The sequence below is a fragment of the Helianthus annuus genome, chromosome 1 (genome assembly GCF_002127325.2).
Source record: "Helianthus annuus cultivar XRQ/B chromosome 1, HanXRQr2.0-SUNRISE, whole genome shotgun sequence".
NCBI classification, from domain to species: Eukaryota; Viridiplantae; Streptophyta; class Magnoliopsida; order Asterales; family Asteraceae; genus Helianthus; species Helianthus annuus.
In genome coordinates, this window is record NC_035433.2 from 6268105 (window position 1) to 6339171 (window position 71067).

The 71067-nt window shown below is 37.1% G+C and overlaps 8 protein-coding genes across 8 annotated transcripts; 4 read left to right on the top strand and 4 right to left on the bottom strand.

Annotated features, from left to right (window-relative positions):
• Positions 1 to 3211: 3211 nt before the first annotated feature.
• LOC110943364 (protein trichome birefringence-like 34) lies at positions 3212 to 5692 on the top strand. The gene is made up of 4 exons (XM_035981139.1): positions 3212 to 3462; positions 4434 to 4608; positions 4992 to 5188; positions 5440 to 5692. The coding sequence occupies exons 1-4, from the start codon at positions 3212 to 3214 to the stop codon at positions 5549 to 5551; spliced, it is 735 nt and encodes a 244-aa protein (XP_035837032.1). The 3' UTR covers positions 5552 to 5692.
• A 5-nt stretch (positions 5693 to 5697) lies between these two features.
• LOC118484977 (protein trichome birefringence-like 34) lies at positions 5698 to 6756 on the top strand. The gene is made up of 2 exons (XM_035981149.1): positions 5698 to 5900; positions 6411 to 6756. The coding sequence occupies exons 1-2, from the start codon at positions 5698 to 5700 to the stop codon at positions 6754 to 6756; spliced, it is 549 nt and encodes a 182-aa protein (XP_035837042.1).
• Positions 6757 to 10613: 3857 nt separating this feature from the next.
• LOC110943356 (protein trichome birefringence-like 34) lies at positions 10614 to 15419 on the top strand. The gene is made up of 5 exons (XM_022185108.2): positions 10614 to 10936; positions 11868 to 12042; positions 12941 to 13137; positions 13631 to 13798; positions 14918 to 15419. Exons 1-5 carry the CDS (start codon positions 10629 to 10631, stop codon positions 15261 to 15263), a joined length of 1194 nt encoding a protein of 397 aa, XP_022040800.2. The 5' UTR covers positions 10614 to 10628; the 3' UTR covers positions 15264 to 15419.
• A 1509-nt stretch (positions 15420 to 16928) lies between these two features.
• Positions 16929 to 21627, bottom strand: LOC110943360 (protein PALE CRESS, chloroplastic). Its single transcript, XM_022185112.2, has 7 exons — positions 21480 to 21627; positions 21333 to 21400; positions 20091 to 20285; positions 18642 to 18728; positions 18253 to 18303; positions 18015 to 18194; positions 16929 to 17264 (listed from the first exon to the last, which is right to left on the bottom strand). The coding sequence occupies exons 1-7, from the start codon at positions 21622 to 21624 to the stop codon at positions 17028 to 17030; spliced, it is 963 nt and encodes a 320-aa protein (XP_022040804.1). The 5' UTR covers positions 21625 to 21627; the 3' UTR covers positions 16929 to 17027.
• Positions 21628 to 23625: 1998 nt separating this feature from the next.
• Positions 23626 to 26263, bottom strand: LOC110943377 (sm-like protein LSM2). The gene is made up of 3 exons (XM_022185132.2): positions 26103 to 26263; positions 25870 to 26028; positions 23626 to 23860 (listed from the first exon to the last, which is right to left on the bottom strand). Exons 1-3 carry the CDS (start codon positions 26103 to 26105, stop codon positions 23741 to 23743), a joined length of 282 nt encoding a protein of 93 aa, XP_022040824.1. The 5' UTR covers positions 26106 to 26263; the 3' UTR covers positions 23626 to 23740.
• A 2410-nt stretch (positions 26264 to 28673) lies between these two features.
• On the bottom strand, positions 28674 to 35564 carry LOC110943370 (BTB/POZ and MATH domain-containing protein 2). The gene is made up of 4 exons (XM_022185124.2): positions 34931 to 35564; positions 31162 to 31510; positions 29803 to 30079; positions 28674 to 29041 (listed from the first exon to the last, which is right to left on the bottom strand). Exons 1-4 carry the CDS (start codon positions 35359 to 35361, stop codon positions 28863 to 28865), a joined length of 1236 nt encoding a protein of 411 aa, XP_022040816.1. The 5' UTR covers positions 35362 to 35564; the 3' UTR covers positions 28674 to 28862.
• A 1854-nt stretch (positions 35565 to 37418) lies between these two features.
• LOC110943392 lies at positions 37419 to 41651 on the top strand. The gene is made up of 5 exons (XM_022185146.2): positions 37419 to 37671; positions 39093 to 39273; positions 39780 to 40161; positions 40346 to 40420; positions 40867 to 41651. The coding sequence occupies exons 1-5, from the start codon at positions 37594 to 37596 to the stop codon at positions 41363 to 41365; spliced, it is 1215 nt and encodes a 404-aa protein (XP_022040838.1). The 5' UTR covers positions 37419 to 37593; the 3' UTR covers positions 41366 to 41651.
• A 13-nt stretch (positions 41652 to 41664) lies between these two features.
• Positions 41665 to 47993, bottom strand: LOC110943384 (elongation factor Tu, mitochondrial). The gene is made up of 12 exons (XM_022185138.2): positions 47723 to 47993; positions 46032 to 46107; positions 45855 to 45947; positions 45694 to 45768; positions 44555 to 44659; positions 44385 to 44475; positions 44083 to 44288; positions 43307 to 43390; positions 43150 to 43212; positions 42998 to 43060; positions 42699 to 42939; positions 41665 to 42031 (listed from the first exon to the last, which is right to left on the bottom strand). The coding sequence occupies exons 1-12, from the start codon at positions 47908 to 47910 to the stop codon at positions 41961 to 41963; spliced, it is 1356 nt and encodes a 451-aa protein (XP_022040830.1). The 5' UTR covers positions 47911 to 47993; the 3' UTR covers positions 41665 to 41960.
• Between the last annotated feature and the right edge of the window lie 23074 nt (positions 47994 to 71067).

Here is a 71067-nt window from a genome sequence, read left to right on the forward strand (position 1 = left end):
CAGTGTCCTTATTAGAGAAACCGTCAAGATCCAAGTCTGTGAGAGACACATTTAAGTGTTCAAGCGCCTGCTGATAGTCCGGGTCAAGCCCAAGGACCCCACTGTTTCGCAGGATATGCCACAAAGGCATAAGCCCCAACATCTCGAGATGAGAGGACGCCATTGGAGGTCACCAAAAAAGCGGCCGCCACTCACGACTATTTCTTCTATAGCCTCCCTAAGGCCATCATCAAACCGAGATACCGCATCCTCCATCAAATCCAGTTGACAGGTCCGCAACCCAAAAAGTAACTTAGCAACCCCCATGCACGACCTTAGCAGAAGGAGTTCACATTGGGGATCCCTAAAAAGCCTAAAACACCCAGATACGCAGTTGCTGTCTTCTTCTTCTTCCCCTTCTTCCTGGACACGTTGTTTAAATTGACCGGAACCCTAATAAATTGTTCCAGTTTACGTTTTACAAATTAATGGAACGTGTTTTGGAACATCGAGATTGTCTATTTGGTTCGCTGAACCGGATCAATTTGGATCACCGTACCTCCACAAACAGGAACACCATACCTCCGCAAACAGGAACACCGTACCATCGCAATTTGGTTCGCCGAACCATGCCGTTTCGGCACGCAAACGAGTTCCGATTGGGTACACCATGATCCAATACATGGATCATGGGTTCCCTGACGATTTAGGTAACTATGGTTAAATCGAACAAAAAGTAAATGTAAAACTGATGAATCATGTGCGAACGTTACGACCTCTTAACTCACAAAAATTAGACTATAAAGGTAAAGCATAGAAAGGAACAGCTAAGTCGGCTAAGGACCAGTGAGTTTCGTGGGAGTTGTTAAACCGTAAAAAATAGACGTAAAAACGTTGAACTACATACACGCGTTGCAACATGTTAACTCGCAAAATCTAGGACGAACTGTAAAACAACAACTTTGTAAAAGATGCAAAGTACAGGGACCAAAGTTGATAGTGAAAGGGTGTTGAGGTTAAAAGTAAAAAATGTTTGTGACAAACATGTAAAAGATGAAAAGGGTTAAAAATGTAAAAGATAAAAATAAAAGGATTAAAAAAAAAGAAAAATAAATAGTGTTTTCCTGAGAGGAGAAAATTTTGTAAATTAATATAGAGTAAATATAAATAAGACAAACTACACAACCCATTAGTTTCTAACATCTATAAATTAATTAAAACCCATAAAAATTTAAATAAAAATTTAATAATCTATAAGTTACTGGTATGAAGCAACCAACTTAGTTTTATGGCAAGATCCAGAGCTTCAACATGACCAATCACTTTCTTCTTCTCTTGTTTTTTTAACCTATTTGCAACTGATTGAGGATCAAGGGCTTCAATATCCGATCCAACGGTTTCCGGAGCACTAACCTGTTTTAGCAACGTATCGACCTCTCGAATGAAATCGATTCTTAGAAGAAGATCGTCAGCTTCCATTGCGGGTCTAGCTAGAGGTCCATGGTGCTAATACAAATAAATGAGAACGGGTCAATTCAGGTTATGTATTGTAATCAAAAGGTCAAAATGACAAAGTTAACATGGGTCAAGACAGACGATAGTTTCTGTGGCCCGGGCCCGCAACTTAATCCAATGTTTATAAGTGTTCACTAAAGTATGTTTACCAACCCCTAAAATGTTTTGTTAAAACCAACAAGGTCTTGTTCGTGTTCGTTTACTGCCCTAATTGTAACAAGAAATGGTAATGGGCCACGTATTGTAATCCAAGTGCCACATCCATCATGTACCTATTTTATCTATCAGGTTCACGGGTTTGAAAACCTATTTTACGACCTTATATGGCTAAAAATTACCTCGTTGGGATGCCCATTACCTCGAAATCCGATCTTAAACTCACGTACAAAATGGGCTTGAAATATTAGACGCCCAACTACAATTCTAACAATTTATAATTTTAATAAGTTCAAGTTTTTAACAGCTTCAATATACTATACATTTTAAGATTATAAAAAAATTTATTAATATAGGGTGAGGTTCCTGTAAAAAGGACTCTTTTCGTGAAAAGTGTGAGAAGGCATAGAAATTGACATGTAGGCATCATGTTTTGAACTTTGGCATGATGTTTTTTGTTGTTTTGGCAAGAAAAACACCAAACATAACAATTTAAAACACAATGCAACATATTATGGACGTGAAATTTAAAAGACACTATTTAACACTTAAAACACACTACTTAACGTTCTTGACATGGTGTTTTAAGTTTTAAGCCTAGAATTCATTGCATTGTGTTTTAAATTGTTATGTTTGGTGTTTTTCTTGCCAAAACAACAAAAAACATCATGCCAAAGTTCAAAACATGATGCCTACATGTCAATTTCTATGCCTTCTCACACTTTTCACGAAAAGAGTCCTTTTTACAGGAACCTCACCCCTTTTTATAGGATCCTAAGACTATATATTTAGTTCTGATGTGGGTAATAGGTTTGAGTAATTGGTCGGTTATCACCTAATAACACACCTGTCCCAAACCCATGATATTTTTAAAACTAACTTCATACATAGTCCCATACATAGACACCCGTCCTAAATGTTTCGGGTTCTTTCCCATCCCTATTCTAATTTCTAACCTGACAGAAACACATTTTCACCTAGACAAATATTAGAGTAAAGTACACTATGTAACACGAATTTTTGTCGATCGTTTATTCATTTTTCAATCATAAAAAGTTAAAAAGAAAAGAATATAATCATAAAAGATTAAGTGAAAATTACAAAAGGTTTAGTAGTAGTAGTAGTAGTCCTGATAAATCTTGAAGGATGGGACTACAAATTAAAATTACAACTTCACACCAGGTTCAAAGCACCTTGCTCCCATTGCTTAACGCTTCATGCACTGCATGAGCATAACAACCCACTTGATGCTAAATACTGAATAGTTTATGTGTTTTAATAATACTCAAATGGGCCTCTCTTAACATGTGCTTTACACTCATGCATTGGGCTGCTTAATTATTATTTGTTTAATGTACAAAAAATTGTTAGCAATAAATGTTGTTACTCAACTTAGTTATGTTTATAGTCAATGTTTATTTGTTTAATGTACAAAAAATTGTTAGCAATAAATGTAGTTACTCAACTTAGTAATGTTTATAGTCAATGTGTTTTCCTGTGTGTGGCTGGCTTTATGTGAGAGAGAAGAATGAGAAAGTTATGTGACATCAACATGTACACCATGATCCATTATAGCGTTTTCATCTTCTTCTTTGGAGGATTAGCAACTATTAGCTTTTATAGAAACAACACTAGTCAAGGAGTTGCAAGTAACACCTTTAATGTTACTCCAACAATTGCAAGCACCTGCGATTTGTTCTCCGGCAGATGGGTTCATGATAACAAGAGTCATTACCCTTTGTACGAAGAACACGAGTGCCCTTATCTCGACAAAAGTTACGCTTGCCAAACTTATGGCAGAAAGGATTTCAAGTATCTGCAATGGAGGTGGCAACCCCATGACTGTGACTTCCCTAGGTCTCTCTCTCTCTCTCTTGATACTCTGTAAATATAGACAACGTTACTTCCATCCCGTAGGAATAGAGAGACTGCTTCCAGTGAGACCCTGGCTCGAAGTAGTAGATACAACAAATATGTGCTTAATGCTTTAGATACAACAAACAAATAGTTTTGTGATCAAATGCCTTGTAATCTAGTGGTAACAAAGTGTGTAGCAAACAGGGGCAGAGCTTTTAAGGGGAAAGGGGGTGTACCTGTCCCCGCAAATGTTTCGGTTAGTAGTGTAAATTTTACGATTTTTTGACCAAAATTTTTAAAATTATATAGGTCCGCCCCGCCAATTATTTTGCTTAAAAATTCACTGTCCCTGCTAAGTTTATTGCCCAAAAAATTTATACATATTTTCGTATTGAGCTAAAAAAACATGAAGAATGGGGCTATTAATTATTTTTTATAATTGTTTTTAAACTTGAAGTGAGGTTAAATAAAGTGTTAAACTAGTTTTTACATAAATGAAACTTGAGGGTTCAAATTTAGTTTTTTTTAATGTGTAAAATGAAGATTATTTAGTTTTATTTGGAGTTATTATTGTTTGACCCGACCGTATCGAAAGGCCAACCCGAACATATAACCCGAAACATAGCGATAGAAAAATTTATTTTTGGGTCCCATAACTTTTTGCACCCGCAAAATTTTTAGTCAAGCTACGCCAGTGACAGTAAAAGTGTACATCTATAAGTGATTGAGATGGAGTTATAGTCTCATAGTGTAAGTTTAGAAGTAGGTGTAATTGGTGTGTGAGTTAGGATGTAAAAATGAGTTTTGTGAGGGTTTGGGATTTCAAACTAGTTATTATAAAAAAGGATAAACTTTATTTTAAAAAGTTGGTTGTTATTACTAATTTTCTATATGTGTTTGATTTTCTCATGACTGTCCTGGTGTAGGTTTGATGAGAAAGCAATAGTAGAGAGATTAAGGGGTAAAAGGCTAATGTTTGTGGGGGATTCACTAGTTAGAAATCAATGGAATTCAATGATTTGCATGCTCTATACATCTATCCCAGGGGTCAAGAGGATTGGTGGAGAACTTATTGGTTCCTTACGCACTTTTCGGTTCACTGTAAGTTCATCTGTTATGGTTGTAGAACTCGCTAGACGCTAGTCGATCAACGGGGTGGAGACTAGTGATTAATCGGGATTAATCGGATCGGACTTTTTATGTATAATTTTAAGTTTTATACATAACCGGGCCTGGGCGGACCTAGCTTGTTACTAGGGGTAGCCCCCGCTACCCTTTGTCGCTCTGGCGGTAGTGTATATTTTTGGAAAAAAATGACATTTTTTCGATTTCGTTACCCCTTTTATATGAAACGTTGCCCATATAAGGATTTTCTAGATCCGCCACTAAACCGGGCAATCTTTAACCTCTAAATTAAGCTTGTATCATAAATGACTATGTTTAAACATGCATGTAACGTACTAATTAAGGTTAATACAACACAGGACTACAATATCTCAATTGATTTCTACTGGGCTCCGATGCTAGTCGAATCTAATGGCGATAGCCCAACGAACCATCTCACTGCTTTTAGAATTGTTCGAATCAAATCCATTGAAAAACATGCAAGACATTGGGTTAATTCGGATATACTTATCTTTAATTCCTATCGTTGGTGGCGATCACACGTAGTGAACTTCTTGTAAGTTCAAAATATAACAAAAGAAAAGTGTTACATGTTTGTTTTAATATTTTGAGTTAAACGCAATTTTAGGCCCTGTGGTTTGGGCCATTTTGCCAGAAATTATGGCAACAGTGAAACCTTTATGGATCCACAAGCGAAAAATAAAATATTTGGACTAAACTGGCAAAATGATCCAAACCACAGGGACTAAAATTGCATTTAACTCTAATAACAAGTTAACTAATTAGTTTTTTTTTCTTTTTTGCTAGAAAGAGCGGTGGATCATTGTTGGATGACCTTAATAACGTGTATGAAGAAGTTAACATGGTTCGTGCCTACTGGGTCTCAAAACGTGGTCTAATTGGGCACATACCCATATAGATCCTTCGAAAACCAAATTGTTTTTCATGAGTGCTACAGCAGTTCATGTCATGTAAGAAACAACAATACCTTTTTTTTCTTGTAACTTTATAGCAAAAAATACTCATCACCCACAGTTAAAAATTCGATGATACTCCATCAGAAATATGACTGTTTCGACAAGAACATTAACGACGGTTTTTAATAATACATTTCCAAAACTTCTCCGACAAACTACAAACATTAAACAAGTAATTAGTTTATCGTTGAAATGCAATATAACATATGCATTATATAAAAGTTATTGCATGCATCTGGGTGAGGATGAGGAACATGAGATTTTCCGGTGCTGGAAGTCCCATGCTCATCGGTAATGAAATAATGGGGGTAGATAATCTTATCAGAAATCATATCCTTAGTTACCGACAAATTACTGACGGATATTCCGTTGGCAATGAGTTCCCACCAAAACCGTCGAAATATGGACTTTTGGCAAACCGTTTTAAAAAAAATTAACGGATTTTGTCCGTCGGTGATAATTGTTTTTTAGTAATGTTTGGCCCAAAAAACATTTGTTACAAACATCCCAATTACTTAACGACAAATTTGGATAACTGATGGACTACTAGAGTATCATCATGCCACCAGAGGAACCACCCGATATCTCCACTAGGCAATTCAGGAGAAAACCCAATAAATCTGATAAAACCCCCTTGTGGGTCTCAAACCCAGGATGTAATGGTCCCTAAGCTTTATCCCACCCCCAAGATGCCACTAGGCTATAATGCGATGGTCGCCCAATTACATTGTGACCATGTGAAATAGGAAGACCAATAATAATTTTAGGATAATGGTAGTAAAGTGCTTTGTGGTTTTGCAGGGCTAACAAATGGGGAGGAATGAGTACGATGAACTGCTATGGAGAGACGGAACCAGTAATGGATGACAGATTTTGGGAAAGTCAAACCGATCCGAAAATGCTGAGGATACTGGAATCGTCGTTGCACAATTTGAACGCCAAAGGAGTGAATGTGCAGATTATAAACATAACGCAACTAACACAATGCAGAAAAGATGGACACCCTGCTCTTTACAGGAAACATTGGCGTCCCTTAACCGACGAGCAAAAAAAGAACCCGCAACTTGCTTCAGATTGTTCACACTGGTGTCTTCCTGGAGTTCCTGATATTTGGAATGAACTTCTCTTGGCTTACATTTTCCGTTAACAATATCAAAGCTGCAAATTTTACAAGTGTCAACATAGGAAATGATCATGGCTACAATTGTCTGCATTTATATTACTTTAAACCGTTGTTTGTCTATTTATGTTTGTTAGGCCATCATACCGGAAACTGTTTATTTTGAGAAGAATTCACTTCGATGTAACGCCCTGCTTTTTTCATACTTTCCTTAATTAGAAAGTTGGTTTCGTATTTCTATTTTTGGAAATCTTGTATTCCTTGTAATCGTATATTCATACATGTTCGTACGTTTGAATTCATAATACAATTGATACTTTATTCGTGATCCTTGAAGTTGTGTGGTAAACTTGCAAATATGTGACATACATGAATTATACGCTTTCTACGCAAGATTTGGACTAATACGATACTTATCTCGATTCATACACTTAATCATACTTGTTTATACTTGTGCATATGCTAAAGTTACAAAATACACCCTTATGTTATGCATTTTATACCTAAAATACTTTAAAACCTAGCAATACAAACTACAAGCACCTAAAATGTTAGAAAACAAAACTCAAATCCGGAACATCTACCCGTCGCGTCGCGCGACGGTGATGGGTTGTGGTCGCGGCCCGCGAGCCCCCAAAATCCTCAAATTCTCGTTACCAGCTCGAGCATTGGTCGGATTTGTGCTAGTTTGATGTGTTTTTCTCATTAATTACCACCTAAATTAATCCTAAACCTCTCCTATATAACCCACTTCATTCCCACACTTTTTCCACTTTGTAAACACACTAATCCTCACTCAAAACACTCTAAGGCAGATTACAAAAGTGAGTTCAAGCTCACCTATCCTCCATTTTCTTCATTTCTTCTTGTTTCTTAACACTTGGAACACTTCTAGGAGTGTTTCTATAGGTTTTCCATGGAAAACCAAGATGGAACATCATCACATTTGAGGTTAAAAGTGTAAGAAACTTTCTGTTTTGAATAATATCTTTATAAAACTTTCTTAAACTTATGTTTTATTCAAACAAGCCTATGTCCTTATGCTCCTAATCAAGTCTATGATTAGTAAGCTTAAAAACAAGGTTGTTACATACAAAATCGGAGGTGTTTTGTCACTCCAAACTTGCTGTTTATAAGGGTTTTGACCCACAAGTGTTGTATCCTCCAAGCTTGTTCTTGTAACAAGACTTGTGATGGAAGTGTGTGATTATTTGGAAGCTTGGGCTATCCTACCTTCAATCCACCACCTGATGATTTGTTCCTTTGAGTATTATGTACATTGTTTTCTTTTCATTTTCCTTTCTAGTTCATTCATGACAATCCTTGTTGTCTTTATGACAACTTGTGCATTGGTGGATATACAAAAGAGGTTTTAAATGGAAGGTTATTCTCCTACCTCCTTGCATGACTTATGTGAGATCCTTGTAATACATGTTGGACTAAACATATACAATATACTATATAGAATAGAACATATATAAAATTAGACTAAAAAGGTAAAGCATAGAAAAGAGCAGCTAAGTCGGCCTAGGACCTGTGAGTTTCGAGGGAGTCGTTATGTAGGACCGGTTTTAACTCCGTAACGATTGCGAACCAACTCGTGTAACGTGCGGAATCCGTACACGAACGTGACCGAACACAAGACCGTACTATAAACGTGATTCTATTGATAATCTGAAAACGTACAAAGCACCACAAATCACCTTGAGCACTTTCTCTCTCTAGTTTCTCTCTCTAAGCACCAAGCTCTCCAACCTCCAAAATGGCAAAAGTCCCAAACTCTAACCCTAAGAGTTCTATTTATAGGCCAAGGGGCTTAATGAGATTTCTCATTAATTACATAAATGTCACCTTGCGTTTTCCTACATATTACAATATAAAGCCTATAATTAATCTGTTTCTGCTACGACTCGTATTGACGGGGGCGATAGACATAAATGCACCAACACGTTAAACCGTAAAAAATAGACGTAAAAACGTTGAACCACATGCACGCGTTGCAGCATGTTAACTCGCAAAATTTAGGACGAACATAAAAAAACAAATTTTTAAAAGATGTAAAGTACAAGGACCAAAGTTGATAGTGAAAAATTAAAGTGTTGAGGTTAAAAGTCGAAAATGTTTGTGACAAATATGTAAAAGATGAAAAGGGTTAAAAATATATAAGATAAAAATAAAAGGATTAAAAAAAGAAAAATGAGTAGTGTTTTTATGAGAGGAGAAGACTTTGTGAACTAATATAGAATAAATATAAATAAGAGAAACTACATAACCCATTAGTTTCTAACATCTATATATTAATTAAAACCCACAAAAATTAAACAACAATATAATAATCTATAAGTTATTGGTATGAAGCTACCAACTTAGTTTTATGGCAAGATCCAAAAAGAGCTTCAACATGACTAATCGCTTTCTTCTTCTCTTGTTCTTTTAACCTACTTGCAACTGTTTGAGGATCAAGTGCTTCAATATCCGATCCAACGGTTTCCGGAGGACTAACTTGTTTTAGCAACGTATCGACCTCTCGAATGAAATCGATTCTTTGAAGAAGATCGTCAGCTTCCATTGCGGGTCTAGCTAGAAGTCCATGGTGCTGATACAAATAAACGAGAACGGGTCAATTCTGGTTATGTATTATTGTAATCAAAGGGTCAAAATGACAAAGTTAACACGGGTGAGGTCGATCCAGACGATAGTTTCTGTGTCCCGGGCCCACAACTTAATCTAATGGATCCAAGGTATTGTTCGTGTTCGTTTACTGCCCTAATTGTAGCCAGAAATGGCAATGGCCCGGGTATTGTAATCCAAGTGCCGTATTCATCATGTACCTGTTTTATCTATCAGGTTCACGGGTATTGAAACCCATTTTTCGACCTTTTATGGCTAAAAATTACCTCGTTGGGATGCACATTACCCCGAATCCAATCTTAAACTCACGTACAAAAAGGGCTTGAAATATTAGATGCTCAACTACAATTCTAAGAATTTATAATTTTAATAAGTTCAAGGTTTTAACAGCTTTAGCATACTATAAGATTATAAAAAAAATATATTAATATACTCAGTTCTGATGCGGTTAATAGGTTTGGGTAATTGGGCGGTTATCACCTAATACTACACCCGTCCCAAACCCATAGAATTTTTAAAACTAACTTCATACCAAGTCCCATACAAGGACACCCGTCCCAAATGTTTCAGGTTCTTTCTCCAACCCTATTCTAATTTCTAACCTGACTGAAACACATTTTGACCTAGACAAATATTAGAGTAAAGTACACTTATGATCTGTGTGGTTTACCAAAATTTGAGTTTAATCCCTAGCTTTCCAAAAGTACACATATGGTCCCTGTGGTTTGAACTTTGTAACGCATTTAGTTCCTAACTTAGACATGCAAAACCTTTAGATTTGTTGGTTGGAGACTAAATGTGTTACAAAGTGCAAACCACATCCGAAATCTTGGTATACCACAGAGATCATTCCTGTACTTTGGGCCGTGCTTCTATGTAACTAGGATTAACATTAGTTGAAAAAAAACAATATAATCATAAAAAGCTAAAAAGAAAAGAATATAATCATAAAAGATTAAGTGAAAATTACAAAAGGTTTAGTAGCAGTAGTACTGATAAATCTTGAAGGATGGGAATTACAAATTAAAATTACAACTTCACACCAGATTCAAAGCAACCTTGCTCCCAATGCTTAACGTTTCATGCACTCAACATAACAACCCACTTGTGCTTTAAACTCATGCATTGGGCTGCTTAATTATTATTTGTTTAATGTACAAAAGTTTGTTAGCAATAAATGTAGTTAATCAACTTAATTATGTATATAGTCAATGTGTTTTCCTGTGTGTGGCTTTGAGAGAACAATGAGAAAGTTATGTGACATCAACATGTACACCATGATCCATTGTAGTTTTTTCATCTTCTTCCTTGGAGGATTAGCAACTATTAGCTTTTATAGAAACAACACTAGTCAAGGAGTTGCAGTTAGTAACAACTTTAATGTTACTCCAACAATAGCAAGCACCTGCGATTTGTTCTCCGGCAGATGGGTTCATGATAACAAGAGTCATTACCCTTTGTACGAAGAACACGAGTGCCCTTATCTCGACGAAAGTTACGCTTGCCAAACTTATGGCAGAAAGGATTTCAAGTATCTGCAATGGAGGTGGCAACCCCATGACTGTGACTTCCCTAGGTCTCTCTCTCTCTCTTAATACTTTCTATAAATATATAGACAGTCTTTATCTCTATCCTGTAGGAATAGAGAGATTGTTTCCAGTGAAACCCCGGCTCGAAGCAGTAGATACAACAAATATGTGCTTAATGCTTTAATACAACAAATAAATAAATAAATAGTTTTGTGATCAAATGCCTTATAATCTAGCGGTAACAAAGTGTGTAGTAAACATGAGCGGAGCTTTTAAGGGGCAAGGGGGTGCACCTGTCCCTGTGAATGTTTCTGTTAGTAGTGTAAATTTTACGATTTTTCGTCTGAAATTTTTAAAATTATATAGGTTCGTCTCGCCAATTATTTTGCCTAAAAAATCCCCCCACCAAGTTTATTGTCCAAAAAAATTATACATATTTTCGTATTGAGTTAAAAAAACGTGAAGAATGAGGCTATTAGTTATTTTTTATAATTGTTTTTAAATTTGAAGTGAGTTTAAATAAAGTGTTAAACTAGTTTTTACATAAATGAAACTTGATGATTCAAATTTGGTTTTTTAATGTGTAAAATGAAGATTATTTACTTTTATTTGGAGTTATTATTGTTTGACCTGACCCGTATTGAATGGCTGATCCGAACATATAACCCAAAACATAGCGATAGAAAAATTTATTTTTAGGTCCCGAGACTTTCCGCATCCGTAAATTTTTTGTTCAAGCTCCGCCATTGGCAGTAAAAGTGTACATCTATAAGTGAATGAGATGGAGTTATAGTCTCGTAGTGTAAGTTTAGAAGCAGGTGTAATTGGTGTGTGAGTTAGAATGTGAAAATGAGTTTTGTGAGGGTTTGGGATTTAACTAGTTATTATAAAAAAGGATAAACTAAATTAGTTAAAAAGTTGGTTGTTATTACTAATTTTCTATATGTAATTGATTTTCTCATGATTGTCCTGGTGTAGGTTTGATGGGAAAGCAATAGTAGAGAGATTAAGGGGTAAAAGGCTACTATTTGTGGGGGATTCACTAGTTAGAAATCAACGGAATTCGATGATTTGCATGCTCTATACATCTATCCCAGGGGTCAAGAGGACTGGTGGAGAACTTATTGGTTCCTTACACACTTTCCGGTTCACTGTAAGATATCTGTTATACGCATGGTTGTAGAACTCGTTAGGCGCTAGTCAGCCAATGAGGTGGAGACTAGTGATTAATTGGATCGGACTTTTTATGTATAATTTTAAGTTTTATACATATATACAAATATTTTTATACGTATTTTTTTAAAGTAGACAAGTTTTGACCGGAATCAGGCAGGTTTTGACCGGAATATGTGATTTTTTCCGATTTTTCTGATTTTCCTGATTTTTGGCCGGCCGACTAGCGATTAATAGACTGATTAACGAAAAATTAATCAGTAGATGGCCGACTAGCGACTACTCACCGATTAATCGTGATTTTTACGACACAAGTTATAAGCATCTTTCATTTTTTATCATTACATATAACATCACCATCCTCCAAATCATCTTGAAAACTATCATATACTCATATTTCATCTTTCAACCCCATTTTTTTCTATTTTTTCATACAAATATAATATTTATTAATTTTAAAAGATTACATGATACTATAACACTATTATTATTATAATAATAATTATTATTATTATTATTATTATTATTATTATTAATTTATTTTATTTTATTTTTTTGAAACAGTTGAGATTTTATAAGTAGTTTGTATCACAAATAACTATATTTATTAAAACAATACCCGGGCTAGGTGCAGACCTAGCATGTTACTAGGGGTAGCCTCCGCTACCACTTGACACTCTGGCGGTAGTGTAAATTTTTGGAAAAAATTGTCATTTTTTCGATTTCGTTACCCCTTTTATATGAAACGTTGTCCATATAAGGATTTTCTAGATCCGCCACTAAACCGGGCTATGTTTAACCTCTAAATTGAGCTTGTATCATAAATTACTATGTTTAAACATGCATGTAACGTACTAATTAAGGTTAATACAACACAGGACTACAATATCTCAATTGATTTCTACTGGGCTCCGATGCTAGTCGAATCTAATGGCGATAGCCCAACGGACCATCTCACCACTTTTAGAATTGTTCGAATCAAATCCATTGAAAAACATGCGAGACATTGGGTTAATTCGGATATACTTATCTTTAATTCCTATCGTTGGTGGCGATCACACGTAGTGAACTTCTTGTAAGTTCAAAATATAACAAAATAAAAGTGTTACATGTCTGTTTTAATATTTTGAGTTAAATGCCATTTTAGGCCCTGTGGTTTGGCTCATTTTGCCAGTTTAGTCCAAAGAGTTCATTTTTCTCCTGTGGGTCCAAAAAGGTTTCACCATTGTCATTTTAGTCCACTAGGTTAATTTCATCCATTATTTCTGTTAACCAGAAGGGCAATTCGATCATTTTAAATGTAATTCTCTTAAATAAAAAGGCAATTCGGCCATATACAATGACCGAATCGCCCTTCTCATTAACAGATATAATGGATGAAGTTAACCCAGTGGACTAAAATGCCCACATTGAAACCTTTATGGACCTACAAGCGAAAAATAAAACCTTTGGACTACTCTGACAAAATGGCTCAAACCACAGGGACTAAAATGACATTCAACTCTAATATTTTTTTTGCAAATCAACACGTTAACTAATTAGTTTTTTTTTTTTTTCTTTTTTGCTAGAAAGAGTGGTGGATCTTTGTTGGATGACCCTAATAATGTGTATGAAGAAGTTAACAGGGTCCGTGCCTATAAGCTGGGTCTCAAAACTTGGTCTAATTGGGCACATACCCATATAGATCCTTCGAAAACCAAGTTGTTTTTCATGAGTGCTACAGCAGTTCATGTCATGTAAGAAACAACAATACCTTTTTTTTCTTGCAACTTTATAGCAAAAAATACTCATCACCCACAGTTAGAAAATCGATGATACTCCGTCAGAAATATGACTGTTTCGACAAGAACATTAACGACGGTTTTTAATAATACATTTCCAAAACTTCTCCGACAAACTACAAACATTAAACAAGTAATTAGTTTATCGTTGAAATGCGATACAACATATGCATTATGTAAAAGTTTTTGCATGCATCTGGGTGAGGATGAGGAACATGCGATTTTCCAGTGCTGGAAGTCCCATGTTCATGGGTAATGAAATAATGGGGGTCGATAATCTTATTAGAAATCATATCCTTAGTTAGCGACGAGTTACTGACGGATATTCCGTTGGCAATGAGTTCCCACCAAAACCGTCGAAATCTGGACTTTTTGCAAACCGTTTAAAAAAAAAAAAATTAACGGATTTTGTCCGTCGGTGATAATTGTTTTTCAGTAATGTTCGGTCCAAAAAACAATTGTCACAAACATCCGAATTACATTGTTTTTTTAACGACAAATTTGGATCACTGATGGACCACTAGAGTATCATCATGCCACCAGCGGAACCACCCAATCATATCCATCTCCACTAGGCAATTCAGGAGAAAACCCAATAAATCTGGAAATACCCCCTTGTGGGTATCGAACCTAGGACCTAATGGTCACTAAGCCTTATCCCACCCCAAAGATGCTACTAGGCTTATACTTCCATGGGCGCCCAATTACACTATGACCATTTGAAATAGGAAGACCGACAATAACTTTAGGATAATGCCCCGCTTGCGGTGTGCACATATAATGTATATGTGGTGGCGTTGATAGCTGAAAGACACGGGGGTACATGCACCAGTCGGTCTTTGTCCCAATTGTTTTAGAGTGTTATGTGGCTTAGGTCCAAGGCTTGATACAAAACTACAATTGAGCCGGGGGTCTCACTGGAAGCAGTCTCTCTATCCCTATGGGTAGAGGTAAGGCTGTCTACATCTACCCTCCTCAGACCCTACCTTAGCCTTGCTATTGGTGGGATTTACTGAGTATGATGATGACAATAATTTTAGGATAATGGTAGTAAAGTGCTTGTTGGTTTTGCAGGGCTACGGAATGGGGAGGAATGAGTACGATGAACTGCTATGGAGAGACGGAACCAGTAATGGATGACAGATTTCGGGAAAGCCAAACCGATCCGAAAATGCTGAGTATACTGGAATCGTCGTTGAACAAGTTGAAAGCGAAAGGAGTGAATGTGCAGATTATAAACATAACGCAACTAACACAATGCAGAAAAGATGCACACCCTGCTCTTTACAGGAAACTTTGGCGTCCCTTAACCGACGAGCAAAAAAAGAACCCGCAACTTGCTTCAGATTGTTCACACTGGTGTCTTCCTGGAGTTCCTGATATTTGGAATGAGCTTCTCTTGGCTTACATTTTTCGGTAACAATATCAAAGCTGCAGATTTAACAAGTGTTAACATAGGAAATGATCATGGCTACAATTGTCATTTATTTCAGGATTGTATTTTTCATGCATTTATATTACTTTAAACTGTTGTTTGTCTTTTTATGTTTGATAGGCATCAAACCTAGAAACTGTTTATTTTGAGAAGAATTCACTTAGATTTCTATTAATTATGTTCAAGCTAATCCTTTTGCGTTAATCAAGAACGAGTATTAAACTCTTCTTGGGGAATTTTATAAACACGGATAACCAGAGAGCTGTGTAATCACTCTTAGATCAAATTATTCCGGTGGTTCTCCCAAATAATTCAGTCGGATACAACTTTGATTCGAGAAATTGAACAACAGTATGTGTGTTTTAGAATTCGTGAATGAACCAGTTCTACTCTAACCAAAAACTGATACGAATTTTAGGGTTAGAGATGAGTAACTGTATCAGCTGGACAACTCAAATGTCTCGGTTCAGTTACTTAACCGAGTCAATCAAGAGCGAAAGTTAAGGGCAAAATTAGTAGGAGGCTGAATGTTAGGGCAGTCAAAGTCAAAGTCAAAGTCAGAAAGCTTATTTTAGGGATAGTAACTCTTTTATTTTACATATAAGTATTCCATTTCCTGCTCTTATTTTTCATGTCTTGTTTGTTTTGAATAAGAGTCTTTTCGTATTGGAGACTAGCCCCTCTCGAATTGGGCCGAATATCTTATCATTTATCAATTCGATAAATCAGCCCTTTCTTTTCTAGTATCTATGATCTATCAAACTGCCTTTTGGCAGTTATCTTTTAGTTTTGAATAAAAAGTTTTTATTATGCCTTAATTTTCATTTCGAATGAACTAGCCAGGGGCTCTGCCCCTTGGACCCTGCTCCTAGGGGCGTTGCCCCCTTGGAACCATTAGTGCCATCCGACTTCGTCCCATTAGCCTCATTGGATGTGTCAATAAAGTCATCTCCAAAGTACTCGTGAACCGGCTTAAAAGTGTCATTGGGAAGCTAATATCCGAGGAACAATCAACGTTGATGTGTGCAAGCCAGCCACGTAATTAGGAGTATTTTGTTTATCAAATGCATGTGTCAAATAAAGGAGTGGGGGGATGCCCTCATACTCCACGTACAATCCATGTTTCCAGTTATTTCCATGTTTTAAGTTAGTGGCTGAGTGGCTTATTAGTTATTTTGTAAGGCTATATATTAGCCAGTAGGTTTCTTTTTCTAATGCAGAATTGAATTTCCAAAAACAGTTTCTCTATTCTCCTTCTATTTCTTCGATACATTCTGTATCTTCCTCTTTCCAACTTTGATACATATCAAACGTTTATTGCCGGAAGAAGCATCACTGATGGGCCACTAATTCTCAACGAATTATTGGCTTGGATGAAATACGGGAAAAGGACGAGTATGATTTTCAAGGTGGATATACAAAAGCCGTATGACTCACTGAATTTGGGATTCATTAACTCCATCATGGAGCAAATGAATTTTCCAACTAGGTGGCGTCGATGGATTATGGCAATACTTCGTTCGGCCCGACAATCTGTGTTGGTGAATGGGTCTCCGACTATGGAGTAATGGGTCCTTCCACCTTCAGAACATGGGTCCTTCATGTTATAGTCATGTTTAGTTTCATATAATTTTATATAAATAAGACAACTACATAACCCATTAGTTTTCTAACATCTATATATTAATTAAATTAAAATCCACAAAAATTAAACAACAATTTAATAATCTATAAGTAATTGCTATGAAGCTACCAACTTAGTTTTATGGCAAGATCCAAAAGAGCTTCAACTTGGCCTATCACTTTCTTCTTCTCTTGTTCTTTTAACCTATTTGCTACTGATTGAGGATCAAGGGCTTCGGTACTCCATTCTACGGTTTCTGGAGGCCTAACTTCTTTTAGCAACGTATCGACCTCTCGAATGAAATCAATTCTTAGAAGAAGATCGTCAGCTTCCATTGCGGGTCTAGCTAGAGGTCCATGGTGCTAATACAAATAAACGAGAATGGGTCAATTCGGGTTATATTTTGTAATCAAAGGGTCAAAATGATAAAAGTTTGTGACCCGGGCCCACAACTTAATCTAATGGATCCAATGTATATAAGTGTTTACTAAAGTGTGTTTACCAACCCCTAAAATGTTTTGTTAAAACGAACAAGGTCTTGTTCCTGTTCGTTCGGTTCGTTTACAACCCTATTTATAACCAGAAATGACAATGGGCCGGGTATGGTAATCCAAGTACCCTATCCATCATGTACCCTTCATTATCTATCAAATTCACGGGTATTGATACCCATTTTATGGCCTTATATGGTTAAAAATTACCTCGTTGGGATGCCCATTACCCGAAATCCGATCTTAAACTCGCATACAAATTGGGCTTGAAATAATAAAATTGCACTTTATAACGCATTTAGTCCCCGGCTTTTTCCAAAAGTACATGGATGGTCCATGTGGTTTGCACTTTGTAACGCGTTTAGTCCCTAACTTGGACATATGATAAAATCTTCAAATTTGTTGGCTGGGGACTAAATGCGTTACAAAGTGCAAACCGCATGGACCATCCATGTACTTTTGGAAAGCTAAAGACCAAATCTAAAATTTTGGTATACTACAGGGACCATCCGTGTACTTCACTCCAATTATAATCTGTTTTGAACCAAGCCTTTTTTGACCCGTCACTGACCCGTTCATCTTGCCACCTAAGCAAATCAATATGTGAAATTTTGGGGGTACCTTATCAAGATCAAACCCTGCAGGGACCAAGAGACTAAACGGATCTTCGCGTGGGAATGTTTCAATCATGCGTTTTTTACATGCTTTGAGCCACCCTTCTTCATCGAATCCATCATGCATTATTAAAAGTTCATTAAGTAGTCTCATGGCTGGACTAGCTTGCCTTTTCAAGATTTCTGTCTGAAAAAACACCAAATTTTAATTTAAAAAAAAAAAAACCAGGATGAATAGAGCATACCTCGATCCGCCTGTATAACAAATCTAGACTTCTTATGGCATCTTTTTCTTCCTGAGATTACAAGTTCCGTACACAATTAGAGCTCTCTTAAAGTCAAACAATGGCAATTTCGACCCGTTTACTTATGAACGCGAAAGGTCATGTTTTGTTACCAACGAGTCAAATGGGTAAAATAAATATAGTTAAAGAAAACAGGTCAAATTGGTTGAACGGGTCAAAAGGCACCCAAAGTGTTTTTTAACCATTATTTTTTCTGTAATCATAAGACAGTTTATTTTCATTTAATTCGTATCATTAATAAGGACAAACAGATCCCACGTTTTAAAATCAACAATAACTCAAAGAAAGAAAAAGATAAGTTTGAAAATAATACGGAAGATAAAGCATACATCACGGCGAGCAAGATCAAGACGCGTCCAGATGACCAAAAGAACGAGCTCGTTCAGTTCACCTCTCTCTGCAGCTTCCTCGATTTTCTGTACACAAGAAAACAAGATAGCTTTAAATTACACAAAAAATACATATCAAGATTATGGAAACGTATAGGGTGATGCAGACCGACTGTACATGATATGGATCCGGTAGATGTGACAAAATAATACGCCCCGCTTGCGGTATGCGCATATAATGTATATATGTGTGGGCGCTCGAGGGGCAAAAGTGAAAGTGCACTAATTTTAACGTTATTTTACTAATTTCGTGAAAATAATGTTAAAAGAGGGGGATGGTTAATCATGCATCATGTGGTGGCGTTGATAGCCGAAAGACAAGGGAGTACATGCACTAATTGGCCTTTGTCTTAATTGTCGAGTGTTATGTGCCTTATGTCCAAGGTTTGATGCAAAACTACCATCGAGCTGGGGGTCTCACTGGAAGCAGGCTCTCTATTCCTACGGGGTAGAGGTAAGGCTGTCTACATCTTACCCTCCTCATACCCTACCTTAGCTTTGCTATTGGTGGGATTTACTGAGTATGATGAGATGTGGCAAAATAATAATGGGTCAGGTTGATCCACAACCACTTTTGAATCTTTTTATAAGTGGTTAAGGCGTCATATATGATCGATTGGTCACAAGAACTATATTACTAAAATGACAGTCTAAAAATGTGAATATAGCAATATAGGAAGTTTTATGCATCAAAAGTATGTTTTGGGCAAATCTTTAGTTTAGCTAAATTTTTTATTGACCCGTTTGGGATAATGAATAACCCAAACAAACCTCTTCATAACTAAATGGGTCGAACTACCATCTTACAACTTTTTTACAACCCAAATTTCTTAATTAAATTTTCTTTTTTATCATTCGTTTAATTATAGTTTGACTTTTTGTAATCATATTACAGTATTCTTTATTTATCGAATTAAATAATGGGAAAAAAAGTTATTGGCGGGTCAGGTCGGGTCAACATAAGGCGTTTTGACCCAGATTTTTTTCAAAAAAGTGATATTAAAGATAGTTATTATTTCAATACTAAATAGATTTTACAGAGCCATCCAAGTTGTATGTTTTTCTTGAGATTACACATTTACCAATATTAAGAAAAGAGGTAAATTTAGTTGAAGAGTTAATTACTGTTTTCGTCCCTGTGGTTTGTCAAAAATCACTATTTCAATCCATTAGTTTAAAAATTGCGATTTCAGTCCCTGTGGTTTCACTTTTGTAACCATTTCAATCCATTATTCTGTTAGGTACAGGGACTGAAATGGTTACGAAAGTGAAACCACAGGGACTGAAATTCGCAATTTTTAAACTAATGGACTGAAATAGTGATTTTTGACAAACCACAGGGACGAAAACAGTAATTAACTCTTTAGTTGAATTCATGGCAAAGATTACCTCTTCGATTTCTTCAGCAGATTTTATAAAACTGGATACCAATTTCTTTGCTTTAAAAACCTCTTCTTGAGGGTAACCTTTTAACAACATGCCGGTTTCCCGATACTCATTAACTATTCTTTCCTCTTCTTCATCTTCTTCTTGGCGTAACCGCTCTATTTCTTTAGTCTTTTCTCGCTGACGGGCTTGCCATTCCTAAAAACAAAAAATTAGCGAAAAAGAAAAAAGCAATAACCAAACTTGCCAAAAAAGACCATTTGGAAATTTGAATAGGTTGGATAACGGGTCAAGTGAATGGGTTGGCTGGTTGGATAAGGGGGTCAAAACAGATGATTTTTATACGGGTTGAAATGGCCGAGTTTGCATTAGAAATACAAGTTGACCAACTTTTGACATATTTAACCCATTTGACTGGAGTCAATTTAAAAGATAATTTTTTACCCAATTAAAGATTAGGGGTGTAAACAAGCCCAGAGGCTTGAGAGCTACTCGTGATCGGCTCGGTTGTAAGCTCGAACGAGCCGAGCCTTAACGAGCCCGAGCCCAAGCTCGAGCCTGAAATACAAAGCTCGTTTAGGCTCGCGAGCATAAACGAGCCCATACAAAATTTTAGTTTTTTATATATAATATAATAATAATGATGACAACGATGATGAGCCGAGCTCGAGTCGAGCTTTGGCTCGTTTAAGCGAGCTCTAGCTGAACTTTTAGCTCGTTCTCAAAATAGTTCGAGCCGAATCGAGCCAAACTCGAGCTTTGGGTTTTACTCAGAAGCCGAGCTCGAGCTCAAAGAAGTAGGCTCGAACCGAGCCGAGCTCGAGCTTCATAAAAACATAACGAGCCAAGCTCGGGCTCGGCCCCGGCTCGTTTACACCCCTATTTCACGACCCATTTATGAGTAGATGGAGTGAAACTGCCACATAAACCCTAGGGCTGATAATTTCAGACACGGACCTGTTATGCCGGCCCTAATAAACGCTAATATTAAACCCACCGTGTTGTATACAACAACACACACACACACAAAAAAAAAAAAAAAATCAAGCTCAAAAGTTGAAGAATTTTAAGAAATTATCAGATATGAAGAATCTAGTAGACAATTTCAAGAATTTAACAGATATGCAAAGAATCTTGGGCAGCACCCATCAAAGATAAAGCTAAAAAATGAAAAATTTAAAGAAACAAGAAATGCCCTTTTGAAAAACAATTAAAAAAAAAACAAAGGAAGCAAATTTGACTTACTTCATCATGAAAGTGTTTAGGGAGGCCTGCTAATGCTTCTTCCTCTAGCTTCTTGCACCTGCAGACATCTGGAAACAAAACCCTATTAAACTAAGCAACAAAATTGTAAAGATATACAAAAGAATATGGTGAATACTACTGACTCACATGGGGATTGATAAGGAAAACAAAGATTTGAAGAAGTTGAGAGGGTGGTGATGGAATTGAAGGCCGGAGGAAGAAACCACGGCCGGAAGACCACCTTTGCCTGCATCTTGTTATCTTTACTCAGTTTACTCATTACGAATTTCATGATATATAACTTGTTTTAACTGTGCTCACACTGGTTTCAAAGTTTGATTTTGGCGTTTTCCGGGAAACCATGCCGTCTGTTGCCACTTGACAGACGTTATGTCACTATAAGGCCATCCGTAGTCATAAAGCCCCTTGTGGGACGTTATGTGACACGTGTCATACCACGTCACACAGGGGCTTTATGGGGCGTTATATCACTAGACCCGTAGTCATAAAACCCCTACCCATCAATACCTAATTATTAATTTTTGTTTTTATTAATTAATTATAAAAACACTAACTAATTTTTGATTGGTCCAAAGTTTGAAACCTTCCCCCATACCGCCCCTATATATCTCGCGCCCCACCCCATTTTTTCACTCATAACGCCCTCCGTTTTGGTGTTTGGGGGCGTTTTCCGGCGCCATACTAGGGCATAGCGCCCCACTACGTTCTGTCTAAGAGTTGAACACTCTCCGGAGTAACACATGGTGGAACAAAAACCCGGGTAGCTCTATCCATCATTGCCTAATCCACCAAAGTGACATAAATGAGTATTGAACTTGAGTCTCCGTTGTAAAACCCAACCCGTATGTGGCAAGCGGTGGACCTCATCTTAAAAATATTGTTAGAGCGTACCAATCCCATTAAAGCTTTGTGATATAATTTTACATTTTTTTTATTGTCACATCAGATATCAGATATTTTTACTCATTTTTCTTTATTACACCTTGTTTTCGTTTCATAAGTGTTCACATCCATTAAAATCCCCTAAAAAAAGAATGCATTTGATTGGTTGATAGACATGGGCCCACTTTTCTTCCACTCACGCGCTATTACCCAGCCCACGCCCCCACCATTTAACGCCAATTCACGCATCGAAGGGCAGCGTACCATGCCGGTAACGCCGATTAAAAACGCTACATTACTGGGCCGTTAACGAGTAATGGGTGGTCCAACTTATAAACCGCCTCATATTAGTTGACATATAAGATTTTAATCATTCTTAAAAAGATTTATTTTTTTCTACATTGCTGTCATATCTCAAACACTTCACTTTTTGTATATATACATTAGAATAAGTGGGGAGGGAGTGGTTATCACTTGCAAAAATTCCATCACTTACAACATCCAATCAAGTTCCGTCATGTCATCAACCATTATTCCATCACTCACAACCTTTTTAGTGGCAATTATCACCACTCACAACACCCAACAATAAACCCTCACACCTCATCACATCCAATTATCACATAATAGCCCATAACGCGTGAAATATATCACGCACTACCTTCCATCACTCACAACTTTTTTTAGTGGCAATTGTCATCACTCACAACACCCAACAATAAACCCTCACACCCCCTCACATCCAATTATCACATAATAGCCCATAACGCGTGAAATATATCACGCACTACCTTCCATCACGCGTTGAATATGATGGTGGCGTGGAATTTCACCCAACTTCCACGCGTTGAACTTTCCATCACGTATAAAAATCCTCACCACCCCCAGTCCCCTAATATTTGTGTGTGGAGCCAACTCTCACATTTGAGACAGGTATGATTGTCAGGTTGGCAAGTTGAGTTGTTCAACCCAAACACGACACATATTTTTTATGTCAAAACATCAACACTAACCCAGACATACTTAAAATCGCGCAACCTAAACATGACATATCAAAGAAGTTGATGAGTAGTGATCAAGTTGTAAACGTGTTAATTAGATTGATGAGTTGTATTAAATGAATTGAACAAAACACAAACGGGTTGGCAGATCGACCGTTTTAATTTAACAAGTTAAACATGTTAACCCGAACATAATCCGTTTATTAATTAGGTTAGATATAACACCATAAAACTTGATTATTTTAAACACAAACACGACCCGTTTATTTAACAGTTCAGATTTTACAACCAGTCTTACTTTTAGTTGAAATATAATCATTTTCACATTAGAAGGTGATTTTTACACCACCCAAACCTAAAGTTTTTGCAAAGTTACAAGCTTTGGGTGGTTTATAACAGGAAAGAAGAAGGTGATATTTCAAAGGAGTAATAATAAAAAGAGATCCAAAATTCAAATTACAAAATTCAGAGTTAACAAAAGCATGTAAAACACACTACATGTGTCTAACCGCCCCGGGCTTCTCTTCTAGTGGCATCATGGAGCAGCTCGATGTCTACTCCGTCTGGCGGTAACTGCACATACCTCACTACTGATCCTCTGATGAAACAGTTCCTCACCGAAAGCTGCCATATCACCAAAAACAGGCAAACATAAAACACCAAACGTAAACAAAGTAACAGCAACCGCTATTACTGCCCGGTTTCCTTTTCACTTGTATGATTCGTTTTACCCATTTGACCCGTTAGATATAAAGCATACCCTCAGTCAACTCATTCGAAAGTTGTTTCAATAACTCAAGTCCACATGATGACTGTTACACCTAATCGTCTTATATTGTATTAATATTAATCCTTTTAAACAACGGTGTTTTCAGTATGAGAACATTAAAAAAAAAAAAAAAAAAAAAAAAAAAAAACTATAGTCAAATTATATATTTCACCCCCTTTGTGTATGTATTTTCTAGCGCTCTGCAACCTAAGGGTGTCCATAAACCGTACACCATTACCGACCAAACCAAAGCAGATCCAGCTTGTTTGGAGTTCTAACGCTTCGGTCCAGAATCCAGTTTTGGCAGGTTAATAGTTCAGCCGATGGTTCGGAACTTTGACCGGACCGTTTAACCTTTATTATTTATCTTTAACAATTTGTTTTCAGTATACGCATTTACTATATGCATTATACTTATGAACCATCTTTATCATTTAAAAACTTCATACTATAGAGGGATTTTGAAATATAATAACATTTTAAACTGCATTTTGGCCGGTCCAGCCGACCCAACCAACCTAAGCGATTTGGCCCAGAACTTTCTTCAAAACCGGTAGCCTAACAGGATTTTGGCAACTCATGTTTTCCATAAACATATCGACATGACAATCTACAATTCATTTATAATGGATAAAGACACTGCAACCTTCTTCCTCAATTCCGAAACAAAATTTCAAATGCAGTTGTTTTCTTTTCTTAAGCACAAACATGTCATGAATCATGCACAACTTACATCTAGGGCTGTAAACAAACCGAATGAACACGAACAAGGCCTTGTTCGTGTCCGTTCGTTAAGGATATAATGTGTTGACGAACGGTTCATGAACACTTACAGAACGAGACTTTTTGTTCGTGTTCGGTCATTAAGGAAAGGAACGTCAGACACAAATAAAATCAGCGAAGACGGCGGTGGTTAGAGGGAGCAATGCTCTAAAGTCTAGACCTTGAAGCCCTAATCGTTGAACGAATGTTGATAGCATTTTTCGATGTGAAAAATCATAAGGAAAGTGGAATGGTGCATAAAAACGGTGGAGATAGGGTTTCCTATTTTATTTGTTTAGGTAATGAGATAAACAAGAATTAACGGACATAAAAAGTTTAGATAAAATAAATAAATACTAAAAAATCTCTAATGAACAGCATAAACAAACGAACATGAACGGATGTTCATGAACACATTACCGAACATTCACAAACGCAATTGAACGAACTAGACATCTGTTCGAGTTCGTTCATTTAACTAACCGAACGGAATTTCTCGTTCATGTATGCTCATTAATTAAACGAACGAACGTAAACGAACTTCCCGCCAAACGGTTCACGAACACATTACCGAACGTTCACGAACGCAATTGAACGAACTAGACATCTGTTCTAGTTCGTTCATTTAACTAACCGAACGGAATTTCTCGTTCATGTATGTTCATTAATTAAACGAACGTAAACGAACTTCCCGCCAAACGGTTCACAAACACATTACCGAACGTTCACGAACGCAATTGAACAAACGAGACATCCGTTCGTGCTCGTTCATTTAACTAACCGAACGGAATTTCTTGTTCATGTTTGTTCATTAGTTAAAGGACCGAACGTAAACGAACCTCCCGCCAAACAGTTCACGAACTGTTCGCAGAATGTTCAGTTCGTTTACAGCCCTAATTCTACATACAGACTATCAATTTTCATAATGTTCAAAACAATATCCTGCAAAACCTAATCCAATTACGAGTTTTCTAAATCACAATCCAATTCAACAAAACCTAATCACCTACAACTACAAGTCTCCAGATGACTAACATTCACATCAATTTCAACGACGTAAACCTCAAAAAAGCACGATCGAGAACAAAATCAAGAAGCTTACCATGTGAGGGAACTTGTCCTGATCAACGACTCTGGTGTTTTCGAGTTTGATATTGAGATATTGATCGACGGAATGAAGAGTGCCTCTAATCGCTAAATCATTCTTCAGTTCAACGGTGACTTCTCTTCCGACCAAATCCTTGAAGTAGGAGAAGAACAACTGCAATAATAATCATAAATTTGAAGTGAATTCATCGTGAAAGATTGAAGATTGAAGAGAAAAGAATGATTTACCATTTTCTAGGGTTTGTTTTGGGGGAAATGTAGTAAACCCTAATGAGTAATGAATGAATGACACCCTAGTTTCATCATCATAGTAATTTACTAGATCATCATAAAGTCTTCCATAAAGTCGCCCAAAATTTATTAGATCATCATCCACAATAAATAATTAACTCACCCGCCCGGCCCAAAGGCCTACTTCGGTAAAATCGGGTTCGACTTAGTTTTGAACGTCATTGCCATCACTGATTTCTTTCAAAGTGATGCTAGTGGGAGTTGAACTTGAGACCTGAATAAATGAGAGAAATCAAGTGACTAACCAATAGTCCAACTTATCGGGACACTAGGACAAGGACACTGAGGTGGTGTTTGTTTTTTGGCTAGAAGTACTTCTGGCCACTTATGTCTGCGCCGCGCAGACGCGCGCAGATATTTGAACTCTGCAGTTTGTTTGTTTTCCGGAAGATCTGCAGACCATAAACGTCTGCCTCACCTCTTCCCCACGCAGACATGGCCTTAAGTCTGCGGACCTCTTCTCCTGCCCACAGACCTGCATCACCTCCACTACCACAGATCTCCGCCACCACCTCCACCACCACATCTCCGCCACCACCTCCACCACATGCACCCCCACAAAACAAACACCACCCAAAACCCCCAAATCGAAACCACCACATCTCCGCCACCACCTCCACCATCTCCCCACCACGTCTCCGCCACCACCTCCACCTTCTTCCCTGCCAACGCCGCCGGTGCGGCTCCCAAAACCCCCAAATCGAAACTCAAATCGAACCCAGAGAGAGTGAGTGAGAGAGATACCGTAGAGAGAGAGAGATTGGAGACCGGTGTTGGTGGTTGAACGACGAAAACCCCCGAATCGAACCCAGATCGGAGATCGGTGGTGGTGGTTGAACCCATAAAACCCCCAAATCGAACCAAACAAGCTGGTGAGATGGCGGAGATCGGTGGTGGTGGTGGTAGAACCCAGATCGGAGATGATGGCGGTGGTGTGAAGGCGGAGGTGGTGCGGTGGTGGTGGTGCGGCGGTGGTGGTCTGCAGATTGTAGAGAGAGAGTAGAGAGAGATCAGTGTGTGACTGTGTGTTGTGTGTGTGTTTTAAACCTTAGAAGAGGTTTTATATATAAAAAAAACAAACAAACAAACCCTCTTCTCCTTACAGACTGCAGACATTTGGTCCACCTTTTCTCCTGCAGATGTGGTCCGCAGACTGCAGACCTTTTCCCGCAGAAAAAACAAACAGCACCTGAGTGATGTAAATGAGTGGTTAAAAGTTAAAAAAAATGGTGATGATGTGTCAATGGCTTTTAATGTTTCTAAGTTTTCTTATTGGGTGGGTTTTAGTGTTTTTTTTTTTTTTTTTTTTTTTTTGTTTAAATTAGTGTTTTTATGATGTGACAGCTTACTAGACACGTTTTTAGTCATTTTGGGTGTTCTTTATTGTGATGGTTTTACCGAATTCGAAAGAAAAATATTACAAGAATGTTATTATTTGCCAAATATTTATAGCCTATTATGCAAAATGAATTGATTAATAAAGTTTTTATTTGTATGGTAAGTTATTTATATAGTTATAAAATTGATCACTCTTGATTTTTTTTGTTTTTTTAATGGCAAATTTGGATCACTGACAAACCATTGAAGTATCATCGTGCAACCAGCGGAACCACCCGATCATATTCATCTCTACTAGGCATAATGCCTATACATTTCATGAGAAACCCCAATAAATATGGGAAAACCTCCTTATGGGAATCGAACCCACGACCTATTGGTCTCAAAGCCTTATCCCACCCCCATGATGCCACTAGGCTATAAAGCCATAGGTGATCACTCTTGATTTATAACGGGTTCAATAACGCCTATCATTAGCTGACATTGTCTACCAACACCACCACAACTAGTCAGCTACCGTCACATTTGTCGCCAGTAGTCATCACGTAAATAAATATAATAAGTGAACTCATTTTTGGTAACAACACTTTTATGACTCAAACCCATTTTAACCTATAAATTTGATCCACATGTTTTCCCATTCTAATAATACATAACAACCTAAAGCCTGGTTAAAAGCCAAAACATTTATCAATTATTGTATATTAACCATGATTCACATAACTTTTGGGATACAATGATTTTTTAAGTGCAAACTAACTTTGCATGATTTGAACTTCTCGTCTCTCTGAAGATAGAGGAAAGACATCTTACCACTACACCATGTATCTGTTAAAGAAAAGATAAAATCATATGATGGTGTTACCAAGTTTTAGTTTTGTTTCGATAAAGGTTAGTATATTTTTCTTCTAGTTGTAAAAACAACTCAAGTTTTAATATTGTTTCATTTTTAAAAAGGGTTATTATAACTATTTAATATGAATGAAACAGTTATAAAACTTATTATTATTTAAGGACTTATTTTTCAGTCACCTAAAATTGAAAAGGATAATTAATAAATAGTAAACATGTTTCAAATTCGTTCTAGAGTTAAATGTCATTTTAGTCTCTGTGGTTTGGATCATTTTGAGTTAACAGTAGAAAACAGTGACGAACAAAAGATGCGAAAACTGACGAAATAGTCCCTGCATAGACCACAATCCATAAGCAGTTCAAATCCAGCATAACTATAAAACTCAACCACCATAAAAACTCCAAAAACACAAACAAACGAGTCGAACCTTTCACAATGAACAGATACATGACCGACCACTAATTAACAGACACGAGTTTCTAAGTACGCTAGACCAATGTCTACAATTACAGTCTGGGTTTAACCCGTCTACCATGAACATCACTTCCATCGAGTATAATCGCATTTGGGTGACTGCAAACAGCTAGAGAATGCTCGTTGTTTCTAGCCACTTGTTCCAACAGCTCCGTCAACACATCAGGACAGCTTTCTTTTAAGTAGTCAAACCCGTCGGTCTGCATCACAGCTGATGAACAACATGTTTTAGATCACATTATTATTATTAAAACGCAACCATTAGCTACAGTAGCTAAGGGTTGTGTCTAGGGGTGCAAACGAGCCATCGAGCTCGAGCTCAAGCTCGGCTCGGGCTCGACTAGTTTATTATCCATTAATTAATATCCTAAATATAAATAATACATATAATAGACTCTTTTAGGCTCGCGAGTCGCGAGCTCGATAAGTGAAGCTCAGGCTCTTATTTTTAGGTTCAGGCTCGGCTCGTAAACAAGTTTAAATAAGCTCGGCTCGGCTCAGCTCGTTTACACCAAGGTTCGACGAGCCTAACAAGCTTCACATGCCAGGATCGAGCTCGGGCTCGATAAATAAACGAGCTTTATTTTAGACTCAAGCTCGGCTCGTTTCAAGCTTTTTCTCAAGCCGTTCTCGAGTAGCTCATGAGCTGCTTGGCTCGTTTGCACCCATAGTTGTGTCTTATAGACCCTCTACTTTATCTTTGCTAATATACAAGTTTGGTCCCTCTACTTTTATTCCTTTTCGGATTTTGCCTTTTAATATATATATATATATTTTTTTTTGCTTTTAGCGTTTCGTCTTTTAGCAATTTTTCCGAATACGTACGTTGACGTTTCGATGTTCTTTTACCCATGGTTTTACGTTATCTCTTTCGGTTGCTACACCCAGCGTCGGTACTTTACTAATAATCAAACTCCCGCCGCAACGCGTGGGTAAAAGTTCTAGTTTGTACTAAATATAAAAACATCGTACCTCTGAGATTCTCGGGCAATGCGACAAATTTTAGACAAACGGACTTTAACTGGAGGCAATGGTGTTGTTCGGCCAATGCTAATGTTGTTGCAACTGTATTAATGGCGACACCTTCACAAAGATTAGATTCACATAACATACAAAGCCTCTCTAAACCGTATCGATCGGCAGCTGCAAGCAGATGCTGATACATCAAAGTTGAAGCCCATTTTGTATTCAGGCCCGTTAGCTCTTCCATGTCGGGCAGTTTTTCCCAGTATATAAAATGCAGCAGCGCCTGAAAAACCCGACGTTTGTAAGACAGTTACAGGGAACCAAACATTCTATATACACTTAAAAGGCTATGTCGGCTGACCACTCCGACATAGCCATTTGTCCTCTTATGAGTGCTCAAAATAATTTTTCGCTTTTAACCCTTAACTTTTCTAATTTACCTGTTTAGTCCTTCTATTATAACTATCATAATATACATGTTTAGTCCCTCTACTTAATAAACTTTATTCCTCATTAGTTAACTTTTCTAATATACATGTTTAGTCCCTCTACCTAACTTACGTGTTTAGTCCTTCTATTATAACTATCATAATATACATGTTTAGTCCCTCTACTTAATAAACTTTATTCCTCATTAGTTAACTTTGCTAATATACATGTTTAGTCCCTCTAGCTTTCCTAATATACATATTTAGTCCCTCAACTTAATAAATTTGATTCCCCATTAGTTTACTTTGCTTATATACATGTTTACGTTTTCTAAATACTTTTGTAATTTTTCCAGTCAATGTAAGACACGTGTCGACATACTTTTGTTTCGGATCAAAAATCGGGTCGCCCCGCCGCGAAGCGCGGGTGCAACACCCTAGTTACTAAGTTAAAACAAAACAAAGAGTAAAATGCCATTTTCGTCCCTAAGGTTGACCATTTTTGCGACTTTCGTCCAAAATTTTGTTTTTCCGCATCTGGATCCAAAAGGTTTGAAACCTTGCCATTTTCATCCGGGTCGTTAACTCCATCCATTTTTTCCGTTAAATCAAGGGTATTTTCGTCTTTTTGTTAACTATAAGAACAATTAAGTTAACAAAAAAGATTTTCGTCTTTTCCGCATCTGGATCCAAAAAAAATTGCCCTTTAAGTTAACAAAAAAGACGGAAATACCCATGACTTAACGAAGAAAAATGGATGGAGTTAACGAGCCGGATGAAAATGGCAAGCTTTCAAACCTTTTGGATCCAGTTGGGGAAAAACAAACCTTTGAATGAAAGTCGCAAAACTGGCCAAACCACAGGGACGGAAATGGCATTTTACTCCGAAATATGCAAAGCTAGTTGCAGCAAACTATTTCAATATATTAAACCGAACCTTAAAAACCGGGGCTTCAATGTCTTCAACTTTGATACACTTGACGTTTTGATCTTTCATTGGGCCAAAAAGTTGGGCCCTGAAAACAGGTGAGCGGGCTGCGAGAACCAATTTATGGGCAGCAAAGGTTTCTCCGTTTACTTCAAAAGAGACATCGGTCCATTTTCCATGTTCCAGAAGCTGCCCGAAATGCTGCCCGATATCTGAAGGTGGCACGTGAATCGAGTAGGACTTAGGACCCTCGGTGTGGGACTTGACCACACCGACGCAGCAATGAACTTGAAGGCAATCGTCTTTTAGGTAGTCTGATGTTTCTAAAGCGGATCTTTTGAAAAACCGCTTGTATCCCCTGCAGTATTTCACAATCAAACGAGTCGATTTGGGTCGATTATATTACTATTTGGGCACAGAGATCAAACTAAACAAAAACTTAATAATGTTTGAAAGTCACCAACAATATGACAACATAGTATCTAGATGTGTTCAATAATATTACAAAGAGTAAATTACAAAAATCGTCCTTTATGTATGTCACTTATTGCAAACCGTGTCCTTTGTCTTCAGTAATTACAGAACACGTACTCGATGTTTGCAAACCCTTGCAAGTTATGTCCTTTAGCCCTAACTCAGTTAATTTTTGTGGTTAAATCTGACCAAATGGACCCTACATGAGGGTATTTTTGTGGTTAAATCTGACCAAATGGACCTCACATGAGAGTAAAATGACCAAAATACCCTCATGTGGGGTCCATTTGGTTAGATTTAACCACGAAAAATTAACTGAGTTAGGGCTAAAGGACATAACTTGCAAGGGTTTGCAAACATCGAGTACGTTTTCTGTAATTATTGAAGATAAAGGACACAGTTTGCAATAAGTAACATACATAAAGGACGATTTTTGTAATTTACTCTATTACAAAAACTATATTAGTAGAACAATAATCTAACTTTTTGAAGATAAAAACTATTTATAGCTTGAGTCACACGTCAATGGGTTCGTCTTTTTTTACAGGTAAAAAAATGTCAAATCGACGAAAACATTTCTGTCCATTTTTAAGTTTTAATAAATAACTAAATGTGTTAACTTAAATATAATTATAATTACAATTACAAAAACTATAATAGTGAAACAATGATCTAACTTTTTGAAGATTAAAAACAATTTAGGAGGTTGTATGCATTAAAAATATACTTTAGGTGACTTTTACATTAGACTTGGTTGCCGGTTTCCTTTTTGTTTTCACCAACTTGACCCGTTAAAGATAATACACAACCCAAATCGACCAATCTATAACTAAACAAGAAAAACATTTTGCCACCTATAGATGCCATAAAAACTCAAAATAAAAAAATAAAAAAAATAAAAAAAGCATCATAGAATTATGTAAACATGATACAACAACCAGTTTACATAACTCATTTTTATGTAACAGATTATGCAACCACTCATTATTCAACTTCCCCACTAAACAAACAAGACAGCTAAATCACAGAGAACCAAGTTATACAGAAAAATCAAACAAATAAACAAACTCAATCCAAACCAGTTGATAAACCACTATTCATATAACGCATCATAATCACAAAAGATCAATCATTAGCAAACAATGAAGCGTGTAGCTTACCACATACTACACCCATTGTTTTAAAAAACGGTTGAGACGTGCGCCTCGAGGCGAAACGGCCAATAAACGATTCTGAGGTGCGCCTCAGGGGGTTTATACTGTATGTGCGCCTCAGAGCGGCTGAGGCGCTAAAAAGGCTGCGCCTCAGGTGCGCCTCAGGGGTTTTTGATATTTGTTTTTGAGTTTTTGTGTCAATTTCAAGCAATTTATGTCTTTTTTATGTGTGTTTTTGATTATTTTGATGAATTTAGGTAGTATTACTATTTTTATAAGATATATAAAATTTATATTTATTTTCTAACTCCGCCTCGGGCTTACACCTCGGTTCGCCTCGAGGCTTACGCCTCGTGAGGCGAAGGGAAAACGCCTCGAAACTCGTTTCCGTTTTTTTAAACCTTGACTACACCTGTTTTAATCGTGAACGTCGCAACTTAATAAGACAGAAAAAAAGTAATTTCAAAGTAAGATTATCTAGGGATATATACATTGTGCTTACCACAATTATTCCTTAATAATCATATGACTAGTTTACTGAAACACCCCCTAACAAGAAACTAAAAAAACAAACTGAACATTCAACAAAACAACCTAATCAAACCAACACAAATACATAAATCTCAACATGCTGAGATAACATAAATACATCAATCTAATCAAACCAACACAAACATCAATCTAACCACATACCACCCCTGTATTTAAAAGTATACGGTCCACTCTCATTACTCAAGAATTATCAAACCTACATTATTCAGTTAAGCAATGCTTCCATACAAAACTCTATGATTGCATTGGCAATAAATCCAATCTCCGATATTTCAAAACTCGTTCTTAAGAAAAAAAAATAATAACCTATTATCCATAGTTGTCGATAGCGGCGACCGCTATAGAGCGCTATGTAGCAAAGCGACCAAGTGTCGCTATTTGGGCCATAGCGACCAATAGCGTGAATAGCGACAGTTAGTTTTTTTTTTTTTTTTTTTTTTGTTGATGTAAATAGCAATTAGATATAGCTATAAAATAGCTGGATTTATAGGTTTTTGTTAAATATACATGTAAAATAGCATACATACCAAGGTATTTTGATATAATATACATATAAAAGTTTTCAAAATTCTTTTTCTAGTGTATCACTATATATAAAATAGTGGTCGCTATTTGTCGCTATTCGCTATGTAGCATATAGGTCCCTTGTCGCTATTCGCTATTAACAACTATGCTATTATCATCGATGTGTACCAAGAAGGGCGTTTGGCTAAGTGTTTCAAATGGGACTATGTGAGTCCTGCAACCTAAAAAAACAAATAATAGGGAAATTTATATCCATCCAAACAATATTTCTTACCTAGATTCCTTACTTAATTATCCAAATCAGACCCTAATATAATTAGTTTACTAAAAGTCATTCTTGATTCATTCACAAACACCCCCTAACAAACATAGTTGTCAATAGCGATCGTAGCGATCACTATAGCACGCTATGTAGCATATAGGTCTAGTGTCGCTATTAGCGTTGTACTGATGGATAGCGAGAATAGCGACGCTTTATTTTTTTATTTTTTAATATAACTAGCAAAGAAATATAGCTATAAAATGGCTGGATTTTAGGTTTTTGTTAAATATACATGTAAAATAGCATATATATACCGGGGTATTTTGTTAAATATATATATAATATACATATACAAAGCCCACTATTTATCGCTATTTGCTATGTAGCATATAGGTACCTTATCGCTATTAGTTGCTATTCGCCGTTAACAACATTGCTAACAAACAAACTAAGACCAAGCGATATGGGGGGCGGCTTAGGCCCGGCGAGGCCACACCGCCCCCCTCGCCCTGTCCCGTGAAAACCGGCTCCAAGACGACGATTGTGACGGGCCTCTCTCCTCTCTCCTAACACACACACATCTATACATACATACATATATATATATAAAGGGGTTCATCCCCCACCCCCTAGGTCCATCCCCTCCAAGCCGAGCCTACGTGGCGCTGACGTGGCGGCCCATCCCCTTGGGGATGAGGCTCTCCATACCCTCTAGTCTAACTAAACATTATTCACCTAAACAAACAAATTCAACCCCAACAACTTAACAAAACATAACAAACCAATACACACGGCATCAAACAAATCTTACCACATGCTACCGCGGTACTTAAGCGTATAGGGCCCGCTCTCCAACGCTCTCCCGAAATGACTATGAACCTTATGCCTCTCATTCCCACTCTGATCAACCAAAGTCAACTCAAACAAAGCCCGAACATCCGACCCTTCACTCGCCAACGCGATAAACAACGACACGTAACTCCCATTGTCCTCCACACTCTTCCCATCCGGGTAAAAATACACCGCCCATGAATACCCACCCACCGTAAACGTATCAGACGCTACATATTTCCCGATCCCTATCCCCTTCGATAACGAGTACCCCGATATCTTGAAATTGTGTTCTCCCTTCACTGTTTCTGTAACTGACATTGATGTCGTCAGCACCGGTGGTGATGACGTTGTGGAGGATGATGATGATGGTGCAGATGGGCGTGATGGGTCTGTGTACGGTCTACCCATCACCGATTTGGTTGAAAATTTGGGGGATTTTGTGATGGGTTTTGGTGGGATTGTGAAATTGGGTGGATGAATTGAGGGTTTTTTTGGTGGAATTTGTTAGGGTTTGGGTGATTATTGATTGATGTTGAATGAAAGTTTCAACGAGGCTTTTTGAGAAAAGGGGTTTTTTCTGTAACGGATGAAAATATTAATAATCTACGATGGGGTTGGTGTTTAGGTTGAACGAATCTTTGCATTTCATTGTTATTATTATTATTTTTTTATTTTCTTTTAACTGCGACTTTCTTTTATTAGACTGTGTGTTGTGGTACCCGTTAGCGTCAGGGTGAGCCACTAGGAGGCCAGGTGGCTGCGAGCACTGCAACGAGGTGTCGCGAGGGGTAATGCGTGAGCACTGGGGTGAGCGGCTGTTTTGAGAGTGTTTGGGGGGTGTGGTAGCTTGGGCGAGCAGAGGTTAACCATAACAGGCTCAAATGGTTTATTAACCGAACTAAATAAAAAAACCGATGGGTTGGTTAATATTTTTCTAAAAACCGAAATTAGTGGGTCGATTATGGTTATCAATATTTAAATACCCACTATAACCGAAACGAACCGACATGTAGTATAATCTTTGTCAGATTTAGGACTTTTCACCATTTTTTTAATATTTGATGCTTTTGGTTGAACGTTTTTTAGTATTTAGGGGTTATTTTATATTGTTTTGGTTGAATATTTATTTGCATATCTCTTTGTTTGAATATATGGTAATAAACGATATTAATATTATGGATTATATGTATTTTTAAAACTATGTAATATAGTAATGTATAGAAATACATACTAACAATTTATTCCATGTTAAACAAAAAAATGAGCTATTTTTAGCTAGGTCTAAATTCATAGTTAATCACCCATAACCGACCCATTAAAACCTTCAAAGCCGATTAACCAACCTAGCCATAACTGATCGGTCATGGTTATGATTATCCATTAACCGACATCACGGTTATTGTTATGGTTTTGAACCAAAACCGACCCAATTAGAACTACTAACTTGTATATGTAATATGTATGACATGTATAAGTGAATGGATTATTGTATGGAGAGGGAATGGTTGTATATAGGAAAACTAGGGAGAATAAAACCATTCTTAAAAGGCTGTTCATCCTTTCTAACATACTTTGGTGTCTTGAATCCATAAAGAGCCAGATTGTGTAGGACTTGAAGAGCTAGGAATATGACATAAATTTATGTTTTTTTTTTTTTTTTTTTTTTTTGAGATAAATTTAGAAACTAAACCCATTTGCACTTAACTATTTAAAAATTCAGAAAAAACTACAAATGTAATTTCTCACATGATCTTCTATCATAGAGTCCATTCAAACTTCTAGAAATAAACTTAGACACTTGACCCAGTGTTTAACCCATACTGACCCATTAGATACAATACCTATAAGTTCAAGCTTTATCACTTCCATTTATAGTTTTATACTTTTAAAACTCCAATTACAATTGAAATCACTCCAATCTATTTGTTAGCTCCTTAAACCAACAAATTCACCAACTTGACACTTTGAATCTTTTTTAACATACAAGCACCATTTCTACAAATCAATCAAATATTTAGATTTCTACTGCATTTTTACATGGGTGTTGCTAAACGTACCTCTCTCTCACAAACTTAACTGAAGGACCCACTATTAAAATAAATACTTTCCTCACACATTAAGGGGCGTATTCAAAAGGGTATAAGCGTACATTTAAACACACCCTTTCGTATCATGTCCGAAATTCTCACCCCCCATCTATGATCTACACTACACTTACCATAAGTACACATACACTACCATCAACCCAAAACACTAGAGTAGTGACTCAAAACTCTCCATGAGGACTAATCTGCAAAATAAACATATAAAGAGGACCATTTATGTCAATCACTCATAAAAATTAAACAAAAATATCTACTGCCCATTCATAGCTGACAAAGAACAACTTGGCATCATTTCTGACCACAATCAGATTCCAGCTGGACCCTCCAAAGCCACAAGAATTAAATTCAACAAATTTCCCTATCTTAAATTTAATAATTTATTTGGATGGCAAAAATCCCAAAATCTTTTTTTCTTTACCAATCAAAACTTTATGGAAAATATTTATCCTTAGTATTAATACAATAAATGTAAAGATTTTGTAACACTCACAGACCACTACACAAAAAACAAGATTTTGGTTTAATTTAATCACCTATGGTGAAGCTATATCTTATGTCTTCTAATGGGTATCTTCCTACTCTATGCTTTCTTCCAGAACAAAGATTTAACAAGGTGAATTTCAGTTTTCATGTTATTATTATTATTATTATTATTTTTTTCATAATCTTGTAGGGGTTTTCTTTAAATTTTGGTTGGGTATGTTGCTTTAATATGATTGTTTTGATTAAATTGTGAATTGGGTTTATACTTGATGAATCTTGAATTGTGTGGGTTAGGCTTGTAAACAAACCAAACTTCATGAACTGTTCATGAACTTGTTCGGCGGGAAGTACATGAACACACCTTATGTTCGTTCATTTATGTTCGTGAACATTCGTTTATGTTCGTTTAGATTCTAATAAATACATAAATAGTTATATTTATATAAATAAATAAATATTAGGTTTTCTAACTAGTTATATAAATATAACTAATTAGTATATCTATGAACCCTTATTTAGATGTGTTTTCGGATGAAATATAATATATTAGACTTGTTTCTTCAATCATGTTAATTTATGTTTATTCAAATATATTCAGTTAATTTTTTTTTATGTTCGTTTATGTTCGTGAACTATTCGCTTAGGCTTTAAATGAACGAACATAAACGAACACGAACATGCCCGAGTTCTTAATGAACGAACACGAACAAAAAAATGTGTTCGATTATATGTTCGTGTTCGTGTTCGGTTAAAGTTAAATGAATGAACACGAACATGCCTATGTTCGTGTTCGTTCGGTTCGTTTACAGGCCTAGTGTGGGTGGGTTATTAGGAATAAGGGTTTGATTGGATTTTAAGTTTTGTGATATATGCTTTTTTGTGTTTAGGGGTCGGGTTGGCGGGTTGAATTGTTAAACCAGGACACGACCCGTTTTTTTATGTGTAAAAAATCACTAGTTCGCGCACACTTAAAATTGTGTAACCTGAAGAGGGCCCATTTAACTTGTTTATTTAAACGTGTCGAATGAGTTGTCGGGTTGGTAGGTAATAATCAAGTTGTAAACTTGTTAATCGGTTTGGTGAGTTGTAAAATAAATGGGTTAAACGGGTTAGTGGGTCGACCAGTTTAGTTAAACAGGTTGGCGGGTTGGATGTTGCCACCCCTTTATTTTATTTGTTTGTGTCAAACACGTCATCCCAAACACAACACATTTAATTAAGCATGTCAGTATGACAACCCAAAATCTGATTATTTTCGTGTCACGTTGAGATTGCCACCCGGCCCACCCCTATTTGTGTCTATATGTTTATCATCTAAGCTCCGAGCTCATAATTGTAACGAACTTGATGAAACCAAACCTGTTGTAGGTTTTTTTGTGTGAAGAGATTTGAACAAGGGATAATTTTATTAGATCACAATATGTTTGGTAAATAAACTGTATGCCAAAAATTTGACTTTAGATAGGTTTGGTCAAATCACAACTGACCAAAAATCCTACGGTTCAAATGATCGTTAAAGTTTTAACGCTTGTCGTTAATTCGTTATTGCAGGACTCTCAACGGCTTTTGCCTAGTTATGAACTACGCGATGATGTCATACGATCAAGCCCCCTCGTTATGGGCCAGCAACAGAATGTCGGGCCAAGTAAGCCAATAAGCGGGTTATTCGACAACAATCGTTTTGAGCTCATTGACCCGACTGTTACAAAGCCTGCACTCATCAACATCCAAGGTTCACTATCTGATTCTAATTATGCGATATCCCATAATCATTTTTAGGACTGGCATATCATGTCAACGCGACCTGTTAAGACACAAACCCAAAACACGTAAACACGAGCACAAGACGAAATCTTATCGTGTCAGATTATTCAAACATGAACACGAACCTGATAATAAACAGGTTACACGAAATGACATGTTAAGAGACAAAAAAATTTCCAGCGTATCACACGACCTGTTAAGACACGAACATAACCTGTTATTAAATACATAAAGTTTACATCCAAGTATTTTTTTTATTTAAAATCCGGAACCCCACATATTTTTATTTAAAATAATAAACCGGTTTTAACGGGTTAACAGGTATTTAACATGTTAAGACACGAAACCTGTTAACTTCGTGTAGGTTCGTGTCGTGTTATCATGTTCATGTAGAAATTGCCAGCCCTTCATTATTAAGACTTTTAGCGAGCTGTAACAATAACTTTTGATATTTTCATTTCTGTTTTTCGACAGATTGTTGCGCAAACTCGACACTTTTCAGCTTCAAGTTTCCAACGTCTGAATTAACCGAAGTAGAAAAAGACCGACTTGATCTGTTTCCGTTTTCTGACTTAACGGGCCTGCAATCGTTAACAACTGAATACAAGCCGAATGTTCCTGTTACGGGTCAAATGAATTGTCAACTTGTTTATCAAGATCCAGAGTTTGACTCACCTTTGATCGATTTCGTTGGTGATTTGGTTCGACATTCTAAAATTATGATCCATGAGGATGGACACGTGTCGTTTATTGGAACTAGAACTGAAATGAAGGACATACTTTCGGTTCTTGCTGAGTTTTATACGTCGAAGAATTCGACTAAATGGCGGAAGTCCTTGGTACCGCAGTTCAATAGGTACGTGTGCATGTAGGCCTGTAAATGACCAACTTTTGACCTGTTCGACTTGGTTTCCTTTTCAGCCAAGTTTAAAACTATTAAAACACAACCAGAATTGATCGATTTTGGGAAACGTGTCATGATTGCCACCTCTGCGTTCTCGTAAATACTCACTAATTTGAAACTATGTTGTCGAAAACAGGCTGGATTACGATGCAACAAGCTATTATGGTTCTGCATTAGAGCTCGAAACCGTGATCGTTGCTCCTCCAAAGAGGTACATTAAACGAAGAGTTAATTATTGTTTTCGTCCCTATGGTTTGTCAAAAATCACTATTTCAGTCCATTAGTTTAAAAATTACGATTTCAGTCCCTGTGGTTTTATTTTCGTAACCATTTCAGCCCCTGTGGTTTCCATTTCGTAACCATTTCAGTCCCTGTGGTTTCAATTTCGTAACCATTTCAATCCATTTATTCTGTTAGTTCAGGGATTGAAATGGTTACGAGGTGGACTGAAATGGTTACGAGAGTGAAACTACAGGAACTGAAATCGCAACTTTTTTACTAATGGACTGAAATAGTGATTTTTGACAAACCACAGGGACGAAAACAGTAATTAACTCTTAAACTAAAGTATATTATTATGTAACATTATGATTTTTAAGAATCTTGATTCCTGTACATTAAGCTAAAGTATATTATTATGTAACATATGCAACACAGCCCGGAGAAAATCAAACTGAAGCCATCACCAAAGAAGAAAGGAACGCGTAACAAGACACCGATCCAACACAGAAGTAACTACCTTCAAGCCTGTGAGTGCCTTCTCTCGATTATCGTCGACAAAAACCGAAACGGGAAATCCGCAATCTCCACGTTAAAGAAATCCGGTCCGGAGCTACCAAATCTCCTAACTCAGTTCTCAGCCAGCATTGCAGGAACGGGAATCGCGGTTCTTTTTTCGGTTATGTGTAAGGTAGCTAGTGGAAGAGTACCGTTTTGTTATTCGAAAGTTATCAACACGGGCCTCGGGCTTGGGCTCGTGTGGCTTTCGTGGGCCGTGAACGGAATGAGGGATACGATTGTGACGATTAGTAAGAACTCGTACAAGAAAAAGGGGTTGAAAGATGAAGAAATGATGAAGAAGTTGGATAGAAGTGTGAAGGAAATATACTTTAGAGCTGCAACATTGATGGTAGTGATGGTGTTGAGGCTTGCTTGAAGAAGGTTATCACTTAACAGAGTTAATGTGGAAGTGTATTATGGTGTAAATGATGGGGGTAAAATAGGGATTTTGATGCTTAGACTACTTTGGGTCGTTCGATATGGAGTTGATCTTTGTTTCGATCAGTTTTGTCAAATTGGCGATGTTGATTCTTGTTTTGCCGATTATAGTGAAGTAGAAGTGACCATAGCGTAGGTCCGTTCGGTTATATTTATATAAACCCGAAACCCAATCAATAACGTGTAAGTTTTTAAGTGTTTATACGCGTTGTTTATTACATCTATTATGATAAAATCATAAAAAGTGTAAAATCATTGCACATAAAAAAGTACCATATGTTGTTACAAAGAATAAAACCTCAGAATGCAAATTCTTAATTACACGAAACAGTCTTCGGGTCGGGTTTGTTACCTCACTACGTATCGAGAGATAAATGTGTTTTTGATTATTATTCTACTAAAACTTAACATGAGAATTGCAAAACACTTGAATATAATCTTCAACAAACAAATGTTGCAAAATTAAGTCTCCTTCTTACCTCCTCCAACTCGACAAAATAAAAGAAAACGCGACTTTTCCTTTTATCCGTTTATCAGCTTATCACCTTCGAAACTACTCCCGCACCCACCGTTCGTCCCCCCTCTCTCAGCGCAAATCTTTGTCCTGTAAATCAAACATAAACCCGTATAAATACAAAACCAACATCACTATAGTCGTATCTAGGCCTGTAAATGAACCAAACGAACACGAACACATGCATGCTCGTGTTTGTTCATTTAACTTTAACCAAACATAATCACGAAAATGGGCATGTTCATGTTCATTCGTTTAAAACCTAAACGAACAGTTCACCAACGTAAATGAACAAACTCAAACAAACATAATTTAACAAACAATAAACAACATAAATTAGTATAATTGAACATAATTTACTAAATATAAATGAACATAATGCAATTTGTTATATAAATTACGATAAGTTCCATTGGAAAACCTATTTTTTATTACTAGAATGCCCAATTATCAATTAGTTATATTTATATAAGTTCATAGAAAGTCCCTTTTATGTTTAAATTTGAAACGAACATAAACAAATGTAAATAAACGAACATAAATGAACGAACAAAGCGTGTGTTCATGTTCGTTCATTTAATTAAATGAACAAAAAGTTGTGTTCATGTTTGTTCATTTATTAAATAAACGAACTTCCTGAGGTTCACGAACAGTTCATAAACGTTCGGTTCGTTTACAGGCCTAGGCTATCGGTCTTCCTTGTGCAGTGTGCATATGAGATGAAAATTTAGATTTTCTTTTTTTACTGCAGACGCACCTGGTTCAAGAACAACGGGTGTAATAAGTTCAAAAGCGGCAGTCACATTGTCTCCGGGCATAACCATTTTTACGTCTTCGGGTAACTCCACCTTTCCCGTTACATCAGCAGTCCTCAAATAAAACTGTGGTCGGTAATTCGAGAAAAAGGCTGTATGACGCCCACCTTCATCTTTCGTAAGAACGTATATTTCCGCCTCGAACTTCGTGTACGTTTTTACACTACCGGGCTTTGCAATCACCTGTGGAACAACCACGTTATTACTGTAGTAACATATTTTGTTAAAATGATATAATTACCTGTCCTCGTTGAATGTCGGTCCTACTTATGCCACGTAAAAGAAGGCCTACGTTATCGCCAGCCTGGCGAAAAAAAATAAAAAAATACAGTCAACAAGTCAACAACGCAATGAAGCTTGGTAATAAGGAATTGTAAAAGATGAAAAACGTACTTCTCCATGATCTAAACTCTTCTTGAACATCTCGACACCGGTAACAGTGGTTTTTTTGGAACCCTGAAAGTAAAATTAATATTACGCAAGCAGTAAGCGCTATCACAGAACGATTATTCAGACAAACAGATCGAACGAATGTGACGCGTTACGTTACCTGCATCAGCCCCATGATCTCGACTTCTTCACCAACTTTAATCATCCCTTGTTCAACACGCCCGGTGGCAACAGTGCCACGTCCCTTAAAAATGATGTAAGCGTGACATAAGGTTTCTTTTGTAAAAACAAAACTAAATCAGTATTCTGAGCTTTTCTAAGTGCCTGTAAACGAACCAAACATTCATGAACTGTTCGTGAACTTGTTCAGCCGGAAGTTTGTTTAGGTAATAAACGAATGAACATGAACACAAGTTTTTGTTCATTTGATTAAACGAACGAACATGAACACACGTTTTGTTCGTTCATTTGTGTTCATTTATGTCTGTTTATTTACATTTGTATGTTCGTTCGTTTATTTGCGTTTCAATTTATAAAAAAGTAGCTATATTTATATAAACTTAAACATAAAAGGAACTTTCTAACAACTTATATAAATATAACTAATTGTTAATTGGTTTTCTAGTAATAAAAATGGGCTTTCCAATGAAATTTATCGTAACTAATCACTATTTAATATAAAAAAACTTTATTTCGTTTATGTTTCGTCAATTATGTTCATTTATGTTTGTCCAATTATGTTCAATTGGATTGTTTATGGTTTCTAAACTATGTTCGTTTAAGTTTGTTTGTGTTCAATTACGTTCGTGAACAGTTTGTTTAGGTTTTAAACAAACGAACATGAACAAAAAAATGTGTTCGATTATAAGTTCGTGTTCGTTAGGTTCATTTAGAGGCCTAGTTTTCTATGAATAGATTCGGTGTCAGAGTAAATACCGCAATTGAAAAAACATCTTCGATGGGCATTAAGAACGACTTCTCCTTTTGACGTTCAGGGGTAGGAATGTAATTATCAACCGCTTCCATCAATTTCAAAATGGCGTTCTTTCCGATTTCGTCATTCGTGCCTTGTAGAGCCGACAAAGCCGAACCTCGTACAATGGGAATTTCATCTCCCGGAAACTTGTAGAAGCTAAGAAGCTCTGTCATAAACACAAGCTTATTTAAAAGTTTAAACACATCAAAATCATCATAAACTACGAAAGTGAGCGGTGAACGCAAAATCTGTTAAGTTTTACCTCGAAGCTCTAGTTCAACAAGTTCTAGTAACTCGGGATCATCAACTGCATCAACTTTGTTCAAAAAGCACACAAGCGATGGCACACCCACCTGCATGGACGATGATTATAGTTTCGTTATAACCACAACTGGCGTAAACCGCACGATACGATTATAAAAAGCAACAAACCTGACGTGCAAGAAGGATGTGTTCTTTTGTTTGTGGCATCGGTCCATCAGGTGCGGAAACAACAAGGATTCCTCCGTCCATTTGAGCGGCTCCAGTAATCATGTTCTACAAATAATAAATATATCAATAAACATGTCGTGTTTGGGTTGTACTAAATTTATAAAAGTCGACTCACACCTGTTTAAAATTAGAATAATAAGACGAAAATATATCATATACAAGTTCAACCCGTCAACACATTTGACAAATTAACATGTAACGTAACTTTATTGTAACAAGCCAGCCGTTTACAATATATTATATGGTCTAAATTAAATATACTACAACTATTATAAATAACCACTTAAGTGTTCGCCAAAGTGATTCGGTACTAACATGTCAATGGACCACCTATTATCAGGAAATAAGTGAAACAAGCTAGAGTAGTAGAGTGAAAATAAATATCTATAATTCTATATTAATTTGCCCATGGTTTTAAAAAACGGTTGAGGCGTGCGCCTCGAGGCGCGCCTCGAGGCGAAACGGCCAAAAAACGATTCTGAGGCGCGCCCCAGGGGGTTTCTACTGTTTGTGCGCCTCAGAGGGGCTGAGGCGCTAAAAAGGCTGCGCCTCAGGGGTTTTAGATATTTGTTTTTGATGTTTGTGCGTTTTTGTGTCAATTTCAAGCAATTTATGTCTTTTTTATGTGTGTTTTTTTATTATTTTGATGAATTTGATGATGAATTTAGTTAGTATTACTATTTTTATAAGATATATATATAATATTTATATTTATTTTTTAGTTCTGCCTCGGGCTTACGCCTCGGTTCGCCTCAAGGCTTACGCCTCGTGAGGCGAAGTGAAAACGCCTCGAAACTCGTTTCCGTTTTTTTAAACCTTGAATTTGCACTTACCAAGTTGCACTTAAAAACACATTCCACACAGCATGAAATACACGTTCTTATAAGCTAACGACACGCCACACAATAAAAGATACGTTGATAATAAACTATAAAGTTCCTGATACTTATTAGTTCTAGTTGAATAACGTCATATAATCTTATAATAACAACTAGTAAATTGTATATTTTATTTATCCTTCTTGTGCATAACTTACAACATGTTCCCAATGAATTCAAGAAGTAAAATCGATGTCTTACTTTAACGTAATCAGCATGTCCTGGGCAATCTACATGAGCATAATGCCTTTTAGCAGTCTCATATTCCACATGAGCCTGTATAACCAAACAAAAACCGATTATGTAGCTGAAACACCCACGGCTAGGACTACATGAAAGAGAAGAATATAGCAATATAAAACCGTTGCTATTGTGATTCCTCTCTTTTTCTCTTCAGGAGCCTTGTCGATTTCATCAAAGGCAATAGCTTTCGCCTTCCCTTCATCCGCCAACACCTGAAGAGAACACATAAAGTTAGCTGACTAATTTTAATTTCTCAAATATTAAGTGCCGGAATGTAAAAAAATGAAAAATCCAACCTTTGTAATTGCAGCTGTCAGTGTTGTCTTCCCATGATCAACATGTCCAATTGTTCCAACGTTAACATGAGGTTTCCTGATAGATATAAATCACAACACAAAAGTTATACAAACACAAAGTTTATTTAAATTCCAGTTTTCGGCACATCAAGCTTGTTATTTGTTAAAGATAATATGGCAACACTTAGGGGCTGTTTGGCAACTTCTGAATGGTTAAGTGCTGAACCAGTAAGAGGAGAGGTCTGAACCATTAAGTGTTGAACCACTAAGAGGTATGAACCATTAAGAGCCTGTATAATGCTTAACCATTCAGAGGCAAATGTCTGACCAATTCAGATTAGAGGTCTTAACCATTTAGACTCTGTATAATGCTTAACCATTCAGAGGCAAATGATTGAATCATTCAGACATCTGCTCGTGAAACAAACAGTCTGAACCATTGAGTGCTGAACCAGTAAGAGGTCTGAACCATTAAGAGTCTCGTTAAGAGGTAAACAAACAGCTAGCAAAACCAGTGGCAGATTTCTCAAACTTCATAACATTCTATATATGCCACTTTCTGGATATAAAGTAATTTCAGCTTGATACAGACGCATAACTGCATAAGTTTCTCTTTAACTACATAACATGAGTTATGGTGAATCCTAAATTCAGCAAATGCAATTGTCAGTTAGTAGTACAGTCCAAAAGTTCAATCTGATTGTCATATTTCCTAAATACAACAACAATTAACCGGTTTGACATCAAATATCAAGTGAAATCAACTGACAAACGGTTTTTAGTTTGATTTAAATGAAACGAACGAAAAAGAACCCATCATTTTAACAATTAACGCACTTACGCAATAGTAATACATATCAAATTGCAACCTACCTGCTTTTATTCGCATACAAATACTCTATTTACATAGATAACTGTATATATACATATAAAAAAATTACGATCCAAAAGTTCAATCCGATTACATATTTCCTAAAATAATCAACATTAACCTATAAGCTCAAGAGCTATGCAATTAATGCGGTAAAATATCAGATATCGGTCAAGGACCGATATTTGAGATATAGGTTATCTCGGTGAGATATTGGTGGGATATCAGTGATTTTAATACAATGCATAATTTATACATATATATATAGCAATTTAACACTAATAATTCAGTGATATATCGGTTATATTGGTTACATCGGTCAAATATCTTTTCATTTGAATAAGAGTCATTCGTTAATCATTCAAATGATTTGTTATTGTTTGTTCGTTTCATTTGAATACGAGTCATTTGTTTGTTTCATTTGATGTGAAACCGGTTACTCTTGAGCTTATAGATTATTGTTGTTAAGTGTATAGATAAATTAGTGTAGTTATCTATGCTATTGGTACCGATATTCTGACCGATATTTTACTAGAGGACCGATATATCACAGATATTAACTGCATAGCTCAAGAGTAAGCAGTTTCATATCAAATGAAACAAACGAATGACTCGTATCCAAACGAAACGAACGAATAATGCGACATCATTTGAATGATTAACATATGACTCATAACACATCATTTGGATGATTAACGAATAACTCATGAATGAAAACTAGATTCAAATGAAACGAACAAATAATGACATATCACCTAATCATCTGAACAAATATGGATCAAATTGCAACCTATCTATAACTACATATGAAAAAACTTACGTTCGTGTGAAAGTGGCCATGGATCTCCACCAAGGATTAGGAACCAGTGAGGTATCATTTCCAGAAATCGATTCAACCGTGGGGAATCCAGAAGCGGATACAACGGATCCTCGACAAGCAGAGCGTAAATTTGAAGAGAGGTGAAATAAGCGCCTCGAATTAGGGTTTCTGAAAGCAACAGACGCCATTGATAGACGTAAACGAGTGTTGCAGAGGTGTAGAAGAAGAAAGGGGGTTTTGGTGGGTTTTACGGATCGATCACTAGTGACTGTGGGAGAGTTGAGGGTTTTGTTTTGGAATTGGGCCGAGATGTCTTTTGGGCCTTTGGGGTTTATCTAAAGCCCATACAAATTTAAACTAACTAGTGGTATGAAAACCCGCGTGCCGGTAGATTCCCCATGCTACACGATAGGAATTTGATTGGTATCGCTTCATCTCGTTATGTTACAGTACCAGCGCTCGTTATAGCAACCGAAAAAGGAAAAACAAAAAATAAAATCGTGATATAACCAAAAGAATATCAACATGTGATCTACATCGATTCAAAACAATTGTTTGGTAGGAATCGGTCTGATTCGTAAGGGTATCATCACGATACTAACATGCACTCATATAGCATATATAAAAAAAACAAAATGTACACTCTATTTTGAATACAACTCTACTCTCAACAAAAGTTACAACTAAACGCATGAAAAAATTAAACAAAGTTACGAATTTAGTTTTTTTTTTAATTTTATAGCATACATAAAAAATAGCAAAAATAAAAAAATGCCACGTGGTAACCTCTTAACGGGCCAACCGTCACGTGTGTCACTTCTTAATGGGTCTATCACTATTTATTAGGTTTGTTTTTTAATATATAAATAAATAAACACTACTCATTAGGTTTGTTTTTTAATATATAGATAAATGAGACAATGAGAGAACTCCCTAAAGAATAGGGCTGAGCAATTCACGGTTCTGAACCGGAGAACCAAAACCGAATTGTATTCTTATATATTCAAAGTATTTGTAAAATTTGTTATACCATAATAATTGTTAGATCTAAAAAGATTGAATTTATTATTGTACGTATATAAAGGTAGCGTTCGTTTCTTGAAAGTATGTCTTAACAACACACAAAAAATTTGTTAATTAGATCTGAACATTCAAATGGGAAAAGATTACTGATTAGTTTATCACCTTATTAAAGGTGTAAAAAGACGTCTTAAGAACACACAAAAGGCAATAATCGTAGCGAGGATAACATCAAAAGGCAAGATCTGACTAAGTTTTACGTCGCTAATATACCGGAGAGGTGTTCCGGGGATGACATCAAGCGGTTTCTTGGGGTACACGGGGAGATTGACGGAGTTTATGTCGCACGGAAGAGAAACAAGATGGGACAAAGATTCGCGTTTGTGACATTTGCTAAGGTGATAGACAAGTTTGATCTGGAAAATAGGCTGAGGAAGATAAAGATTGGGGACAACAAAATTTTCGTTAGTATTGCCAAGTTTGTGGATGGGGAATACACAGGTCTCGTCAACAAAAACGAAAAACAAATTGATAACAGAAAGGAAATACCGGTTGAACATGTGAGGAAAGAACATGAAGTCAAGGAGACAGTGAACCAGGAACGCACAGAACATGGTGTCGGGTCGTCGTATCGAGATACTCTTGCGAAGAATATTCCGGACAAAGACGTAGATACGATTATATTAGCACCTAATATTGATGCATTTGTTCAATGGCATGGTAAAGGAGTTGTTGGCAGGGTGTTGGACTTTCAAAAGCTTGTGACATTGAGGAAGTGGCTAAGGGAGAAGGGATACAAAGACGTCATGATTAAGTATATTGGAGGTATTTCAGTTATGCTTGTTTTTTTATTGTGCGGAAGCGGCTGAGCATTTTGCTAGTAATAATGGGATTTGGAAGGACTGGTTCTTGAGAATTGATGTATGGAAAGGTCAAATGCTTGCTTATGAAAGGATCGCATGGATTAAAAATTTTGGTGTACCATTAAATCTTGCTATTAATCCCGTGTTCAATGTTATTGGTGGGAGGATTGGTGCAGTTGTTCAACCGGCACAATTAACTGAGGAAGATGATGATCTTTCGTATGTATGCGTTGGCATTCTAACCGGGGAAGGTAGTAGGATCATTCGTTCAATGTCGCTTAAATGGCAAGACAAGACAATTCGGGTGTGGGTTGAAGAGGAACAAAGGGAATGGTTACCGGATTGTTTGGAGGAGGAGATTGTAGATGAGTCACTTTCAATGAACAACCGCATCAATGTTAACATGGTCGATGAACAGGTAGACAATGGCAAAGGAGATCCCAGTGAAGATGCGAAGGTTGACGACATGGCTGATTCCGGTAACGTAAATTTGGTAAACAGTAGTAATATGGAAAATCGTAATGGTATCAATTATGGCACTAATAATCAGCCGTCTTTGGATGGCAAGGATTCGAATTTGCATATTAAAAGGGACAATTTCTTTTGTTATTCTTTTGGGCACATTTCTAATGGTGACAAGGTGGGCCTTAAGAAATACAAAAAGGTGGATAGGAGAATAAGGGCCCAATCTGTTTCACCACAAGACAAATGTAGGCCTAAGAAACGACCAAGAAGTGATGACCCATTTGGGTTAAATCCTTTATTGGGTATTAATGATGATTCAAGTGGGCCAAGTGAGGAGGAGACTGTTTTGTTGGCTGAGGAAAATAGAGATGTAGAAGAATATTTAACACCAGACCTGAACCAGAAGCTTCATACTGAGTCTGCTAATACTGATGCGAACGATGAACAACAATTTCGGCATTCTGAAGAGGTTGCAAAGACGATTGAACTGGGTCAGAGACTTGGTGTCGAGAACATTGGGGAATTCAAGAAACAGGTAATGGGTGCGATTCATCATGAAGGCTTTCAATCGGTTCCTTTATGAATTTTTTAACTTTAAACGTCCGTGGGTTGGGGGTCCAAGCGAAGAAGGCTTGGTTTCGGGATATACGTAGGGAGCAACAGATAGGGTATGTTTTAATGCAAGAGACTTTGTGTCATAGTTTGGTTGAAAGGGATCTTGAGGGTTTTTGGGGTAATGGAGGGTTTGAATTTGGTTTTGTGGAAGTCACAGGACGATCTGGTGGTCTGGTGACAATATGGGATACAAACGTTTTTGATTTGCTGGTCAAGGAGAGGAATCGGAATTATTTGTTATGTTCTGGTTCGATTAAAGGAAGTGGAGAATTGATTAATGTGTTGAATGTGTACGCGCCACAAAACGAGGTTGATAAACGGCAATTATGGATGAATATTGTTGATATTATCACAGCTAGAAATGGTTTATGGGTAGTGGGAGGGGATTTTAACTCAGTTCGGTATGAGGATGAAAGGCGAAATTCCAACTTTAATGCGGCAGCGGCTAGAGAGTTCAACACTTTCATTGAAGATGCGGGGTTACATGAATTTATGCTCAGGGGGCGCAAGTTTACTTTTTCAGTAGGTAATAAATTAAGCCGAATTGATAGATTATTCGTTTGTTGGGATTTTTTTTGTAGATGGGCGTCTGCTGAATACAGAGTTTTGCCAAAAGGTCGTCCCGATCATTGTCCGGTCATCCTCAAGACGTTTTCAGGTAACTTCGGGCCAAAACCATTTCGGTTTTTCAACTCTTGGTTACAAAGGGACGATTTCGAGGGGGTGGTGTTGAAGGCAAATAATGAATTTCGTGGACATGGTTGTCCTGATGTGGTGTTATTACAAAAGCTCAAATGGTTTCGAAAATACATCACAGAGTGGAAGGAAATTATTAAACAAAAAGAATTTGAGGAAGAATTGATTTTAAAGAATGAGGTTGAAGATCTTGATATAATTCGCGAACAAAGGGATTTGAATGAAGAGGAAGAATGGGTTTGGGAGGAGAGTCGGAGACGAATTAGAGAAATAGAAGAGTTCAAATATAAAGATCTGCAACAGAAATCTAGATGTAAATGGGCAACAGATGGGGATGATAACACGCGGTATTTTCATGGTCTCATTAACAAAAGAAAGGCGTCAAACAGTATTCCAGGGTTGATGGTTAATGGGAATTGGGAGACGAAGGCGTCTAAAATTAAAAAAGAAGTTTTTCAATTTTTCAAGAAGAAGTTCGTTGAGGAAATGAAAGTTAGACCTAAACTGGTAGGTCATGACTTGAAACGATTGTCTGACGATGAAGCGGCCTTGGTGGTTGCACCTTTTTCAGAGACGGAAGTCAAGGAGGCGGTATTTGGTTGTGGTAATGATAAGGCTCCGGGACCGGACGGATTTAATTTTATGTTCATAAAGAGGTTTTGGAACATTCTTTCGGCAGATTTTATGAATATTATGAATGAGTTTTTTGAAACCGGGTCCATAAGTCGAGGTGTTGGCTCTTCATTTATAACTTTAATTCCTAAAAATTCGACCCCTTCGGGATTAGGAGATTATAGGCCAATAACTCTCATTGGGGTGATTAGCAAGGTGATTTCTAAGATCTTAGCGAATAGGCTCCGAAAGGTTATGGGGAATATCACTTCAGAAACGCAATCTGCTTTCTTGAGTGGTAGATTTATTTTAGACGGGCCGATGATGATTAATGAGATATTGGCTTGGGCGAGGCATATGGGCAAGGAGATGTTTATTTTTAAAATTGATTTTGAAAAAGCATATGATAATGTGCATTGGGGGTTTTTATTAGATATGCTTCGCCAGTTGGGGTTCCCGAGTCGATGGTGTTTATGGGTGGAGGGTATCTTGAGGTCGGCGAGGTCGTCAGTGCTTGTTAATGGAGCTCCTACATTTGAGTTTGACTGCAAGAAAGGAATTCGACAAGGTGATCCGTTATCGCCTTTCTTGTTTGTCATTGTCATGGAGGCGTTCTCTAGCTTGTTCAGGAAAGCTAAAGACATTGGGGTTTTTGATGGTATTCGGCTTCCTAATGGTGGCCCCGAGGTAAATCATTTTTTATGTGCAGATGATGCCATGATCCTAGGAGAATGGTCGATTTATAATTTCAACAATCTGAAGAGAATGTTGCGATTATTTCATATATGCTCGGGACTTCGAATTAATATTCATAAATCCATCTTATATGGTATGGGGGTGGGGTTGGATGTTACTCAAACGCTGGCTGCGGGTATGGGTTGCAAAGCGGGTAATATCCCTTTTGTATATTTAGGCATAAAAGTTGGCGCCAATATGAACCGAGTTCTTAGTTGGCAACCGGTTAAGGAGGTTTTCCAGGCGCGGTTATCCAGATGGAAATCACAAGTTCTCTCAATTGGTGGAAGACTAACTCTAATTCGTTCGGTTTTAGAAAGTCTTCCCACTTATTATTTTTCCCTCTATAAAGCACCGAAAAAAATTATCAATGATTTAGAGGCGATGATGAAGAAGTTCTTGTGGGCGGGAGGGGGTAGTGACGGGGTTAAAAAGTTACATTGGGTTGGATGGAATAAGGTCACGGTGGCGAAAGGTAAAGGCGGTCTGGGTGTTAATAGGCTAGAAAATTCGAATCAAGCTCTTGTGTTAAAATGGTTGTGGAGGTATAGGAGCGAGAGCAATGCTTTGTGGAAAAAGGTTGTAGATGCGGTCCACTCATCTGCTCGCAATTGGGATCTTTATCCAGTTCAAACTAGGTACAAAGGGGGTTGGTATAATATTGTGAAATGGGGAAAGCAATCGAAGGTGGCTGATGTCGGCTTTAATAGCCTTATTAGAGCTGATATTGGAAATGGTGATTTGATTCGATTTTGGATGGATCCTTGGTTATGCGGGCAACCATTAAAGGTGCGTTTTCCTAATCTTTACAGACTTGAAACTGACAAACATTGTAAGGTGTCGGATCGGGTATTGAAGGCGGGAGGTGCCAGGAGTTTTGGGTGGAAATGGCGGCGCGATCCGACATCTTTAGAAGAAACTTTGGAATTGACGGATTGTATTAATATGCTTACGACTGTGAAGCTTTCTGAAAAGAAAGATTCATGGTCGTGGCATGGTACCGGTTCAGAGTTCACAGTGGCAAATGTAAAAGATTGGATTACTTCGACAGACATATCAGTTACGGAGGCTCAATTTGACTGGTGTAAGTGGTTACCTTTGAAATGCAATGTTTTTATGTGGAGAGCGATGCTTGAAAGACTACCGACCAAAGCAGCTTTGATCAAGAGGAACATCCAAGTGGAGAATAATTTGTGCATCTTTTGTGAAGATAACGAGGAGACTGCAGAGCACATTTTTACAGGTTGCGTGTTTTCAACTTTATTGTGGCAGTTTATAGCAAAATGGTGCAGGTTTCCGGTTCTATATATTTGCGACTTGAAGGATCTCACGGGTCTTTATAATAACATGAGACTCAATGCGGCGACAAAGAATATGGTTCAAGGTTTGATGATTATAGGGTGTTGGAGAATATGGAAGGCTCGAAATGATCGCATATTTAATAACAAGAGTACAAAAATTGCGGAGATCATTTCGGATGTGAAGGCGTACGGCTTTTTATGGTACAAACATAGGAATAGGAATATAACATGTACTTGGGAAAAATGGTGTAAATGTGATATGATGTAAGGTTTTGGGCCGTTTGGTCTCCGCCTTGGGGATCAAACGTGTCGTTTCTTTTTATTGAAGTTTAATTTTCAAAAAAAAAGAACACACAATAGAAGAGAAAAGAAGAGAACAATCAAGTGTCACGTTTGACACACGTTCCTTAAAACAATATTAGTTTCAGTTTTTACAGTTGGGTTTTGCTCAGATCGTGTTTGACACAATTCACGTAACAATAACCCAACTGATCATTCTATATTGGTTGTGCCACCGGTCCATGAATGCCGAACTAACCAACCTCTTAGGTCCACAAAGATATCGGACCGGTAGACATGAACACCCTAGCCTAGCTTTTTGTCCTATAAAAATGTAACGAATAAAACACACAAAAAAGATGCTTGGATACAAAAAGTCCAAATCTAACTTCAAAAACCAAGAGGTGCTTTTGTTGGTTTTCTTCTTCTTTTTCTTGAGATGCACGTAAATAATTACAACCAAGCCTTTTTAATTTTCATAATTAGGCCAAAAGATACCTTCAACAACAAGAAACCCATTCATCAAGATTCCTAGAACTTCTATTGCATCTTTAGACTTTGCCCAATTCACGAATCTAATTCCACCTGCAACATAATAAAGAAATAGTTTTATATACTTCTAACGCGGAAAATATACCACAAGATAGTCGAATACAAGCTAGACGCGATAGATAAACGAGTTACAAGTGTGATCAGAATCGTTAATGATTGCCTTTATGAAAAATGTCCTAACCTTTTTTGACATTTTTGATCTCTTTTTGCTTTGCTTGTAACAAAAGAATTTTATAACACATGTCATGTGTCATTGGCCTATTAAATGGCCATGCAGCCTCTAAACATTTCAACAAACCATCAAATGTCGAAAAACCAAAACCAAAAGACCCGAAACCCGTCTTGTGAAAAGATACGCAAAGCTACATTTGGTAGGTTTCGTCGCGTTGATCCTTCGGTATCATCTAAAGCTCGGGTTTCCTACACTCAACCCGTGTCTAGAGAGATCCCAATCGAGTATGTTCCTCCCTCGGATGTAAAGTTTGTTAAAAACGTTCGTTTTTCTTCCAATGACGACAATCTTAGTGGTGGGAAATCGTTGGTTGATCAGAAGACTTTTGGTGAAGCGAAGTTTGATAGTTTTATTGATCGTATGAAGATGAAAATGAGCGCTCCTTCTGATGTTGGTGTTGCGAAAACGGTCAGTAGACGTGATACTTTCAATGAAAGGGTGTCGAGTTTTATTGATCGGACAAAACTTAAGTTCCGAGCTACTTCTAGTATGGGTGCCGATGAGAAATATGGGTCATTTAAGTGAGACTATGATGCTGGTTTCTAAACCAAAGTTGTTTATTTAATTTGTTTGATATGATATGATATATTATTAATTGTACGTGTGTTTAAAGTATATACAATGATGAGACATTGTTTGATATAATATGATATGATATGATATATTATTATTGTATTTGTGTTTAAAGTATATACAATGATGAGACATACTTCTTAAACTTGACTGATAAAATCACAGTTTATGATTTAACTGTTGGGTATAGATTTCTATGATTAAACTGTTGGAATATTACATAATATCCTAAGTGTAAATACCGAACTAATATGTACCCGCAAGTAAACGTGTCCAACCGAAGAGTTATTGACTGTCACTATAATTTTTTCGTTAGGTCCTAAATTTTTAGGAGTCGACTGTCTGTCGTTATATGTTAATATGTAAATACCGAACTAATATGTACCCGCAAGTAAACGTGTCCAACCGAAGAGTTATTGACTGTCACTATAATTTTTTCGTTAGGTCCTAAATTTTTAGGAGTCGATTGTCTGTCGTTATATTATGTTAATATGTTTTATGTGATTCGGGTAGGTAGGGTCGTGTCACATATAATAGTTAATTTAGCATTTAATTAACTACGAAAGTAAAATTTAGAGAAAAAGTAATAAAAAGTTGAATCTTCTGCTTCGTTGAAATTCAAAGAGAATAAACAATTGACTTTCACCGATGGAGAGATCTGTTGAAAATCGGATTTTCGATGGATATTACCAAAGGATCACTGACATGATATTCATGAATAATAGCGACTTTTGCTACAACAATTTCACCGACAAACGACCTCTAGTGAAATCTTATTCTCAAATTAGCGACAAATTTCCCAACGGCATAGAGTTCCCAGAAAACATCACACCCTCTTTTAGCATAATGAGAAAACATCACACCCTTTTTAGAGGTGTTATTACGACATATGACTGAAACCGAACTAACAAAAAGAAATACATGTTGTTTGTTTTTTAATTGGTAAAATGTCTGCAGTCCGCGGACCACATCTGCAGACATTTGTAGAAGAAAAGGTGGACCAAACCCTCTGCAGTCTGCAAGAAGAAGACTGTTTGTTTTTAACGTATGTAGACTTCTAAAATAAGACTGGTGGTGGCGTACGAACGGTAGTGATGGGTGGTGGACGTGGATGGTGGGTGGTGGACGTGGATGGTGGGTGGTGGACGAGGAAGGTGGGTGGTGGTGGGTGGTGATGCTTAACCCTCTACAGACCTTAGAAGATCTTAGAAGTGGCTGGGCCAAGTCTGCACCAAGAAGAGCTCGCACAAATGTTTTTAAATGAAACGTCTTCGGAAAAACAAACACTAAGATGACAATGTCTGCGCGTGGTCTGCATGGCGCAGACAATGTCTGTGCGTGGTCTGCATGGCGCAGACAGAAGCAGATCTTTTTGAAAAAAACAAACACCACCAAAGTGTTGCAATTTAGGTTAACCCGATAACATGATCCTTCCTACCCAAAGTTTTTGTCTGATTGGATACATAACCAATAGAAGCCCATTAGTGGCGGACCCAAAAATTTTATGGGGGTGTGGAATATTTTTATTTTTTAAAGATTTTATGGCCCATACGAACAATATGAATCAAACTTCAAAAACCAGTACATGCTTTTGTTGGTTTTCTTTAGTTGCACGTAAATGATTACCACCAATCTTTTATAATTATCATAATTAGGCCAAAATACACCTCAACAACAAGAGACTCATTCATCAAGCTTCCTAGAACTTCTATTGCATCTTTAGACTTGCCCAATTCACGAACCTGATTCCACCTACAACTTGAAAAAGAAATAGTTTTATATACTTCTAACTCGAGCCGGATACTACCGGCAGTCAAATACAAGCCAAACGCGATAGAAAACAAGTTACAAGTATTATCAGAATCGTTAAAGGACGCCTTTATGAAAAACTTCTAAACCATTTTTGACATTTTGGTCTTTTTTGCTTGCAACCTAAGGATTTCATTGTGCATGGCATGTGCCATTGGCCTATTAAATGTCCTTGCACCCTCTAAACATTCAAAAAACCATCGAATGTCGAAAAACCAAAAGAGCCGAATTGATAGATACATCCGAATTGATTCTAGTGACACTCTACAGGACACTATAAGTCCCTGTATGTATGTATGTATGTATGTATGTATGTATGTATGTATGTATGTATGTATGTATGTATGTATGTATGTATGTATGTATGTATGTATGTATGTATGTATGTATGTATGTATGTATGTATGTATGTATGTATGTATGTATGTATGTATGTATGTATGTATGTATGTATGTATGTATGTATGTATGTATGTATGTATGTATGTATGTATGTATGTATGTATGTATGTATGTATGTATGTATGTATGTATGTATGTATGTATGTATGTATGTATGTATGTATGTATGTATGTATGTATGTATGTATGTATGTATGTATGTATGTATGTATGTATGTATGTATGTATGTATGTATGTATGTATGTATGTATGTATGTATGTATGTATGTATGTATGTATGTATGTATGTATGTATGTATGTATGTATGTATGTATGTATGTATGTATGTATGTATGTATGTATGTATGTATGTATGTATGTATGTATGTATGTATGTATGTATGTATGTATGTATGTATGTATGCTTACCTGGCACCTGAATTGATAGATACATCTCTTAAAAAAATAAAAAAAAATATAGATGATCAACTCTTACTCGTTAACTTACAATCAATTACACTTAGTTAAATCGGATACGTTACTAAGTGTAAGTCCTAATTCAATTTGACAAGTGAAAGAAGATGTTCAATTGAATAGTAAAAGAATGACCAAATGAAAAAAAAAATTTCTTTTAAGTGAAAGTCAATCCAAATGCACCAATATTCATTCATTTTTTTTGTGAAATCCTTTTACCCATATATATTTCATTTCAATCATCAGGGCAAATTACATAAGGATAACAGATAGACAAGCAACAAACTGCGCCGCCATCCCTTTCTGAATAGAAAACCCTAATCTACTAAAAACAAAGCCTCGCCCCTGAGGGGTCGAAAAGTTGTTGTAGACCACACGCTGAACTCTAGACAAGAACCGAACTGCCTCCGGCGCCAAGGAGCCGAACGTGTTAAACGCCAAGGGGACAAAGGCATGCTGGTTATCCTCACAAGCTTTCGTGTGCTTTTCCACCTTCTTTGACTCTGCTTTCAGTACCGCTTGCCCCGCCACAAACTCATTTTCCTGGAACCCGACTAGGGGGATACACCTGTGAGATCGACACAAGCATGTTTCCCGCCCTCCCAACCAAAAACTAGCATGTCATTCATTTATGTTTTCATTTTCTATTATTTTTAAAACACACTAGCCTTTTTTGTTTGTTCAGAAAACCATTCTTTAATGTTCATCTATACTTTAACATAAATGATTAACAACAAGAAAACTATTCTTTAATTCCTAGAACTCCTGTGCACCTATAGACTTTGCCCAACTCAAGAATCTGATTCCACCTGCAACTTCATAAAGAAATGGTTTTATATAATTTTAACGCGCGACACTACACCACACCACACCGGAGTCCAGATAGTGTAACACAAGCCATACGCGATAAGTAAACATGTTACAAGTGTGATCAGAATCGTTAAAGGGACGCCTTTATGATAATTTTTCAAACCATTTTTTGACACTTTGATCTCTTTTTGCTTGCAGCCAAAGGATATTATGTTATATCTATTTATTTAATGTGCCATTCGCCTATTAAATCGTCACACATCCTCTAAACACCACCAAAAACCATCAAATGGCGAAAAACCAAAACTCGTCAAAGAGGAGTACTTATGAAAAGATACGTAAAGCTACATTTGGAAGGTTTCGTCGTGTTGATCCTTCAAAATCATCTAAAGCTCCGGTTTCCTACACTCAACCCATGTCTAAAGAGATCCCAATCGAGCATGTTCCTCCCTCAAGCGTGAAGTCTATTAAAAACGTTCGTTTTTCTTCAAAGAACGACGATTTTAGTGGTGGCAAAGAGTTGGTTGATCAGAAGACTTTTGGTGAAGCAAATTTTGATAGTTTTATTGATCGTATGAAAATGAAAATGAGTGCTCCTTCAGATGTTGGCGTTGTGAAAACGGTCAGTAGGAGGCATGATACTTTCAACGAAAGGGTGTCGAATTTTATCGATCAGACAAAGCTTAAGTTCCGAGCTACATCTAGTATGGGTGCTAAGAAATATGGGTCATTTAAGTGAGATTAATATTGATGAAATGTCAAAACCATCATAAAAATAAGCTGAAAATGCAGAAACTAAAATTGTTTGTGTTATTTGTTTGATATGGTATGTTATCATTTTATGTGTGTTTGATTTATATAATGATGACTCATTTACTTGACTGATTTTGGTTATAAAATGTCAAACTAAACTTGGTTACTTTGGCCAGGAATTATTTTCTAGGGGTGCGAACAAAGGGTTCAACTAAATTTTCAAGAGGTGCAGTCGGGATTTTTACCTCGAAAATACAATAATTTTTTTTTTCAAGGGGGGCACCCGCCCACCCAAGCCAAAGCTTGGGTCCGCGCTTGGCTAGCATTTGGCATATATATGGACTGAGTTAAGTGGACCATGCACTTGCTTATTTTGGGTTTAGAAAATAAACTTTAACTAAAATGTAAATGTTGGTAGATATGAAATTATGATTTATGAATGGTATTTCTAATTGGTTTACAAGATTGACAATTGACCTTTAGCAATAATTTTTTTACGTATGGACGAAGTGGCGTATTTAGCCTAAAACTTCAGGGATATCCCAAAAAAAATTTAGGATCAGTATTATCTTTTGTATAACCCTTTGTATAACGGAGACGGGGTTGAGGGGTAGCCTATGCTACCCCTGCTAACACTCTATATCCGCTCCTGGATGGATGTTTCTTTAGTGAATATGGACGGGTAGTTGAAAAATAATAGATTTTGTAGAATTTGTTGAATTGTTGGTAATCTTTCGGTGATCAATGATGGATACATTAGATCCCCACACAATTACATATTTGTCAGTGAAGTTGTTGTCGATAATCTGTCGTAGATATTAATTGTCGGTGATCTATCATTCTATCGTTGAAACTCACATATGTTCTCACGTCGTAGTATTTTCCGAGCTCCCTCGGTAAATGTTGTTGTGTTGGTGAATTCTAGCTTTATATCATCACCATGTTTCCCGACAAACTATCACTAGGTGATGGTGCTCCCTTGGAGGATGATCCGCCACGTAGGCGCCACATCATAGTCCTCTCAAGGATGGTCCATCCCACAAAACTAGAGGGTATGGGAGGATGGTCCATCTCTATGCACTATGTACAAGTAGTAATGCCTAATGTACAAATCAAACACAAACACAAACACAAACAAAGGGGGCCCACCAACTTAGGAGCGTCGCCAACGTCCAGCACAAGACGGTGAGGACGGGACCGGGGGGGGGGGGGGCATGATGTGCCGGCGTCGTCGGAGCTCGACGGGGGTGGGGACGAACCCCATACCCTCTAGCCTAACGGCACCCGTCTTCTTTATGGTATTTGCGACGGATATTTTCATGGGTGAAAGCTCTCTCATAAGGTGTAAAACGTTATTTAGGAAAATTAAAACTATTATTATTATTATTATTATTATTATTATTATTATTATTATTATTATTATTTAGTTTTACAAAGCAATTTAGTTTTTTTTAACGGCAGAAGATTCTACGATAAATAGAACAGGACAACGTTGTTGTAAAACCCGAAACAAGTGATTCGGAAAATGGACTAAACTATTATTTCCAAAACACGTGAAAACATTAAAAATTCATTTTTCAAGAAGATAAAAAGTTTAGGTTTTAGTTAATGAAAATATCTTTAGAAGCTAGTTTAAAACTTTTAACGTAGAACTCCAACATGTTAGGTTTAACGAATTAATTTATGTTAAGTTTGTTCAAGATCGAATGATAAGGAATAAGAATGTCTACAGCATAAAAAAAACTAAGGAATCTACACTATTGATATATCATACAGAATAGACATTTTTTTTAACGGTCAACGAATCCTTCAAATGGACTATTGGCGAAATTCACCATATCGGGATACACTCACATCCAAACCGAGGAAAACCCTCACCTAGGGCCGAAGCTCGTGAACACTCACCCGAAGGCACGACAGTGCAGTGTGGTAAAACCCGCTCAGTTCAAGGATCGAACTAGCGATCTCCACCTATACGCCTAGTCTCCCATTATCACCATGTGCAGCAGAAAATAATGGAGAGGACAGAAATCAAACTTGGGTCCCTTAGAACACCAAGACTCTCCCTTACCACTCCACCACCACCTCATTGACATGCAGAATAGACACTGAGGACAAATCAACACACTAATCATTTTTTTTAATTTTGTTCTTTAATTAAACAATGAAATCCGTAAGAATGATCAACGGTGGATTGTAAAACTTCGATCTACTCATCTCTAGCACTGGTCTACTTGTACAATGTTGGTGTGCCACATTACAGTATTACACAAGTGACTCGCTACTAGAAAGGGGATCGATCTCAAGACTTTATACAGTCGTACCACTTCAATGGACTTGTTATAGTAACCAAGGTACTAACTAACCATAAACTACTTTGTTACTTTTAGTTAAAAAAACACATGTATTACATTGTACTGAATCTTGCTAATTGAGTAAAATGGTAATGATGAAAACCGGTTAAACCAAAGAAGATGATGATGAACCTGGCCGAACCATGCTAACTAATCTATAAATTTGAGAAACTTTTAATAAAAAGCATGATCATGCACTTCACTAATCTGCTTAGAGCATCCACAACGCTTGATTTGTTCAAAATCCAGACTTGCCACATCATGATACCATACATTTTTCTCCAACACTAAACTATTCCAAACCTTCACCTCATTATACACCTCATCATCTATTTTTCTTTTTATTTAAACTATATCTAACTTATGTAATCCATTTATAAATTATATAGATAATAATTGTATTTCTTTTATATCAATATATTTTTCATTAATTTATTTTTATATATTATTTTTTAAATAAAAATTCTATAATAAAAATAAATAAATGATAAAATAATATTTAATTTTTCCAACGGGTATTTTGTCAAATGATTAGTATTCCAACGGCTATTTTCTAAATGGTTAGTGTTCCAACAACGATCTTTTTTTTTCAAACAGTTACTGTTCCAATGGCTCATTTGCAACGACTAGTTTCAAACTGTTATTATTCAATCCATATTAACACAAAATTTCGTTTTACATCCCACATTTACACTTCTCACTTCATAATTCCTTGTAAATACCAAACCAATTCGAAGATATAGGTGGTGGTGATTATAATCCAAGTGGTGCACCCAGACCTTCGAACCTCAGGGGATCGTCTCGTCGACGTTCTAACCCTGCTCGGTCAAACCCTCCACCGGCTACAGTCTACCCTTCACATGCAACAGTCTACCCTTCACTTGTAATAATCTACCATTCACCGGCAACAATCTACTCTTCACATGCAGCAGTCTACCCTTCACTTGCAGTAATCTACCATCCATCGGCAGCAGTCTACCCTCTACCAATGACAGTCTACCCTTCATCTACAACAATCTATCCTCCTCGTGTTGGTTCAGTTCTGTTTGTTCATGAAGGAAAACAACATAAATCATACCTGTCACAGCAGATAGTGCAGAGGAGAATCCTGTAAGGGAGTTCGACATGCCTGTCATCTTGATCTGGTTCCTCCTTAGGATGCTGACTGATGATGGGGACTTAGAAACCGAAAGGGTATCGGTTATGGAGAGGAGATTTCGTGATGATGTTATGGCTAATGGGGTGTGTGAATTGTGTAACTGAGTAACCCTTAAACCTCCACATAACTCTCCTTATATAAGCACCCAGGAGGAAACCTAATTAGTTACTAAGGGTAATATGGTCCATCAACAATTACCAACTAATTAAATAATAGGTTCTAATATATTTTGATCTCTATAATGCAAATGATTATGATGGCTATAGATTAAATATTAATACGTAATATATTTAATCTTACATTCTCCCACTTAGCCGAGTAATCATTTACTATGAGTATTAGATAAGCCTGATCAGGAGTTAACACTCATTTTAGCCTTAAACAAGTACTATAGCAGAGAAATACAGCCGTTGAATCATTATGCGACTCAGGACCCCCATTAATCATACTATAGCCTTAATTTAAAACCTAATCATCATGATCAAAATACGCGTAAGCCCTTTGTTTGATTTGTAACCTTTTATTTGTCTATATGCCATTATACCGGTTGAACATATTCTAATAGACATACAAAATCAAACTTGAGGAAATTTCATTAATCATAAAACATAAGCTAGTACAATATGCTCAAATAAGGTCTTTACATAATCCCATATTCCGAACATGTTCTTCGTAAACCTTAGGAGGGAGACCTTTAGTCATCGGATCCGCAAGCATATCTTTAGTACTAATATACTCGATACAAAGATTATTTTCCTCAACACGTTCACGTACAAATAGATATTTCGTATCGAGATATAAACCAGCTCCAGTCGAACTGTTACTGTTCGAGAAACTAACGGCAGCTGAATTATCACAGTAAAGCTTCAATGGTCTAGAAATGGAGTTAACGATTTTGAGTCCAGTGACCAGATTTCTAATCAACATTCCATGACAGGTTGCGTTATAGACAGCAATGTACTCTGCCATCATTGTGGAAGTTGTAGTCAACTGTTGTTTATGACTCTTCCAAGAGATAGGGCCGCCTGCTAACATAAAGATATAGCCCGAAGTGGATTTCTTGTCATCTTTGCATTTGGCAAAGTCAGAATCAGAATAGCCCACCACTTCTAAATGATCACTTCTTCTATAAGTCAGCTTATAGTCTTTCGTCCCTTGCAGATATCGAAGTACCTTCTTAGCTGCTTTCCAGTGATCTAAGCCAGGATTAGTCTGATAACGGCCTAGCATTCCAGCAATATAAGCGATATCTGGACGAGTACAGACTTGAGCATACATCAAGCTCCCGACTACTGACGCGTAAGGTATCTGGCTCATTTGCTCCTTCTCAACCTCTGTTGTCGGACACTGAAACGAACCGAAAACATCTCCCTTAACTACTGGAGCGATGGAGGGTTTGCACTGTTGCATGTTATACCGTGTAAGGACACGATCTATGTAGGCCCTTTGGGACAATCCTAAGATCCCTTTGTTTCTATCTCGGTGAATTTCGATGCCAATGACGTAAGAAGCATCTCCGAGATCCTTCATGTCGAAGTTATGCGAGAGTAAACGCTTCGACTCATGCAACATGTCTAAACTATTACTTGCCAATAGAATATCATCTACGTAAAGGACAAGTATAGTAAAGTTACTCCCACTCATCTTGAGGTAGGTGCATTGATCCACTTGATTCTTCATAAAACCTTGCCTCTTCATGACTTCATCAAACTTGAGGTACCACTGACGTGATGCTTGTTTCAACCCGTAAATGGATTTCTTCAGCTTACAGACTAGATGCTCCTGACCTTCAGGCTCAAAACCTTCAGGTTGCTTCATGTAAACATCTTCGTCCAAATCTCCGTTAAGGAAAGCGGTTTTAACGTCCATCTGATGCAGCTCTAAATCGAAATGAGCTACTAGGGCCATGACGATCCTTAATGAATCTTTACGAGAGACAGGGGAAAACGTCTCTTGATAATCAATTCCCTCTTTCTGAGTGTAGCCCTTTGCAACCAATCTTGCTTTGTAGCGTTCAACGTTACCATTCGGATCCAGTTTTGTTTTGAACACCCATTTGCATCCTACGGGTTTGACTCCGTTGGGTAATTCTACCAAATCCCAAACGTCATTTTTCTTCATGGAATCAAGCTCATCAATCATTGCTTTATTCCATTCAGAAGACTGATCACTGTTAATGGCTTCATTGTAAGAGATAGGATCATTTAGCTTTCCGGGATCCATTTCAGTCAGGTAGGTAACATAATCATCCCAGTTAGGAGGCCTTCTTTGCCTGGATGACCTCCTGAGTGGATTATCGGGTTCAGCGTTGTCTTGGTTTTGAGCGTTTGATGTGCCTTCGTCATGAGGTATAATGGGTTCTGATTGTAGAGGTAAATTTGCAGTTGGTGCAGTAGCTTCAGGAACAATAGTTGCATTGGGTACAAGAGGAGTAATCGGAGTAATGGTAAGCGACGAGTCTCTCCCCCCCGCGTCTTGTACTTCTTGCAATTCTTCATGAGGGTTGGTACTGCTCCCACTGACCTTGAAATCCTCCAGGAACGCAGCACGCTTGGTTTCAACAATACGGGTGACATGGGAAGGACAATAGAAACGATAACCCTTAGAGTTCTCAGGATACCCGATAAAGAAACAGGTAACTGTCTTAGGGTCAAGTTTCCTTAGGAAAGGATTGTAAAGTTTTGCTTCAGCAATGCAGCCCCATACTTTCATATATTTAAGACTCGGTTTCCTTCCTGTCCAAAGTTCATAAGGAGTTTTAGGAACACTCTTAGAAGGAACTCTATTGAGTATATGAACAGCTGCTTTTAACGCTTCAGTCCAGAGGAATAATGGTAAGTTAGTGTTGGCTAACATACTGCGCACCATGTTCATAAGGGTATGGTTTCTTCTTTCAGCGACACCGTTCTGCTGAGGTGTACCAGGCATGGTGTATTGGTTCACAATCCCCTGGCCCTTACAAAACTCATAAAATGGACCAGGAGCTTGACCCACATCAGTATGTCTTCCATAATACTCACCGCCTCTATCTGATCTCACAACTTTAATCTGACGATCTAATTGCTTTTCAACTTCAGCCTTATAATCTTTAAAAGTTGTTAGAGATTCAGATTTCTCCTTAATAAGATACAAGTACATGTAACGAGAATAATCATCAATAAAAGTGATAAATGAAGTATGTCCTGTTATGCCAGCGATTTGGTAGGGACCACTAATGTCAGTGTGAATGAGTTCTAATAAATTAGAACTCCTAGTGGCACCTTTCTTATTCGCTAATGTCATTTTACCTTTAAGACATTTGACACATGTTCCAAAGTCAGAGAAATCGAGAGGAGGTAAGACTTCATCCTTTACGAGACGATTTAATCGCTCTTTTGAAATGTGGCCTAAACGCTGATGCCACAACATGGATGAAGTCTCTAAGTCTCGTTTCTCTTCCATCTTTGTGAGTGATTCATTAATGTTATATGACAACAAAGATTTGGAAAAGCCATCATCTAGTTCTAATCTATAGAGACCTCCATCCAGAACACCAGTACCATAAAGAACAGAATCATAATGGATAGAGAGTTTGCGATGACCATGGGAAACAATAAAACCGTCCATGTCTAACTTTGGTCCTGATACAAGGTTCCGAGTTACCTCAGGAACATATAAGGTATCATAAAGTTTAATACATAAACCAGTTTTCATAACTAATTGTAATGTTCCAATGGCCTTCACTTCTAATTCTCGATCATCCCCAACCTTAAGCGTTCTTTGGTTTCTTTCTAGCTTCCGGATTGAAAGGAATCCCTGAGTAGAATTGGTAACATGAACCATAGAACCAGAATCAAACCACCAAGAATTAGCAGGAACACTTAAATTATAGGACTCAAGTATCATAAAATAATCGTTACCTTTCTTAGCCAGCCACTCCTTAAAGTCAGGGCATTCCTTCTGCATGTGTCCCGTCTTTTTACAGAACTTGCAGCGGATACTGCCTAAGGAGTTCTTAGAGCTGGAAGGTGCACTTGTATTAGGGTTAGGATTAGACTTATGGACTTTAGAAGCATCCTTCCTCTGATAATTGTGCTTCCTTTTCTTAGGATTGGAGGTAGTGAAATTTGCAACATCAGTAGTGCGATCCATCCTCATGCGCTCTTCCTCCTGTACGCACATGGCGACCAGCTCACTCATCGTCCATTTTTCCTTCTGAGTGTTGTAATTGATCTTAAATGCTTCAAAGGATGAAGGAAGCGAAGTAATGATGAAATGAACAAGGAAACCATCACTGATTTCCATTTCCAGCCCCTTCAGCTTATTGGCCATGTCATTCATCATCATGATGTGCTCGCGAATGCCGCTCCTCCCATCATACTTAGTTGTCACCAGCTTGAGAATAAGAGTACTAGCGTGCGCCTTAGACGTCCCTTTGAACTGCGCCTCCACATGTTCCAAGTAGGTCTTAGCATCTTCAGAATCAGGAATAGCTCCCCTGATTGCATTGCTTATGGATTGCTTCATAAACATGAGAGACATGCGGTTACACCTAGTCCACTTTTCATGAGTTAACTGCTCAGCAGCAGTACTTTGAGTGGTAAGGTCCGCTGGCTTTTTCTCTCTTAGAGCATAATCAAAATCAAGCAATCCGAGAGTAGGCATGAGAACATCCTTCCATGCAGCAAAGTTATCACCAGTCAAAGGTGGAATCCCGCAGTTGGGTGCTGATAGTGGAAATAAGATGAGTAAGTTATGATACTAAGGAAGAAAAACTAATGTGATCTATGGGCACGTTAAACTAAGGCAGGCAAAATAATGACCATTTTACATAATGAAGCTGTGATAATGTCTATTACTAACATCAAAATAATAGACTTAACTAAAAATTCTACTTAAACGAAAACAAAACAGCTTTGGCCAGAAGTGTAGTCATTTAAGCATATGTGCAAAGTGGTTGTAACAAATCAGCTTTGGCCAGAAATTGAAACAATCACTTTAGTTATGCACTTGCTAAGTATGCCATCTATGAAAGAATTAAATCAGCTTTTGCCAGATATTAAAACATTCATGCTTATGATGCACATTTAGCATAGCTTTCGTAATACTTGAATGATAAGTAGATGTACCAAGTCAGCTTTGGCCAGAAATGATATATCAAAAGCTCATTCAAGTTAAGCTATTCTGGTTTTGCAAAACATTATCTGATTCTGATTAATTAACTAAGTAAATTACAAAACCATTTATTTAATAGCAAACTACCCGTTAGCGCGGATCGCAACTACGAAATAATGAGATTGCGAGTCGCAACCACGATCTCGACTAATGACGTTATGGTTGCGAGTCGCAACTACGGTCTCGACTAATCACGTTATGGTTGCGAGTCGCAACTACGGTCTCGACTAATCACGTTATGGTTGCGAGTCGCAACTACGGTCTCGACTAATCACGTTATGGTTGCGAGTCGCAACTACGGTCTCGACTAATCACGTTATGGTTGCGAGTCGCAACTACGGTCTCGACTAATCACGTTATGGTTGCGAGTCGCAACTACGGTCTCGACTAATCACGTTATGGTTGCGAGTCGCAACTACGGTCTCGACTAATCACGTTATGGTTGCGAGTAGCAACCTCATGGTCTCGAGTGATGACGTAATGGTTGCGAGTAGCAACCTCATGGTTGCGAGTGATGACGTAATGGTTGCGAGTGATGACGTTATGGTTGCGAGTAGCAACCTCATGGTTGCGAGTGATGACGTTATGGTTGCGAGTAGCAACCTCATGGTTGCGAGTAGCAACCTCGCTAACAGCTGTTAATTGTGATATCATAACCGAAAATTCGAAATCTAAGGGATTAAGAGATATTCTTTCCTGTTTTAAGCTGATCTAATTTTGTCAACAGATTTCGAAATTGCAATCTCTTTATCTTTTAACAGTTTTCTAAAAACTTTAGAGGACAAAATAGATCAAAACCAGGAAAAAACACTTAATAATCCGAAACATATTCCAAATCATAACAGAATACTTCGAATTTTCTCAAGAACATGATGAACCCTAAAACATAAAACATAAATTCTGGAACCCGAAACCTGAATTTTAATAGTTTTTTCTAAACAGATTTCGGCTAAACATAAACAAGTTAATTCCGAATGAACATATCATTAATCTTTTTCCGAAAATCATGATTTCGAGTCGATCTTCATGACTGAAACCGGCTGTGACGGTTTTGAAAAATTATAAAGAAAATAATCCGTTTTCCAAGTTTCAATCCCAGAATTATGGATACGAAAACAGAACTGACTAATCAACATACGCTCTGATACCACATGTTGGTTCAGTTCTGTTTGTTCATGAAGGAAAACAATATAAATCATACCTGTCACAGCAGATAGTGCAGAGGAGAATCCTGTAAGGGAGTTCGACATGCCTGTCATCTTGATCTGGTTCCTCCTTAGGATGCTGACTGATGATGGGGACTTAGAAACCGAAAGGGTATCGGTTATGGAGAGGAGATTTCGTGATGATGTTATGGCTAATGGGGTGTGTGAATTGTGTAACTGAGTAACCCTTAAACCTCCACATAACTCTCCTTATATAAGCACCCAGGAGGAAACCTAATTAGTTACTAAGGGTAATATGGTCCATCAACAATTACCAACTAATTAAATAATAGGTTCTAATATATTTTGATCTCTATAATGCAAATGATTATGATGGCTATAGATTAAATATTAATACGTAATATATTTAATCTTACACCTCGACATTCAAACCCACCACCTCTAGAAGAATTTGATGATCCAAATCCTCTAACAAATGAGGAGTTGAACTTGGTGTATTACTACACCATGGCTCAACTGTAATTTGATCATCTACGACTTGGGGAGGGTCAAACAAACTTCAACACAAACCCTTCACCCACAAACCTCTGTCCACAACAAGTCGTACCCAGCTGAGCTGAAGGGTATGAAACCGACCCGGGTTAGGAATACATATCTAGGTTGGACGATGATCCATACCCTCCATCTCCTTACTTCGGACACGGTAATCGAGACGCAAGGTCAAACACTCGTGATAGCGATCATAGTGTGTCATCTCTAGAGTCTAACCTAAATGATTGGGTCAAACACTTGTGGCTAAAGGGTTTACACAAATGGGTGGAATAGACTATACATAATTAGTTCTTCTAAGTTGAAGGTGTTAGACTGTCAACTTTGATAATTAGTTTTTTAAGTTTGTTATTAGTGGTTAACATTTGAGATTTAGGTATAAATAAGCTCAGTGTTCTTTAAATTAGGGATAGTTCTTTTATTTATAATTTCTTTTCAGTTAAGTCTTGTAATCGTTTGATAGTTGATGCAATAATAAGATCCATCGTCGGTTGATAACTTGTGATTGATAAATGGGCAAGTACAGAATTGCGGTCAAAACGAGTGAAGTTAATCCAAACACTATTTGTCTAGATAAAACTTTACATGTTAATATGTTATGAATGGACACGCAGTTGAATCAACTTCACTCGTTTTGAATATATACATGTAAAGTTTTATCTAGACAACTAGTGTCCATTCACTCGTTTATAGTCTATGTTGTAAAAATTTGAGCTAATATTTAGTATTTTGAGCTAATATTCAAATATTTATTAGCTGATCCAACTGCGTGTCCATTCATAACATATAAA

Excerpts from the sequence above, each read along its gene's own strand:
- LOC110943364 (XM_035981139.1), top strand. The coding sequence starts at position 3,212 with ATGATCCATTATAGCGTTTTCATCTTCTTCTTTGGAGGATTAGCAACT. Across the intron at positions 4,609-4,991 it reads TACGCACTTTTCGGTTCACT|GACTACAATATCTCAATTGA; the intron begins GTAAGTTCATCT and ends AATACAACACAG. Across the intron at positions 5,189-5,439 it reads TCACACGTAGTGAACTTCTT|AAAGAGCGGTGGATCATTGT; the intron begins GTAAGTTCAAAA and ends CTTTTTTGCTAG.
- LOC118484977 (XM_035981149.1), top strand. The coding sequence starts at position 5,698 with ATGACTGTTTCGACAAGAACATTAACGACGGTTTTTAATAATACATTT. Across the intron at positions 5,901-6,410 it reads TGGAAGTCCCATGCTCATCG|GGCTAACAAATGGGGAGGAA; the intron begins GTAATGAAATAA and ends GTGGTTTTGCAG.
- LOC110943356 (XM_022185108.2), top strand. The coding sequence starts at position 10,629 with ATGTACACCATGATCCATTGTAGTTTTTTCATCTTCTTCCTTGGAGGA. Across the intron at positions 10,937-11,867 it reads CATGACTGTGACTTCCCTAG|GTTTGATGGGAAAGCAATAG; the intron begins GTCTCTCTCTCT and ends GTCCTGGTGTAG. Across the intron at positions 12,043-12,940 it reads TACACACTTTCCGGTTCACT|GACTACAATATCTCAATTGA; the intron begins GTAAGATATCTG and ends AATACAACACAG.
- LOC110943392 (XM_022185146.2), top strand. The coding sequence starts at position 37,594 with ATGGTGAAGCTATATCTTATGTCTTCTAATGGGTATCTTCCTACTCTA. Across the intron at positions 39,274-39,779 it reads TGCACTCATCAACATCCAAG|ATTGTTGCGCAAACTCGACA; the intron begins GTTCACTATCTG and ends GTTTTTCGACAG. Across the intron at positions 40,421-40,866 it reads ATCGTTGCTCCTCCAAAGAG|CCCGGAGAAAATCAAACTGA; the intron begins GTACATTAAACG and ends TATGCAACACAG.
- LOC110943384 (XM_022185138.2), bottom strand. The coding sequence starts at position 47,910 with ATGGCGTCTGTTGCTTTCAGAAACCCTAATTCGAGGCGCTTATTTCAC. Across the intron at positions 46,108-47,722 it reads ATGGCCACTTTCACACGAAC|GAAACCTCATGTTAACGTTG; the intron begins GTAAGTTTTTTC and ends TATATCTATCAG. Across the intron at positions 45,948-46,031 it reads TGACAGCTGCAATTACAAAG|GTGTTGGCGGATGAAGGGAA; the intron begins GTTGGATTTTTC and ends TGTTCTCTTCAG.
- LOC110943370 (XM_022185124.2), bottom strand. The coding sequence starts at position 35,361 with ATGGGTAGACCGTACACAGACCCATCACGCCCATCTGCACCATCATCA. Across the intron at positions 30,080-31,161 it reads TTGAAGCCCCGGTTTTTAAG|GCGCTGCTGCATTTTATATA; the intron begins GTTCGGTTTAAT and ends CGGGTTTTTCAG. Across the intron at positions 29,042-29,802 it reads ATTGCCCGAGAATCTCAGAG|CTGTGATGCAGACCGACGGG; the intron begins GTACGATGTTTT and ends GTTGTTCATCAG.
- LOC110943360 (XM_022185112.2), bottom strand. The coding sequence starts at position 21,624 with ATGAAATTCGTAATGAGTAAACTGAGTAAAGATAACAAGATGCAGGCA. Across the intron at positions 21,401-21,479 it reads TTTTCCTTATCAATCCCCAT|ATGTCTGCAGGTGCAAGAAG; the intron begins GTGAGTCAGTAG and ends TTTTGTTTCCAG. Across the intron at positions 17,265-18,014 it reads CAGGGTTTGATCTTGATAAG|CACCATGGACCTCTAGCTAG; the intron begins GTACCCCCAAAA and ends TATTTGTATTAG.
- LOC110943377 (XM_022185132.2), bottom strand. Across the intron at positions 23,861-25,869 it reads AGGACAAGTTCCCTCACATG|CTTTCGGTGAGGAACTGTTT; the intron begins GTAAGCTTCTTG and ends GTGATATGGCAG.